The 72089-nt window shown below is 44.2% G+C and overlaps 2 protein-coding genes and 1 pseudogene across 2 annotated transcripts in view; 2 read left to right on the top strand and 1 right to left on the bottom strand.

The window, feature by feature from the left end:
• LOC124647980 overlaps positions 1 to 264 on the top strand; it is a 3825-nt pseudogene extending 3561 nt beyond the window's left edge.
• A 27379-nt stretch (positions 265 to 27643) lies between these two features.
• On the bottom strand, positions 27644 to 29224 carry LOC124647979 (nuclear poly(A) polymerase 4-like). The gene has a single exon (XM_047187817.1). It carries the CDS (start codon positions 29222 to 29224, stop codon positions 27644 to 27646), a length of 1581 nt encoding a protein of 526 aa, XP_047043773.1.
• A 42021-nt stretch (positions 29225 to 71245) lies between these two features.
• LOC124647978 (leucine-rich repeat protein 1-like) overlaps positions 71246 to 72089 on the top strand; it is a 1737-nt gene continuing 893 nt past the window's right edge. The window contains exons 1-3 of the mRNA XM_047187816.1: positions 71246 to 71250; positions 71478 to 71840; positions 72000 to 72071. Of these exons, the coding sequence (XP_047043772.1) occupies positions 71246 to 71250; positions 71478 to 71840; positions 72000 to 72071 (440 nt within the window). The remainder of the gene's footprint in view (positions 71251 to 71477; positions 71841 to 71999; positions 72072 to 72089) is intronic.

Here is a 72089-nt window from a genome sequence, read left to right as displayed (position 1 = left end):
TTCAATAGATTCGGTCCGGGTATTGCACAGCCAGGGTTTGAATCCCATTTGATCGGTCCGTGGGATCAAGAAGTCTCTGCGAAGAACATATGTGATCCTGCATTCAAAGTGGATGAGTTCAAAGTAAACCCTGGTTTGGACAAGTCATAAAGCAAAAAATCCTTCCTTAGCAAGGAAATTCTTATTAACCTCCACGAGTGACCGACCGCATGTGAATATATATTGTCTTAACAACAGAATGAGTGCTGCATGGACCTCTGGATCTGCCCCTGCCCCGTCAGGCACGCACTAAGTGTTGTTGTCATTGTAGTATTTCGTCATACAGCTCTTTGTAATTATGAGGATGTTCTGAAGTCTCCAGTTAGCATTTCCTTCTTTCGAAGGAATGAGCAACCCTGAGTTTAAAACTTGTAAAGGGAAACAGAACAGGCTCTTACACGCAATACCAAGGCCCTGAAGCTACATGTAGCTATCTGATAGAGTACATTTCTGTTCAGCTCTGTCCTGGAATCTGCTTAGCTTACATTGACCCATGTGCCGTTTATTTAGTATGGTTGCAGCAACATGCTTATCAAGCAATCAGTTTGATCACTGGACAATTCTGCGCTAACAAGGTTTGTTGTATTATTTGCCATATTGTGGAATATTCCTGTAATATGGATAGAGCACTGAACAATGTTCCATTCAATGAGAAAGAATACACTGTCTTTTTTATACTTTGAGAAGGTTCTCAAGTTAGGCATAGCACACTTTTAATGCTAGTGCTGCTCAGAGTCAGAGCTTGGTTGAAAAAGAATTAACCATGACTAGTAAAAGTGCTATAGCTGCGAACCAAGTTCCCTTACTGGCATTTTACGGCAGGTCAAAACATACTTCTCCTGCCTGACAAGGAAGTACCTTTTTCTTTACGGAAGCATTTTTTTTTTTAACATTTTGGTGGAGGCGGAAGGCTTTGGTACAGGCGTATTGTCATTAGAGCCTGATAGTAACTTGCAGCTGTGCCCTTCTGAAAGAAGGAAAACATTGGCAGCAAAGCATTTGCAAGCACCTTCTCTCCTTCGCAAAATGTTGAACTTAAAAATTAAGACAATGTGTTTGGATTTGGATTTGAATTGTGGCATATGACTCCTGGGAATGGGGACATCTGGAAATGTTGAATTCAACTCGAAGCCATGCTTGTTATGTGGGACGGGGAAATGAGACGAGTTTATGAATGACAATAGTGAAACTTTGCCAAAATCACCCATCAGTACAAAGATTAATTTCGAACTAAGGACATTTGATAAAATAGGTACCTGGCACGGGATTAGGTTGATGATGAAAATCACATGTCCTATCACCTAAGCCACCTCAACACGTAAATACCGGACATTTTCACGGACCCATCTTACATGTCACATGGTCCAAACACTACTTGGTAGGATCATGTTATATGAATGAAACACGTGGATTTCCATTGCTCTAACTATTCGGTCGATAAATAAGCGGTTAGCACCAATTAGAAATAGTATTAGAGATGGAATATGGTATGGAAGGATGAGAACTCTATCAACTAGCTGTACAGCATTCACAGGAACATGTCATTTTAAATGGTTCAATATGTCTTACACCAGCACACATAGCTTACATGGGTAAACTCTTGATCTATTTTGTTAAATGAATAACACCCATCACCAAAATAGGAACAAACCTGGTTAATATTAGTTTACACTAAATTAATTTTAATGAAATTTTGTATGTTTGCAATCCTAGAAATCAAACAACTCACTCAGCAAAATACTAAGGATTAGAATCCTCCAAAAAACACATTAAAGTTTGTCTGAACAAAAGAGGGCTTAGCGTTTTTCGTCATGGTTTAAAATAGCCGGCTATCTCATTTAGCCGCGACAATTATGAAGGCTATGAAAGGCTATAGCGGGCTACTCCATTTAGCGGTTTTTCAAAAATTTGGAATATTTTAGTCATATCTTACCAAAAAAAAAAAAAACTATGAATCAAACATAATTCCGTGATCCAATTTATTCAACTATACAAGGCAAACAAGTATTCAATTATTCAACTCACATGTTTTATACTCAAGTTGGTGATCAAAATACATCTCACTCCAACCCTCCCTCCGCCCAACCCTAGCCTACACCGCACCCCTCCTCCCAACCCTCCCGCCGCCGCCGCCGGCCGGCCGCGCCGCCGGGCAAAGATCTCGGGCGTGGCGGCGGCCTCCCCTCGTGGCGCGTCGGGAACGGCGGCCAATGGAGCCTCTCACGCGGCGGCGGCCCTTCCGCTCCCGGGGCGGCGGCGGCCGGGATGAGGATGTAGGGCGCGGCGGCCCTCCCGGGGTTCCGGCTCGGGGGCCGCGGCCTCCCGCCTCCCATCGGCGGCATGCCGGCGGTGGTGGCTGGTGGAGGCGGGCGCCTTTCCCTCCGCCTCTCGCCGGTGAGGGGTGATGATCTTGGGCTTCTCCCGCGGTACGAGGACGCCCGGCGCAGAGCCTTGGGTTCGACGGTGGAGGTGACCCTCTTCTTCGTCGGAGAGGATCGGTCTGCGGTTGGTGGTGGTGGATCTATTGATCTATCACCGCGTTCCGGCGGCGAGATGGAGGGGCTTGGAAGCCGGCGATGGCGTCGCCGGTGGAGGGTTGGAGTGGCCAGCCCAGGGTGGTCGCCGACGTGGGGGTCCGACCCTGAATAAAGGCGGTGGTCCTAGGGCCTCTCTTGCATGAAGAGGAGGACCTACCGGAGGCCTCGGACTCGTGATCCGGCCGGAGTGTTGAGTTCCGGAAGGTTCCGCCGGCGAATGTGACGTTGCTTTTGCCCGGAGTTTGCCGGATCGATGGTATTCCGGTCGTGCGCACCCATGCTTTTATTCCGACCGATTGGTTCTCGGAGGGAGCGGCGCGAGCTCTTTTTCCGTGTTGACATCAAGTGACTATGGATCCATGATGAAAGTCGGAAGAAGAGAATTTCATGAAGGCCGGAGGGGAGGACTAGCCAAGGGAGGTTCAAGTCTCCGCGCTCGTTGAGGGACTTGCTTGGTGTTTCGGGCTTCACGAGTAGCGGTATGAAAGTGGGGGCGTGATACGTCTCCGACGTATCGATAATTTCTTATGTTCCATGCCACATTATTGATGATATCTACATGTTTTATACACACTTATATGTCATATTTATGCATTTTCCGGCACTAACCTATTAACGAGATGCCGAAGAGCCGCTTGTCGTTTTCGTTGTTTTTGGTTTCAGAAATCCTAGTAAGGAAATATTCTCGGAATTGGACGAAATCAACGCCCAGGGTCCTATTTTTGCACGAAGCTTCCAGAAGACCGAGGGATAGACGAAGTGGGGCCACGAGGCGGCCACACACTAGGGCGGCGCGGCCCGGACCTGGGCCGCGCCGCCTGTTGTGTGGGGCCCTCGTGTGGCCCCTCCGACCTGCCCTTCCGCCTACGTATAGTCTTCGTCGCGAAACCCCCGCACCGAGAGCCACGATACGGAAACCTTACCGAGACGCCGCCGCCGCCAATCCCATCTCGGGGGATTCACGAGATCGCCTCCCGCACCCCGCCGGAGAGGGGAATCATCTCCCCGGAGGACTCTTCACCGCCATGGTCGCCTCCGGAGTGATGAGTGAGTAGTTTACCCCCGGACTATGGGTCCATAGCAGTAGCTAGATGGTCGTCCTCTCCTCATGTGCTTCATTGTCGGATCTTGTGAGCTGCCTAACATGATCAAGATCATCTATCCGTAATTCTATATGTTGTGTTTGTTCGGGATCCGATGGATAGAGAATACTATGTTATGTTGATTATCAATCTATTACCTATGTGTTGTTTATGATCTTGCATGCTCTCCGTTATTAGTAGAGGCTCGGCCAGGTTTTTACTCTTAACTCCAAGAGGGAGTATTTATGCTCGATAGTGGGTTCATGCCTTCATTAAATCGGACAAGTGATGTAAAGTTCTAAGGTTGTGGATGTGCTCGTTGCCACTAGGGATAAAACATTGATGCTATGCCCGAGGATGTAGTTATTGATTACATTACGCACCATACTTAATGCAATTGTCTCGTTGTTTGCAACTTAATACCGGAAGGGGTTCGGATGATAACCTCGAAGGTGGACTTTTTAGGCATAGATGCATGCGATGCGGTCTATGTACTTTGTCGTAATGCCCAATTAAATCTCACAATACTCATCATATCATGTATGTGCATGGTCATGCCCTCTCTATTTGTCAATTGCCCGACCGTAATTTGTTCACCCAACATGCTATTTATCTTATGGGAGAGACACCTCTAGTAAACCGTGGACCCCGGTCCATTCTTTTACACCGAATACAATCTACCGCAATACTTGTTCTACTCGTTTTCTCGCAAACAATCATCATCCACACTATACATCTAATCCTTTGTTACAGCAAGCCGGTGAGATTGACAACCTCAATGTTTCGTTGGGGCAAAGTACTTTGGTTGTGTTGTGCAGGTTCCACGTTGGCGCCGGAATCCCCGGTGTTGCGCCGCACTACATCCCGCCGCCATCAACCTTCGACGTACTTCTTGGCTCCTCCCGGTTCGATAAACCTTGGTTTCTTTCTGAGGGAAAACTTGCCGCTGTACGCATCACACCTTCCTCTTGGGGTTCCCAACGGACGCGTGCTGTACGCGCATCAAGCATTTTTTCTGGCGCCGTTGCCGGGGAGATCAAGACACGCTGAAAGGGGAGTCTCCACAATCCAATCTCTTTACTTTGTTTTTGTCTTGCTTTATTTTATTTACTTTCTTGTTTGCTGCATTATATCAAAACACAAAAAAATTAGTTGCTAGCTTTACTTTATTTACTGTCTTGCACTCTATATCAAAAACACAAAAAAATTAGTTACTTGCATTTACTTTATTTAGTTTGCTTTATTTACTACTGCTAAAATGGCCACTCCTGAAAATACTAAGTTGTGTGACTTCACAACCACAAATAATAGTGATTTCTTATGCACACCTATTGCTCCACCTGCTACTACAGACAGAATTCTTTGAAATTAAACCTCGCTTTACCGAATCTCGTTATGCGAGAGCAATTTTCCGGTGTTAGTTCCGATGATGCCGCTGCCCATCTCAATAATTTTGTTGAATTGTGTGAAATGCAAAAGTATAAAGATGTAGATGGTGAAATTATAAAATTAAAATTGTTTCCTTTCTCCTTAAGAGGAAGAGCTAAAGATTGGTTGCTATCTCTCGCCTAAGAATAGTATTGATTCATGGACTAAATGCAAGGATGCTTTTATTGGTAGATATTATCCCCCTGCTAAAATTATATCTTTGAGGAGTAGCATAATGAATTTTAAACAATTGGATAATGAGCATGTTGCACAAGCTTGGGAAAGAATGAAATCTTTGGTTAAAAATTGCCCAACCCATGGATCGACTACTTGGATGATCATCCAAACCTTTTATGCAGGATCGAACTTTTCTTCGCGGAACCTATTGGATTCAGCTGCTGGAGGTACCTTTATGTCCATCACTCTTGGTGAAGCAACAAAACTTCTTGATAATATGATGATTAATTACTCCGAATGGCACACGGAAAGAGCTCCACAAGGTAAGAAGGTAAATTCTCGTTGAAGAAACCTCCTCCTTGAGTGATAAGATTGATGCTATTATGTCTATGCTTGTGAATGATAGGACTAATGTTGATCCTAATAATGTTCCGTTAGCTTCATTGGTTGCTCAAGAAGAACATGTTGATGTAAACTTCATTAAAAATAATAATTTCAACAACAATGCTTATCGGAACAATTCTAGTAATAACTATAGGCCATATCCTTATAATAATGGTAACGGTTATGGTAATTCTTATGGGAATTCTTACAACAATAATAGGAATACACCCCCTGGACTTGAAGCTATGCTTAAAGAATTTATTAGTACACAAAATGCTTTTAACAAATCTGTTGAGGAAAAGCTCAATAAAATTGATATTCTCGCTTCTAAGGTTGATAGTCTTGCCTCTGATGTTGATCTTTTAAAATCGAAAGTTATGCCTAATAAGGATATTGAAAATAAAATTGTTACTACAGCAAATGCCATCCAAGTTAGAATTAATGAGAATATAAGATTGATGGCCGAATTGCATGCTAGGTGGGAAAGAGAAGAAAATGAAAAACTAGCTAAAGAGAATAATGTAGCTAAAGTTTGGACTATTACCATGATACGTCTCCGACGTATCGATAATTTCTTATGTTCTATGCCATATTATTGATGATACCTACATGTTTTATGCACACTTTATGTCATATTCGTGCATTTTCTGGAACTAACCTATTAACAAGATGCCGAAGTGCCAGTTCTCGTTTTCTCGTTTTTGGTTTCGTAAATCCTAGTAACGAAATATTCTCGGAATTGGACGAAACGAAAACCCAGGGGCCTATTTTTCCACGCGAGCTTCCGAAGACCGTAGAACACACGAAGTGGGGCCACGAGGTGGCCAAACCACATGGCGGCGCGGCCAAGGGGGGCCCGCGCCGCCCGTGGTGTGGGCCCCTCGTCCGGCCCCCGACTCGCCCTTCCGCCTACTTAAAGCCTCCGTCGCGAAACCCCCGATGCGAAAAACCACGATACGGAAAACCTCACCGAGACGCCGCCGCCGCCGATCCCATCTCGGGGGATTCTCGGAGATCTCCTCCGCACCCTGCCGGAGAGGGGATTCATCTCCCGGAGGACTCTACACCGCCATGGTCGCCTCCGGAGTGATGAGTGAGTAGTTCACCCCTGGACTATGGGTCCATAGCAGTAGCTAGATGGTTGTCTTCTCCTCATTGTGCTTCATTGTTGGATCTTGTGAGCTGCCTAACATGATCAAGATCATCTATCCGTAATTCTATATGTTGTGTTTGTCGGGATCCGATGGATAGAGAATACCATGTCATGTTAATTATCAAGTTATTACGTATGTGTTGTTTATGATCTTGCATGCTCTCCGTTTCTAGTAGAGGCTCTGGCCAAGTTTTTACTTTTAACTCCAAGAGGGAGTACTTATGCTCGATAGTGGGTTCATGCCTGCATTGACACCGGGGGAGTGACGAAACCCCTAAGGTTGTGTTGTGTCTGTTGCCACTAGGGATAAAACATTGGCGCTATGTCCGAGGATGTAGTTGTTGATTACATTACGCACCATACTTAATGCAATTGTCCGTTGTTAGCAACTTAATACCGGAGGGGGTTCGGATGATAACCTCGAATGTGGACTTTTTAGGCATAGATGCAGTTGGATGGCGGTCTATGTACTTTTTCGTAATGCCCAATTAAATCTCACTATACTTATCATGTCATGTATGTGCATTGTTATGCCCTCTCTATTTGTCAATTGCCCGACCGTAATTTGTTCACCCAACATGCTTTTATCTTATGGGAGAGACACCTCTAGTGAACTCGTGGACCCCGGTCCATTCTTTTAATACCGAAATACAAATCTGCCGCAATACTTGTTTTACTATTTTCTCTCGCAAACAATCATCTTCCACACAATACGGTTAATCCTTTGTTACAGCAAGTCAGGTGAGATTGACAACCTCACCTGTTTCGTTGGGGCAAAGTACTTTGGTTGTGTTGTGCAGGTTCCACGTTGGCGCCGGAATCTCTAGTGTTGCGCCGCACTACATCCCGCCGCCATCAACCTTCAACGTGCTTCTTGGCTCCTCCTGGTTCGATAAACCTTGGTTTCTTTCTGAGGGAAAACTTGCTGCTGTGCGCATCATACCTTCCTCTTGGGGTCGCCCAACGAACGTGTGAAATACACGCCATCAAGCTCTTTTTCCGGGCCGTTGCCGGGAGATCAAGACACGCTCGCAAGGGAGTCTCCACTTCTCAATCTCTTTACTTTGTTTTTGTCTTGCTTTATTTTATTTACTACTTTGTTTGCTGCATTATATCAAAACACAAAAAAATTAGTTGCTAGCTTTACTTTATTTACTCGTCTTGTTTGCTATATCAAAAACACAAAAAAATTAGTTTACTTGCATTTACTTTACTTAATTCATCATGTTTCCTTTTAATTTTACCACAAAGAACATACCGGTAGGACAAGGGTCTATAATTGGGAGGAACAATATAGAAGAATTTTTCACCCATGTTAGTACCGTTGAAAATTTTGAAGATAGACACTTGGTAGACCTTGCTCCCACTTATGAAATTGCTGCCGCCGCTTTAGTTCGCTTGTTGGAAACTAAATTTGTTAATCTCAATCCTATAATCCAACACATGTTTCTTACACTTGGTGATTTGGAAGAGGGGGAAAAGAAAGATTTTGTTTTAGAAACCCTTCTTAGAGAATTTGGTGGTCTAGCAAGAGAGGCTAGAAAGGTCTTCGCTAAATTTAATATGCTTGGTTCTCATACTAATTTTGTTAGTCTCCTTGAAAAAATGGATATGGATAGGATAAGGTACACTAATAATGCTAATGATGGTGGGGAGATCAAAGCACCAATACCATGTAAGCTCCTAGCAATACATGAAGCTCTAGAAAATAATTATGCTTGGCTTGTTCCTGAAAATTTGTTTGATGAGAATAGCAAGCCTAAGACTAATGAAAAGGGAGCCTCTGAAACTTACATAGATAATATACAATGCATGGTTCAGAAAACTCCAAACCCCGCTGTAGGTGCACCACCCTTCGATGTTACTTGAGAAACACTTTCTGCGCCTAGCTGAAAGGCGTTAAAGAAAAGCGCTTATGGGAGACAACCCATGTTTTTACTCCAGTATTTTTGTTTTATATTTGTGTCTTGGAAGTTGTTTACTACTGTAGCAACCTCTCCTTATCTTAGTTTTATGTTTTGTTGTGCCAAGTAAAGTCTTTGATAGAAAAGTAAGTACTAGATTTGGATTACTGCGCAGTTCCAGATTTCTTTGCTGTCACGAATCTGGGTCTATCTCCCTGTAGGTAGCTCAGAAAATTAAGCCAATTTATGAGCATGATCCTCAGATATGTACGCAACTTTCATTCAATTTGAGCATTTTCGTTTGAGCAAGTCTGGTGGCCTAATAAAATCCATCTTTACGGACTGTTCTGTTTTAACAGATTCTGTCTTTTATTTCGCATTGCCTCTTTTGCTATGTTGGATGAATTTCTTTGATCCACTAATGTCCAAGTAGCTTTATGCAATGTCCAGAAGTGTTAAGAATGATTGTGTCACCTCTGAACATGTGAATTTTTATTATGCACTAACCCTCTAATGAGTTGTTTCGAGTTTGGTGTGGAGGAAGTTTTCAAGGATCAAGAGAGGAGTATGATGCAATATGATCAAGGAGAGTGAAAGCTCTAAGCTTGGGGATGCCCCGGTGGTTCACCCCTGCATATATTAAGAAGACTCAAGCGTCTAAGCTTGGGGATGCCCAAGGCATCCCCTTCTTCATCGACAACATTATCGGGTTCCTCCCCCGAAACTATATTTTTATTCCGTCACATCTTATGCACTTTGCTTGGAGCGTCGGTTTGTTTTTGTTTTTGTTTTGTTTGAATAAAATGGATCCTAGCATTCACTTTATGGGAGAGAGACACGCTCCGCTGTAGCATATGGACAAATATGTCCTTAGGCTCTACTCATAGTATTCATGGCGAAGTTTCATCTTCGTTAAATTGTTATATGGTTGGAATTGGAAAATGATACATGTAGTAAATTGCTATAATGTCTTGGATAATTTGATACTTGGCAATTGTTGTGCTCATGTTTAAGCTCTTGCATCATATATTTTGCACCCATTAATGAAGAAATACTTAGAGCTTGCTAATTTGGTTTGCATATTTGGTTTCTCTAGAGTCTAGATAACATCTAGTATTGAGTTTTGAACAACAAGGAAGATGGTATGGAGTCTTATAATGTTTACCATATGTCTTTTATGTGAGTTTTGCTGTACCGTTCATCCTTGTGTTTGTTTCAAATAACCTTGCTAGCCTAAACCTTGTATCGAGAGGGAATACTTCTCATGCATCCAAAATACTTGAGCCAACCACTATGCCATTCGTGTCCACCATACCTACCTACTACATGGTATTTATCCGCCATTCCAAAGTAAATTGCTTGAGTGCTACCTTTAAAATTCCATCATTCACCTTTGCAATATATAGCTCATGGGACAAATAGCTTAAAAAATATTGTAGTATTGAATATGTACTTATGCACTTTATCTCTTATTAAGTTGCTTGTTGAGCGATAACCATGTTTCTGGGGACGCCATCAACTATTCTTTGTTGGATATCATGTGAGTTGCTATGCATGTCCGTCTTGTCTCGAAGTAAGAGAGATCTACCACCTTCATGGTTGGAGCATGCATATTGTTAGAGAAGAACTTTGGGCCGCTAACTAAAGCCATGATTCATGGTGGAAGTTTCAGCTTTGGACATATATCCTCAATCTCATATGAGAATAATAATTGTTGCCACATGCTTATGCATTAAAGAGGAGTCCATTATCTGTTGTCCATGTTGTCCCGGTATGGATGTCTAAGTTGAGAATAATCAAAAGCGAGAAATCCAAAATGCGAGCTTTCTCCTTAGACCTTTGTACAAGCGGCATGGAGGTACCCCATTGTGACACTTGGTCAAAACATGTGCATTGCAAAGATCCGGTAGTCCAAGTTAATTAGGACAAGGTGCGGGCACTATTAGTATACTATGCATGAGACTTGCAACTTGTAAGATATAATGTACATAACTCATATGCTTTATTACTACCGTTGACAAAATTGTTTCATGTTTTCAAAATAAAAGCTCTAGCACAAATATAGCAATCGATGCTTTCCTCTTTGAAGGACCATTCTTTTTACTTTTATGTTGAGTCAGCTCACCTATTTCTCTCCACCTCAAGAAGCAAACACTTGTGTGAACCGTGCATTGATTCCTACATACTTGCATATTGTACTTGTTATATTACTCTATGTTGACAATTATCCATGAGATATACTGTAGGATAACGTTGCATAGAAAACAAAAAATTTCCTACCGCGAACACGCAATCCAAGCCAAGATGCAATCTAGAAGATGGTAGCAACGAGGGGGTATCGAGTCTCACCCTTGAAGAGATTCCAAAGCCTACAAGATGAGGCTCTTGTTGCTGCGGTAGACGTTCACTTGCCGCTTGCAAAAGCGCGTAGAAGATCTTGATCACGATCGCTTCCGGCGCCACGAACGGGCAGCACCTCCGTACTCGGTCACACGTTCGGTTGTTGATGAAGACGACGTCCACCTCTCCGTTCCAGCGGGCAGCGGAAGTAGTAGCTCCTCTTGAATCCGACAAGCACGACGGCGTGGTGTCGGTGGTGGTGGAGAAATCCGGCGGAGCTTCGCTAAGCGTGCGGGATGTGGCGGAGGAGAGAGACCGCTAGGGTTTGGGGAGAGAGGGGGTTGGGCGCCGGCCCTCTAAGGGGTGCGGCCAAGGCTGAGGCTTGAAGTGGTCAGCCCCTCTCCTATGCCCCTCATTATATAGGTGGAAGCACCAAGAGTTCTAGTCCAAGTCTTCGAATAAGACCCCAACACTAAAACCTCCCATATGTGGGAAACCTACTCAAGGAGGGAGTCCTACCCAAGGTGGGACTCCCACCTTTCCTTGAGGTGGGTTGGCCGGCCACCCTAGGGAGTCCACCTTGGACTCCTCCCCTTTAGGGTTGGCTGGTCATGCAAGGTGGAGTCCCTCCGGGACTCTACTTTCCATGGTGATTTCTTCTGGACTTTTCTAGAACCTTCTAGAACCTGCCATAAATGCACCGGATCATTTCCAAACTTGGAATATGACTTCCTATATATGAATCTTATTCTCCGGACCATTCCGGAACTCCTCGTGATGTCCGGGATCTCATCCGGGACTCCGAACAAATATTCGAACTCCATTCCATATTCAAGTTCTACCATTTCAACATCCAACTTTAAGTGTGTCACCCTACGGTTCATGAACTATGCGGACATGGTTGAGTACTCACTCCGACCAATAACCAATAGCGGGATCTCGAGATCCATAATGGCTCCCACATATTCAACGATGACTTTAGTGATCGAATGAACCATTCACATATGATACCAATTCCCTTTGTCACGCGATATTTTACTTGTTCGAGGTTTGATCTTCGGTATCACTCTATACCTTGTTCATCCTCGTCTCCTGACAAGTACTCTTTACTCGCACCGTGGTATGTGGTCTCTTATGAACTTATTCATATGCTTGCAAGACATTAGACGACATTCCACCGAGAGGGCCCAGAGTATATCTATCCGTCATCGGGATGGACAAATCCCACTCGTTGATCCATATGCCTCAACTCATACTTTCCGGATACTTAATCCCACCTTTATAACCACCCATTTACGCAGTGGGCGTTTGATGTAATCAAAGTACCTTTCCTGGTATAAGTGATTTACATGATCTCATGGTCATAAGGACTAGGTAACTATGTATCGAAAGCTTATAGCAAATAACTTAATGACGAGATCTTATGCTACGCTTAATTGGGTGTGTCCATTACATCATTCATACAATGATATAACCTTGTTATTAATAACATCCAATGTTCATGATTATGAAACTAATCATCCATTAATCAACAAGCTAGTTAAGAGGCATACTAGGGACTCTTTGTTTGTCTACATATCACACATGTACTAATGTTTCGGTTAATACAATTATAGCATGATATATAAACATTTATCATAAACATAAAGATATAAATAATAACCACTTTATTATTGCCTCTAGGGCATATCTCCTTCATATACATGTTACAAGTTGAAAGCAACCGCTGAAACTTAATCTTCCTTTGTGTTGCTTCAATACCTTTACTTTGATTTATTGCTTTATGAGTTAACTCTTATGCAAGACTTGTTAATACTTGTCTTGAAGTACTATTCATGAAAAGTCTTTGCTATATGATTCACTCGTTTACTCATGTCATCACCATTGTTTTGATCGCTGCATCCACTACATATGTTTACAAATAGTATGATCAAGGTTATGATGGCATATCACTTCAGAAATTATCTTTGTTATCGTTTTACCTGCTCGGGACGAGCAGAACTAAGCTTGGGGATGCTTGATACGTCTCCGACGTATCGATAATTTCTTATGTTCTATGCCATATTATTGATGATACCTACATGTTTTATGCACACTTTAGGTCATATTCGTGCATTTTCTGGAACTAACCTATTAACAAGATGCCGAAGTGCCGCTTCTCGTTTTCCGCTGTTTTTGGTTTCGAAATCCTAGTAACGAAATATTCTCGGAATTGGACGAAACGAAAACCCAGGGGCCTATTTTTCCACGGAGCTTCCAGAAGACCGTAGAACACACGAAGTGGGGCCACGAGGTGGCCAAACCACATGGCGGCGCGGCCAAGGGGGGGCCCGCGCCGCCCTGTGGTGTGGGCCCCTCGTCTGGCCCCCGACTCTGCCCTTCCGCCTACTTAAAGCCTCCGTCGCGAAACCCCTGATGCGAAAAACCACGATACGGAAAACCTTACTGAGACGCCGCCGCCGCCGATCCCATCTCGGGGATTCTCGGAGATCTCCTCCGGCACCCCGCCGGAGAGGGGATTCATCTCCCGGAGGACTCTACACCGCCATGGTCGCTCTCCGGAGTGATGAGTGAGTAGTTCACCCCCGGACTATGGGTCCATAGCAGTAGCTAGATGGTTGTCTTCTCCTCATTGTGCTTCATTGTTGGATCTTGTGAGCTGCCTAACATGATCAAGATCATCTATCCGTAATTCTATATGTTGTGTTTGTCGGGATCCGATGGATAGAGAATACCATGTCATGTTAATTATCAAGTTATTACGTATGTGTTGTTTATGATCTTGCATGCTCTCCGTTTCTAGTAGAGGCTCGGCCAAGTTTTTACTTTTAACTCCAAGAGGGGGTACTTATGCTCGATAGTGGGTTCATGCCCGCATTGACACCTGGGGAGTGACAGAAACCCCTAAGGTTGTGTTGTGCTGTTGCCACTAGGGATAAAACATTGGCGCTATGTCCGAGGATGTAGTTGTTGATTACATTACGCACCATACTTAATGCAATTGTCCGTTGTTAGCAACTTAATACCGGAGGGGGTTCGGATGATAACCCGAAGGTGGACTTTTTAGGCATAGATGCAGCTTGGATGGCGGTCTATGTACTTTGTCGTAATGCCCAATTAAATCTCACTATACTTATCATGTCATGTATGTGCATTGTTATGCCCTCTCTATTTGTCAATTGCCCGACTGTAATTTGTTCACCCAACATGCTTTTATCTTATGGGAGAGACACCTCTAGTGAACTGTGGACCCCGGTCCATTCTTTTAGTACTGAAATACAAATCTGCTGCAATACTTGTTTTACTATTTTCTCTGCAAACAATCATCTTCCACACAATACGGTTAATCCTTTGTTACAGCAAGCCGGTGAGATTGACAACCTCACTATTTCGTTGGGGCAAAGTACTTTGGTTGTGTTGTGCAGGTTCCACGTTGGCGCCGGAATCTCTGGTGTTGCGCCGCACTACATCCCGCCGCCATCAACCTTCAACGTGCTTCTTGGCTCCTCCTGGTTCGATAAACCTTGGTTTCTTTCTGAGGGAAAACTTGCTGCTGTGCGCATCATACCTTCCTCTTGGGGTCGCCCAACGAACGTGTGAAATACACGCCATCATACCACCACTAGTAATGTTAATGATTCACATGTTGCTACACCTCCTACTATCAATGGTAAAATAATTGGTGTTGGCAATGTTACTACTTCTAATGCAAAGCGTGCAAAATTGCCCGAAACCTGCTAAAACCGCTGAAATTGCCCGTGATAAAACTCGCTGAAATTTTTTCCAACATTGGGGATGATGATCCCATTGCTTTAGATTATAATGGTTTGGATTTTGATGATTGCCACATCTCCGAAGTTATAAAGTTCTTACAAAAACTTGCTAAGATTCCTAATGCTAGTGCTATAAACTTGGCTTTCACAAAACATATTACAAATGCTCTCATAAAAGCTAGAGAAGAGAAACTAGAACGTGAAGCTTCTATTCCTAGGAAGCTAGAGGATGGTTGGGAGCCCATCATTAAGATGAACGTCAATGACTTTGATTGTAATGCTTTATGTGATCTTGGTGCAAGTATTTCCGTTATGCCTAAGAAAATGTATAATATGCTTGACTTGCCACCATTGAAAAATTGTTATTTGGATGTTAATCTTGTTGATAATGCTATAAAGAAACCTTTGGGGAGAGTTGATAATGTTCGCATTACCGTTAACAATAACCTTTTCCCCGTTGATTTTGTTGTCTTGGATATTGAATGCAATGCATCTTGTCCCATTATATTGGGAAGACCTTTTCTTCGAACTGTTGGAGCTATCATTGATATGAAGGAAGGTAATATTAAATATCAATTTCCTCTCAAGAAAGGTATGGAACACTTCCCTAGAAAGAGAATGAAGTTACCATTTGATTCTATTATTAGAACAAATTATGATGTTGATACTTCGTCTCTTGATAACACTTGATATACACTTTCTGCGCCTAGCTGAAAGGCGTTAAAGAAAAGCGCTTATGGGAGACAACCCATGTTTTTACTACAGTATTTTTGTTTTATATTTGAGTCTTGGAAGCTGTTTACTACTGTAGCAACCTCTCCTTATCTTAGTTTTGTGCATTGTTGTGCCAAGTAAAGTCGTTGATAGTAAGGTTCATACTAGATTTGGATTACTGCGCAGTAACAGTTTTCTTTGCTGTCACGAATTTCGAACCGCCTCTCTGTAGGTAGCTCAGAAAAATATGCCAATTTACGTGCGTGATCTTCAGATATGTACGCAACTTTCATTCAATTTGGGAATTTTCATTTGAGCAAGTCTGGTGCCTCAATAAAATCCGTCTTTACGGACCGTTCTGTTTTGGACAGATTCTGCCTTTTATTTCGCATTGCCTCTTTTGCTATGATGGATAAGTTTCTTTGTTCCATTAATGTCCAAGTAGCTTTGTGCAATGTCCGAAGTGTTAAGAATGATTATGTCACCTCTGAACATGTGAATTTTTATTGTGCACTAACCCTCTAATGAGTTGTTTCGAGTTTGGTGTGGAGGAAGTTTTCAAGAATCAAGAGAGGAGATGATACAATATGATCAAGGAGAGTGAAAGCTCTAAGCTTGGGGATGCCCCGGTGGTTCACCCCTCGCATATTTTAAGAAGACTCAAGCGTCTAAGCTTGGGGATGCCCAAGGCATCCCTCTTCATTAACAAGTTTATCAGGTTCCTCCCTGAAACTATATTTTTATTCCATCACATCTTATGTGCTTTGCTTGGAGCGTCGGTTTGTTTTTGTTTTTGTTTTTGTTTGAATAAAATGGATCCTAGAATTCATTGTGTGGGAGAGAGACACGCTCCGCTGTTGCATATGGACAAATATGTCCTTAGGCTTTACTCATATTATTCATGGCGAAGGTTGAACCTTCTTCGTTAAATTGTTATATGGTTGGAATCGGGAAATGCTACATGTAGTAATTCTAAAATGTCTTGAAAAATTTGATACTTGGCAATTGTTGTGCTCATGTTTAAGCTCTTGCATCATATACTTTGCACCTATTAATGAAGAAACACCTAGAGCTTGCTAAAATTTGGTTTGCATATTTGGTCTCTCTAAAGTCTAGATAATTTCTAGTATTGAGTTTGAACAACAAGGAAGACGGTGTAGAGTCTTATAATGTTTACAATATGTCTTTTATGTGAGTTTTGCTGCACCGGTTCATCCTTGTGTTTGTTTCAAATAACCTTGCTAGCCTAAACCTTGTATCGAGAGGGAATATTCTCATGCATCCAAAATCCTTGAGCCAATCACTATGCCATTTGTGTCCACCATACCTACCTACTACATGGTATTTCTCCGTCATTCCAAAGTAAATTGCTTGAGTGCTACCTTTAAAATTTCTATCCTTTACCTTTGCAATACATAGCTCATGGGACAAATAGCTTAAAAACTATTGTGGTATTGAATATGTACTTATGCACTTTATCTCTTATTAAGTTGCTTGTTGTGCGATAACCATGTTCCTGGGGACGCCATCAACTACTCTTTGTTGAATATCATGTGATTTGCTATGCATGTCCGTCTTGTCTGAAGTAAGGGAGATTTACCACTCATTTAAATGGTTAGAGCATGCATATTGCTAGAGAAGAACATTGGGCCGCTAACTAAAGCCATGAATCATGGTGGAAGTTTCAGTTTTGGACATATATCCTCAATCTCATATGAGAACATTAATTGTTGCTAAATGCTTATGCATTAAAGAGGAGTCCATTATCTCGTTGTCTATGTTGTCCCAGTATGGATGTCTAAGTTGAGAATAATCAAAAGCGAGAAATCCAAATGCGAGCTTTCTCCTTAGACCTTTGTACATGCGGCATAGAGGTACCCCTTTGTGACACTTGGTTAAAACATGTGTATTGCGATAATCCCGGTAATCCGAGCTAATTAGGACAAGGTGCGGGCACTATTAGTATACTATGCATGAGGCTTGCAACTTGTAAGATATAATTTACATGATACATATGCTTTATTACTACCGTTGACAAAAATGTTTCTTGTTTTCAAAACCAAAGCTCTAGCACAAATATAGCAATCAATGCTTCCCTCTACGAAGGGCCTTTCTTTTACTTTTATGTTGAGTCAATTCACCTATATCTCTCCACCTCAAGAAGCAAACATTTGTGTGAACTGTGCATTGATTCCTACATACTTGCATATTGCACTTGTTATATTACTTTACATTGATAATATCCATGAGATATACATGTTACAAGTTGAAAGCAACCGCTGAAACTTAATCTTCCTTTGTGTTGCTTCAATACCTTTACTTTGATTTATTGCTTTATGAGTTAACTCTTATGCAAGACTTATTGATGCTTGTCTTGAAAGTACTATTCATGAAAAGTCTTTGCTTTATGATTCATTTGTTTACTCATGTCATTACCATTGTTTTGATCGCTGCATTCATTACATATGCTTACAATAGTATGATCAAGGTTATGATGGCATGTCACTCCGTAAATTATCTTTGTTATCGCTTACTCGCTCGGGACGAGCAGGAACTAAGCTTGGGGATGCTGATACGTCTCCGATGTATCGATAATTTCTTATGTTCCATGCCACATTATTGATGATATCTACATGTTTTATACACATTATATGTCATATTTATGCATTTTCCGGCACTAACCTATTAACGAGATGCCGAAGAGCCGCTTGTCGTTTTCGCCGTTTTTGGTTTCGAAATCCTAGTAAGGAAATATTCTCGGAATTGGACGAAATCAACGCCCAGGGTCCTATTTTTGCACGAAGCTTCCAGAAGACCGAGGGATAGACGAAGTGGGGCCACGAGGCGGCCACACACTAGGGCGGCGCGGCCTGGACCTGGGCCGCGCCGACCTGTTGTGTGGGGCCCTCGTGTGGCCCCCTGACCTGCCCTTCCGCCTACATATAGTCTTCGTCGCGAAACCCCCAGTACCGAGAGCCACGATACGGAAAACCTTACTGAGACGCCACCGCCGCCAATCCCATCTCGGGGGATTCGGGGGATCGCCTCCGGCACCCTGCCGGAGAGGGGAATCATCTCCCGGAGGACTCTTCACCGCCATGGTCGCCTCCGGAGTGATGAGTGAGTAGTTCATCCCTGGACTATGGGTCCATAGCAGTAGCTAGATGGTCATCTTCTCCTCATGTGCTTCATTGTCGGATCTTGTGAGCTGCCTAACATGATCAAGATCATCTATCTGTAATTCTATATGTTGTGTTTGTCGGGATCCGATGGATAGAGAATACTATGTTATGTTGATTATCAATCTATTACCTATGTGTTGTTTATGATCTTGCATGCTCTCCGTTATTAGTAGAGGCTCGGCCAGGTTTTTACTCTTAACTCCAAGAGGGAGTATTTATGCTCGATAGTGGGTTCATGCCTCCATTAAATCTGGGACAAGTGACGGAAAGTTCTAAGGTTGTGGATGTGCTGTTGCCACTAGGGATAAAACATTGATGCTATGTCCGAGGATGTAGTTATTGATTACATTACGCACCATACTTAATGCAATTGTCTGTTGTTTGCAACTTAATACTGGAAGGGGTTCGGATGATAACCTGAAGGTGGACTTTTTAGGCATAGATGCATGCTCGATAGCGGTCTATGTACTTTGTCGTAATGCCCAATTAAATCTCACAATACTCATCATATCATGTATGTGCATGGTCATGCCCTCTCTATTTGTCAATTGCCCGACTGTAATTTGTTCACCCAACATGCTATTTATCTTATGGGAGAGACACCTCTAGTGAACCGTGGACCCCGGTCCATTCTTTTACACTGAATACAATCTATCGCAATACTTGTTCTACTGTTTTCTGCAAACAATCATCATCCACACTATACATCTAATCCTTTGTTACAGCAAGCCGGTGAGATTGACAACCTCACTGTTTCGTTGGGGCAAGTACTTTGGTTGTGTTGTGCAGGTTTCACGTTGGCGCCGGAATCCCTGGTGTTGCGCCGCACTACATCACGCCGCCATCAACCTTCGACGTGCTTCTTGGCTCCTCCTGGTTCGATAAACCTTGGTTTCTTTCTGAGGGAAAACTTGCCGCTGTACGCATCACACCTTCCTCTTGGGGTTCCCAACAGACGCGTGCTGTACGCGCATCAGGGCGACAACACAGGTGAAGTTCAGAGTCCTACCTTTCAGGGTGAAAACCCAAGGTCTGGCCTTAACTGGTTGTGCCTGGCAATGACCTTGTTGGAGGCATTGTTTTGAGAGCGGGGACTATCTTCGGGGTGAAAACCTAAGATCTTTGATCGGGCGACGACGGTGTTAGAGCACTGTTCCCTTCTTGGAGGCGTCGTTTTTGGAGAGTCTGTTTTTCAGGTGTTGTATTGGCGGTGGATGTATTGCTGTTGTTAGGCCCGAGATACTGTAGCGGGACTTTTGTTTCTTAGTTTTCTTTTCGTTTTTTTGGCTGTGTGCATCCGTAGTGCCATTAGGGTGGTGCGTTGTTGCAGAGGCTGGGTGTAATTGGTATCTTTTGATATTAATATATTCCCTTTATCGAAAAAACTCACATGTTTTATCTAATCATATTGAACGCAAATTTCAAAAAAACAAGAAATAAAAAAGAGAAGAGAAGAGAAATTCAAAATACAAGAGGTTTAGCGGCTAAATTTGAGGCTAATTCAAAATACCGCAAGGCAATGCCACAAAAATTATAATACAAATACAACTGTGGTATAAAATCCATGCACTGAAGGTACATTGAAATACATTAGTAAATTATGCATGATCCGTAGCTTCTGATGAAACAGCTGCAGTAGACGTGTGGAAAAGTGAATTCTTTCTATCAGTTCGAACATTCAAATTTGCTAGTGTGTCAATTCAATAATTCCGGTAGGAAGTCTCACTATGAAAGATCTTGGTTGTTTTTCTGGACCTGGTAACGTTTAGTTGATCAGATCAGAAAGCCAAGAATTTTTTCGAAACGGAGGCATGTCGTCCCCACCTCTACATCGATTGATGCATGCGGCCTTTTATTCCTTTATTTGAACATGAAACAATATTACAAAGGATTACATCATGTATCGACCATAAGAAAATGAAAGATAACATCAAATGACTTTATTAATAAGTTGCTTCCAGTAGTAGCACAATTCTGATAAACTTTTACATCAGAGACTTCCACCTGTTGGATAATTAGGCACAATTTCCATGATTAATTCCAGAATATAAAGCATGACGAAAGTAACTACTAACATGTGAAACTCGAACATACTAGATGCAGTGATCAACATGAACAGTAGCAGAGCAAACGGTACAACATCCATCGCTAAGCAGATCGAGATATGTCGCACGTACCGATCTGGTGGAGGTGGCGGTGGAGGTGTAGCAGACGATGTCGCAGCAGTAACGTTGTTGATGACAATGTTGTTGATGACGGGGACGATGGGTCGAAGTAGACGGCGTTGAAGACGACGGTAGGCAGCACCGCCCGACTTGGACGGAAGGCGACCCGTGATGAAGAACTGGAGCGACCGCGCAGAGCGCTTCCCAAAAACCTAATTCGCCCTCTCCCGTACAGGATCGCAAGGACGAGTGGTTCCGGAGACCTGCTCTCCCGTTCGCCGATGCACGTCGGCGCGCGGGATGGAGTAGACTACGATGGCGGCGCAAGCAGAGAGAGGTGGAAACCCTAACTCGTGTATCTCAGATATGTTTATGCGGTAGCCGGCAGGAGATTATATAGGCTCGGGAAACCCTAGGCAACGTGGGCCACGCCCACGTCGCACGAACGTTTCGAGTCGGTTACAGATAGCCCACGATCCGGGAGCGACCCGAACCGACTAACTGCGACGCGTTCGTCTAGGACTCTGTTCGTTTTCCTGAGCTGCAAAAAGTAAGGAAAGTCTCGGTTCGAGGCTCAATCCACTCACCACGAGCGCGGCGCGCGCGTCGTGACGTGTCGAGTCGAGTCGAGACGAGCGAGCGAGGAGGAGGAGCGCGCGCGTGTAGCACTCCTATTCTCACTCACTTACTAGTGGTGAAGCAACCCACCTTATAAGGTGGTCTAACTTCCTCCCAACTTTCCATGTGGGACTAAACTTCCCACCTCTTGCCATTCCCTAGTGAGCTGCCACCAACTTGGGCTCAAACTCACAAGGCTGCCACTAAGTGGGCTTTGAGATTTATAGGGAAAATCTGAAATCTAGTATGGGCCACCAAATGTGGGCCCAATATTTCAACAATCCCCCACCGGATCTCAAATACCCATTTAGAGATTTACCAATACTCACTCGCTTGTTTATATACCGGTGTTTCAGCGGAGACTCGTTAAGTTGAACTTCCGCCTAGAACCTTAAGCTACATCCATTCACACTTGAACAATGGACTAAGCCTTGAATTGCAAGTTTTGCGTGAACAGGGTTTCACTCAAAGTCATGACCGAGTACATGGCTGCCGGTAGCCTACCCCGCGGGTGAAGCATATGCGTCATACTTCGTGGTCTCTTCATGAGTTTACTAGAGATCACCCAAATCTCATAGATTGCGACGTTTAACAATCGGACTCATATAGGTGTGTTATTTCAAGAATGCTCAGTAGGACAGCACCTTTGCTAAAATAGCCAACATAAACACATTAAGGCTTGTTGCCAACCTGCCTTACAGGAATTGAGAGTTGTGCATCTTCACATAGAGAGGGTTACGGAATACTCTCCTCAATTAAACCACTAGTTTGTTCTTCCCGTGTCCTAATTCACGGGATCTCCGATCACAAAGGTTGGGTTACCACTATGGTGTAACATCAACGGGTCTCAAACCCATCTCCCTCGATGCACTTTCTATCACATTACGTGATAGTCCCTTTGTAAAGGGATCTGCCAGATTTTTGTCTGTTTGAATATATGTAACAGTTATTACTCCGGAGTTTCGCAATTTCTCGACGGACTTCAAACGTCTCTTGACGTGTCTTGATGACTTCGCGTTATCCTTAGAATTGTTCACTTTGACAATTACGAGTTTGATTGTCACAATTCAAAAGGATTGCCGGAACAGGTTTTTCAACCACATGCAAGTCCATCAAGAGCTCACGCAACCATTCCGATTCAACGGTGGTTGTATCCAAAGCGAGAAGTTCTGCTTCCATAGTTGACCTCGTCAATATGGTTTGCTTGCAAGATCTCCATGACACTGCGCCACCTCCAAAGGTAAATACATACCCGCTAGTGGCGTAGAGATCAGCTACATCAGAGATCCAATTCGAATCACTATATCCTTCAAGCACAGCTGGATGCCCTGAATAGTGAATCCCATAACTCATTGTACCACATAGGTAGCGCATGACCCTATCAAGTGCATGCTAATGATCGTACTCGGGTTTGACATGAACCTACTCAACTTGCTAACAGCAAAAGAGATGTCCGGTCTAGTCGCGCTCGCTAAGTACATGAGTGAGCCAACAATCCGAGAGTATCTCGGTTGATCTACGGCAATCCTCCGGTTCTTGCGTAATGTCACACTCGGGATCATAAGGTGTTGGAGAAGACTTGCTATCAATATAGCCGAACCGGCTCAAGATCTTCTCAACATAATGGGATTGCGTTAGAGTAATCCCACTCTCATTCTTAATAAGCTTGATGTTCGGAATTACATCGGCTTCTCCCGCATCTTTCATATCAAAGCACTTTGACAAGAAAGACTTGACCTCGTGTATTACTTTTATGCTTGTACCAAATATCGGAATATCATCCACATACAAACACAAGATAACACCTTCGCCCCCACCATGGCGATAGTAAACACACTTGTCGGCCTCATTGACAACAAAGCCTACGAAGTCAAAGTTCTGTCAAACTTCTCATGCCATTGCTTAGGTGCTTGTTTCGAGGCCATATAAAGATTTCAGCAACTTGCACACCTTTCTTTCTTCACCTTTTACTACGAACCCATCAGGTTGATCCATATAGATTTCCTCTTCCAACTCTCCATTAAGAAAAGCTGTCTTTACGTCCATTTGATGAACGATAAGACCATAGGAGGCAGCCATGGACAGTAGTACTCGAATGGTGGTAAGTCTAGCGACAGGTGAATAGGTGTCGAAGTAATCTTCGCCTTCTCTCCGTGTGTAGCCTTTAGCTACAAGCCGCGCCTTGTACTTCTCAATAGTACCGTCGGGTCTTAGCTTCTTCTTGAACACCCATTTGCAGCCCACGAGGCTTGCAACCATGGGGTCGTTCGATAGCTCCCAAGTTCCATTAGAAAGAATCGAGTCCATCTCGTTATGGACAGCTTCTTTCCAGATCATCCGCATCCGGAGATGCATATGCCTCTGCAATGGACGTGGGAGTATCATCCACAAGGTACACAATGAAATCATCACCAAAGGATTTTTCAATCCTTCGTCTCTTGCTCCGTTTAGGAGCTTCATTGTCATCCTTCTCGGTAACATTCTCATGTGATTGTTCAAAATACTCATTAGATGTACTAGATTCGGGAACTATCTCGAGTAGAAATTCTAGCAATGCTATGCATATCTTTCATAGGAAACATATTCTCAAAGAATGTTGCATCACGAGATTCCATAATAGTATCAACATGCATATCAGGTACTTCGATTGAACTACTAAAAATCTATAGCCTACACTCCGCGGAGCATAACCTAGAAAGATACAATCCACCTGTCTTTGGTCCGAGTTTGCGTTTCTTAGTAATTGGAATATTGACTTTCGCCAAACATCCCCATGTGCGCAAATACGAAAGTGATGGTTTTCTCCCGGACCACTCCTCGTAAGGGTTTTATCTTTATTCTTGTTAGGAACTCTATTCGAGACATGACATGAAGTCAACAAAGCCTCCCCCACCATGCCTTTGATAAACCAGCGAGTGGCTAACATGGAATTCACCAAGTCGGTCGAGCGTGCGGTTTTTTCCTCTCGGCAACCCCGTTTGATTGGGGCGAATAGGGAGGCGTCCTCTCATGAATAATACCATGTTCCTCACGGAATTCATCAAAGATTTTAGGAAAATACTCGCCACCACGATCCGACCTAAGACGCTTGATCTTTCTCTCTAGTTGATTTTCAACTTCGGCCTTATAAATTTTAAAGTAGTCTAAAGCTTCATCTTTAGTTCGCAACAAATAAACATAGCAAAATCTAGTCGCATCATCAATCAATGTCATGAAATATCTCTTTCCACCTTTTGTCAACACACCATTCATCTCGCATAGATCGGAATGTATGAGTTCTAGAGGTGCCAAGTTTCTCTCCTCGGCCGCCTTGTGAGGCTTCCGAGGTTGCTTTGATTGCACACAACTATGGCACTTAGAACCTTTGGCAATGGTGAAATTCGGAATTAAACTTAAACTCGGATAGCCGAGACATTAAACCAAAATTAATGTGACATAAACGAGAATGCCAAACACCGGTATCATCACTAACATTGCCACAAATATGGTTCACGGACTTATTGCTGAAATCGAAAGCGAAAAGCGGAACAAGCCTCCGCACTCATAGCCTTTACCAATAAATTGTCCAAACTTGGAAACAACTACTTTATTCGACTCTAAAATAACCTTAAACCCATCTCTCGCATAGAAGGGAGCCGCTAACGAGATTCTTGTTCATAGTAGGGACATGTTGCACGTTCCTCAGCCTGCACGATCTTCCCCGAAGTGAACTTCGGATCTACCGTGCCAACACCACGAACGGAAGCATGTGACCCATTCCCCATCAAGACGGAAGAATCCCGGGCGACCTGGTAAGAAGTGAACATGGATATGTCGGCACACACATGAACATTAGCACCTGTATCAATCCACCAACATGGAGATTGAAATACCGAAAGAACGAGTAAAGAGATTACCGTACCCATCAGCATTGCTAGCGGTCACCGTGTTGACTTGCCTCGCCTTTTTCTTGCGGTCCGCCCTCTCTGGACGAGTCCTTAGAAAAATGGCCAGCCTCTCCACGGGTAAAGCAGCTCGGATCTGCTTTGTTTATCATCTTCTTCTTCTTGAAGGTTGTAGTCTTCATAGGCTTATTGAAGGAGGGCTTGTTATTCCCTTTGTTCTTGCTCGTAGGGTTTCTTCGCACCATGTTGGCGCTAGACCGACCCTCTCCTTTCTCGGTATTATCCTTAGCCCGAGCTTTCTCCTCAACATCAAGAGACGCTATCGGATTTTCAACCGATATCTCCTGTCTCTTGTGTTTGAGAGTTGTGGCAAAGTTCCTCCATGAAGGGGGCAACTTAGCGATGATGCATCCAGCCACAAACTTGTCGGGTAAGGCACACTTAAGGAGTTCAAGCTCTTTCGCAATGCACTCGTATCTCATGAGCTTGTTCGACTACGTAACGGTTGTTTACCATCCTGATGTCATGGAAGCTCTCCATGATGTACAGTTCATCGCTCGCATCGGTTGCACCGAATTTAGCATTCGAGTGCATCCCGGAGCTCTTTACCATCTGTTATGTGCATGTACACATCACACAGACGATCAGCGAGAATACTCAGAACGCATCCGACGAAGAGAGTATTGTTTTCCTTGAACTTGTTCTGATCTTGGTCAGATATAGTTCCTTCAGGTAAACCATCAGTAACATCGAATATTTTCATATGAGTAAGCCAGAGCATGGCCTTAACTTGCCACCTCTTAAAGTGCACACCGGTGAACTTATCCGGCCTCAAGTGCATCAAAGCAAAACCAGCCATTGTTAACTCAGGAAATTGCCTACAATTAGGTTTTTGGATTGTTGGATAATTAGGCACAATTTCCATGATTAATTCCAGAATATAAAGCATGACGAAAGTAACTACTAACATGTGAAACTCGAACATACTAGATGCGGTGATCAACATGAACAAGTAGCAGAGCAAACGGTACAACATCCATCGCTAAGCGGATCGAGATATGTCGCACGTACCGATCTGGTGGAGGTGGCGGTGGAGGTGTAGCAGACGATGTCGCAGCAGTAACGTTGTTGATGACAATGTTGTTGACGACGGGGACGATGGGTCGAAGTAGACGGCGTTGAAGACGACGGTAGGCAGCACCGCCCGACTTGGACGGAAGGCGACCCGTGATGAAGAACTGGAGCAGTCGCGCAGAGCGCTTCCCAAAAACCTAATTCGCCCTCTCCCGTACAGGATCGCAAGGACGAGTGGTTCCGGAGACCTGCTCTCCCGTTCGCCGATGCACGTCGGCGCGCGGGATGGAGTAGACTACGATGGCGGCGCAAGCAGAGAGAGGTGTAGGCTCGGGAAACCCTAGGCAACGTGGGCCACGCCCACGTCGCACGAACGTTTCGAGTCGGTTACAGATAGCCCACGATCCGGGAGCGACCCGAACCGACTAAGGAAAGTCTCGGCTCGAGGCTCAATCCACTCACCACGAGCGCGGCGCGCGCGTCGTGACGTGTCGAGACGAGCGAGGAGGAGGAGCGCGCGTGTGTAGCACTCCTATTCTCACTCACTTACTAGTGGTGAAGCAACCCACCTTATAAGGTGGTCTAACTTCCTCCCAACTTTCCATGTGGGACTAAACTTCCCACCTCTTGCCATTCCCTAGTGAGCTGCCACTAACTTGGGCTCAAACTCACAAGGCTGCCACTAAGTGGGCTTTGAGATTTATAGGCAAAATCTGAAATCTAGTATGGGCCACCAAATGTGGGCCCAATATTTCAACACCACCTCCTTGGGAAACCATCGTAGGAGCTCTGCCTCGGATCGAAGGATTGCACTGAAGGGACTAAGCAAGCACATAACATCGACAATTGACAATTACAAGCTTTCTATCCGGTGGTTCTGCTAACCGTTTGCCTTACTACATGGTTGATATAGGATTCGACTTGTAAAGTATGTTTTCTCATCATTAATCATACAAAACTGTCCCATTGACAAAGTTTTGCAATGTAAACCTATCTGTGTACACGATGATCGTCCGGGACGATCGGTCTTGCGTTGAATCTTGTGATCTGCCTGACTTGAATTCGTTTGAAGATGTCGCTCTTGCCTTGGCTTTGAATGTGATTACTCTGGATGTTCATCTGTTGTCAGACATCTCCCTGTCCTGAAGCGCTGGGAAGGATATTTCTGGGACAGGTTTGCCTCTTGCTCTCAGGTGACGCTATCTGCTGTTGCCGCCCTCTTGACGTCCCTGCTGCTGCTGGAGCTCGACTCGGAGTCGCCGGACGCAGATGAAGAAGGTGAAGGATCATCTTGGTCGCGCTTCCTCTTGAGGTGACCAGCCGGGAGGATGTGATCCCTGACGTAGGACGGCAGGTCCTTCCTTCGGGCGTGCTTGACCTCCAGCTCCATCCCGGGCCTCCAGAACTCGTACATGTACACCTCCTGCTTGAACTCCTCCGTCGTCGCACGGAGGTCGAACTGCACCTGGAGCTGCTTCTGTTGTTGCTTGGACAGACCCACGAAGAAGGTTGCGGTGCACTGCCGATCGTCGGCGTAGGCTTGCGGGTTGGGATGGCAGAGCAGCATGCCGGCCGTGGCCATCTCGACCCTGATCACCAGCTGCCTCAGCCGAGACTCCACCCACCCCTTCCACTCCCGGAGATCCGCCTCTCCTCCGGCGACCTTCACGTCCACCTGCAGGTAGCTCTTGTACGCCTTGAAGAAGTGGAACGGCTGGAACAGCGCCTCCCACCCGCGGGCGCCGCCGGACTCGGCGATCTCCTGGCTGATCGCACGGCCGATCTCGAGCTGCTCCGTGATGATCCGTAGAGTGGCGTGGGAGACGTTGTAGCAGGAGTTCATGCACGGGTACGCCGGGGTGATGACGGGCATGAGGTGGGTCCTGTCGCGGGGGTTCCTCCTCGGGTCCCATACTGGCAGCCGGAGCGCGAGCTGGCCGTCGTCGTCGTGCTCGATGCCCCCCAGCAGCACCGGGTTGGGCCACTTCCACTGCGAGAAGATCTTGAAGAACCGGGGCACCAGCATGCTGGGCGCGGCGTTAGGGTATAGCTGGCACACGCGCGCCACGAGGATCGCCCATCCGACGCCGCCTACGAATCCCATCACGTTGGAGTAGACGCCTCGCGCCTTGGCCCAGTGCTTGACGCAGCGCAGCGTCGTGCGGAACGCGGCGGCGTCCGGAACCAGTCGCATGATCTCGTCGGCCACGCGCACGCCGTTTAGGCTGCGGACGGTGGCCAGGTCCATGCCGCGGAGCACGGACCGGTCGCGCAGGTCAATGTCCTTGGGCACCACGGGGAGGCAGACGCTGGCGTAGAGGAGGTCCACCGGGACGCCGCGGAACTTCATCTTGATCACCGGCACGTACGCGCGGGGCACGGCCTGCAGCTCCGTCACAGCCTCCGTCTCGGCGAGCGCGCCGCCCAGAACGTCGAAGAAGTCGTGGTCGCGGTCGATGTAGGAAGGGCCGATGACGAGGGCATCGATGTCGGAGCCGCGGCCGTGGACGCCGAGACGGTACGAGCCGAACGGGAGGAGCAGGGCCGTGGCCTGCTCGACCATACCGTCGGGGTACCCTCGCTGGGCGGTGAGTCGCTTCACCCAGCGATCTAGGACGCCTTGGAGCTCGCGCAGCACGTCCTCGCGGGCAGCCAACTCGTCTGAGCTCTCGAACGAACCGGCCTCGTGAAGGAACAGTTCCAGCCGCGAGGTGCTCTCCAGGTCGGCCGGCGTCGGGGTAGCCAGGGAGATGGGCTGCATCTCGCTCATCGTGGCTGGTGGCTGCTCAAGATTGTCGGGTGGAAAGGCCAAAGATGGCCATTTATGACCAGAGGGCCGACCGAGTCCGGCTCGTGTTTGGATTAGGAATGATCAAGTTTCCTACCCTTTCTTCGAAGCTTAGCAGTACTGTAGTCGGATTGAGCGGCATTAGTTTCAGTTATCAGTTAGAATTTTCGTATGGACGCGCTGAGAGCATCCCCGCGGATGAAATCCGATCGAGCTTATTTCAACCATCTGATCAAGCCTTTTCAATCTTCCTCTCCTTTTTTTTTTGCTTCTATAAATCATGAATGCAGCAAATCCAACCCTGATTTGTAGTAAAAAATAGTTCACCCATGAAACAAAAGAAAAACGCAGATGTAGCACCCCAAAATTCCCCAAAATTAGGGACTAATCCCTTTGACTTATAAAACTATTTCTACAAAAAAAAAAATCGTCTGTTTGGACCAACACCAAAAACTTGCAGCATTTTGTTTTTGCCCCCTTTATAAATTCCTTTTCAAAATAGTTTACAAAATATTTTTCTTTGATGAACCAATTCCCAAACTCGGTGTCACTATAGCACACTGACCATATGCCAAAAGCTTGGATCAACCACTTCTCAAAAACCTCACCATAACCTTTTAGGTTGATTTAAATTCTCAAAACTGTTACATTTTAAAATATTTTTCCTCGATGGCCAAGTATGATTTGTAGGTGCACTTTTGAAAGCCCTAAAACATACTCAAAGCCGGCATCCAAAATATTTCATCTTGGTCCTCAAAACTTTCTCTGAATTTTGTGTCACTTTTGAATATTTGAAGAACTTCAATTACCAACTTTTGAATATCACAAAACTTCGGAAAGTAAACATGTAGATATCTGCACTTGGCGCACGACAAACACGAAAACACCCTAAATCGATCACCACAGCCTCCAAATGAGTGTGGTGACGATCTTGGTTGCGAGGGGTGGTTGCGGTGCCGATCTGGCTCGCAGGAGGTGACGAGGGGGCTCCTCGGCAATGCCCACCATGAGGGGCTTAGGGTTGACAGAATCCTGCAAGTTAGCAAGAGACATCGGATACCAAACAAACAGAAGGCGAGATTTACCCAGGTCCGGGGCCCTCGATGAGGTAAAACCCTTACTCCTGCTTGTCTGATCTTGATTTATCGATGAAAAAGGTTACAATGGGGCAGTCGATAGACTGCGTTGTGGTGAACTCGCCGGAAGGCAAGGTTTATAGGGTTGGTGTATGCGGGATTGTCTAAGTTTTTTTCGAGAGTCCTCCGGCAGGCCCTCTCCTGGCCTTTATATAGGAGGCCAGGTCCCGAGAGTCCTACACGGATTCAACTATGTTACTGTAAGATCTAGGCCATCCTTTCCTTATTCGACGCTTCCTTGCCTTGTCCATCAAGAATCCTTCTCCTTCTGGCTTTCCTCAGTTGCAACCGACGTACTGGTCCACTTTAGGCTGAAATGATTCTCACAAGCCCCTTGCTGGGCGAAAGGAGATAGGCCAATGTTGGGTACCCGAAGGGTAATGCCCACATCAGGATGCCATCGCGGGGTTGGGAGGGCGATATTATTGGAAGGGCTGGCCCGCGATGGCTCCAAAACAAAATCGGGGCCGGCGGCTGGGAGAGTTATTTCGCACTGGTGCCACTATTTTCACGTTTTTGGGACTATCGGGGGTGGGGGGAGGAGCGCGTGGAGATGCTCTATGATGTAGTACTGGACTAGTAATCTGGACAAATAGGTGATACTGATTTCATCTCCACTGACTCTATAACGTGAAATCTTACAATTCTAGAGGAATGGTTCTTTCCAATGGACATTGAACACATATGCAAAACCCCTTTTAGCACAAGGAGATATCAGGATACTTGGGCATAGCATTATGAGCGCTCAGGCATCCTCTCTATCAGATCAATATTCCGTTTGCTTGCTGGCACAAAGAAAAGACGTGAATACTGGCTAGAGGAAAGGCCGGCTGTATCAAATATTGCAGCGGAAGAGAAATTATGGTATAAAATGTGGAAGGTTCAAGTACCCTCTAAATTGAAATTGTTCCTACGACGGCTTGCTCAACAATCGCTACCAACTGGTGATGTTCGTCATCACCGTAATATGGTAGACTCAAGCTCTTGCTCATGGAGGCATTCAAAATGTGTCTTGGATCTAGCAAACACTCTTGACCACGTTGCATTCGTTGAAATGTTGGTAACCCTTTGGGCTATATGGTTCGCTCGGCGACGACTCATAGATGATGGTGACCAACAAAGCCCCTTGTCCACCTTTCTGTTCATCAAAAATTTCTACAAGATCTACCTTAGGCTCCGGCCTTGGCGAAGGGGCCGGGACGAGGATCCCCGAGACGAACTGCTCCTAAGTGGAGGGCACTACCGGCTGGTTATGGCCAACTCAATACAGATGCCGCGGTAGCGCGGTCTGGGGAGCAATGATCGCTTGCGATAGTCCGCCGTAGCGAGGAAGGAGAATTCTTGGGAGCTTCTGCTCTTACTCTATATGAATCCTTCAGTCCAGCCACGCTCGAAGCAATGGCGTGCCGTGAGACTCTTGCACTGGCTCAGGACCTCAACCTCCAAAAATATCTTTGTGGCGAGCGACTGCATGGAAGTTATAAGAACCTGCATAATCCGTATATCGGTTGCTATGGTGCAGTCATCCGTGAGGTCAAAACATCTATCTCGTTGACTTCATCGCTTTTTAGGCATGAATCCAGGAGCTCCAACGGGGAGGCTCACCGACTAGCTCCCAGTTATGTGTCTTCAGATTGTGGTTGTAGGATCTGGCTTCTTCGACCTCTAGAAGGTTCATGTATTCCCTTTAGTGTTTCAAACAATCAATAAAGAGCTGTCGGTGCTCAAAAACAAAACAAAAGGCAAAGGTGGGTGGTCCACTACCAATGGGTGGAACAAAAAAAATCTACAAACTGGAGTGTCTTCTCTACCGTGAAAGAGCATGCGTGCAGTTTTAGCAATAAATCACAGATATCCATGCATTATTCGAAATTTTAGGACAAGAGGAGGTGCGGCTCGAAAAAGTTGCTACGTGAGGAGCGGCTCGAAAGAGTTGCTTGATGTCTACGCACGCTTCTATTCTTGTAGATAGTGTTGGGCCTCCAAGTGCAGAGGTTTGTAGAACAGCAGCAAGTTTTCCTTAAGTGGATCACCCAAGGTTTATCGAACTCAGGGAGGTAGAGGTCAAAGATATCCCGCTCAAGCAACCCTGCAATTACGATACAAGAAGTCTTTTGTGTCCCCAACACACTCAATACACTTGTTAGACGTATATATGCACTAGTTCGGTGAAGAGATAGTAAAATGCAAGTGATATGGATGAATATAAGTGGTAATAACAATCTGAAATAAATATTGCAGCAAGTAAACATGCAGTAAAACAGAAATAAACGGTGATTCGATGTTTAGAAACAAGGCCTAGGGATCATACTTTCACTAGTGGTCGCTCTCAACAATGATATCATAAAGTAATATAAATATAAGCACTTCACTATGCTACTCTGAACTACTCTCCGGTTGGATAACGAACACTAATTCACCGCGTAGGGCTGCGAAAGCAAACCTTAAAGATGTATTCCCAAGTACTAATGAATACCCCACTCCGTCACTTTGAGCATTCATAGGAGGTACTAACACACCACAATTTCATAGAGACATCCAACTCAAATCATAATTCAGTGAAAAAGTATTCTGTGAAATATAGCCTAAGAGACCCACAAGGTGCACACACCGTCACCCTTACACACGTGGGACAAGGAGTCTCCAAAGATCACATAAGTAAAATTCACTTGAATAACATAACGATATCTAGATTACAAAGCTCATGGTCACATAAAGATCACACCATGGGAGAGAGAGATTAACCACATAGCTACCGTAGAGCCCTCAGCCCCAGGGGAGAACTACTCCCTCCTCATCATGGGAGTCAGCAACGACGATGGAGATGGCGGTGGAGTCGATGGAGATGGCTCCGGGGGCAATTCCCCGTCGCGGCAGGGTGCCGGAACAGAGACTTCTGTCCCCCGGATCTTGTTTGCGATGGTGGCGGAGCTACGGAACTTTTCATGGGCGGGGGCTTGTACCTTTAGGATGTTTGCGTCAGGAGCTTTATATAGGCGGAAGGATGAGGTCGGTGGAGGCCTGGTGGCTCCAAACCACCCCTAGGTGCGGGCAAGGGCCAGGCCGTGCCTAGGGTAGGTCTGGCCACCCTGTGGCCCTCCTCCGTCTCTGCTCTGGACTCCGTCTTCGCTCCCGGAAAAATAGGAACTTTGGCTTTTATTTCGTCCAATTCCGAGAATATTTCTTGTACAACTTTTCTGAAATACAAAAACAGCAGAAAACAGGGACTGACACTGTGACAATGTGTAAGGGTATATTGCCCCTATGTGTGGTTTTTGTAATTAATGACAACCCCTATGGACAAAAGTTTTCATTGAGTTTATATGAAGGAATATTCCATAGGTACTACTTGTATTCCATGTGTTGGATTCAAGTATGGATGCCATGAAGATAAAGATACACCTTGTGTATTGGCATCAAGATCATCGATCAAGATAGTATGATAGAGCATGAGAAGATACAAGGTTGACCAATACAAAGAGTGAAGAAAAGATTCAAGTTTGGTCAACACATGAAGCATGAAGAATGTGCCACGTGAAGTCACATGGTAGCTCTCCATGGGCATGCATCAAAAGGGAGATCTCATATAGCCCATGAGAGGATGACGGCAAGTGGTGGTCGTCATTGATACGTCTCCGACGTATCGATAATTTCTTATGTTCTATGCCATATTATTGATGATACCTACATGTTTTATGCACACTTTATGTCATATTCGTGCATTTTACGGAACTAACCTATTAACAAGATGCCGAAGTGCCGATTCTTGTTTTACTGCTGTTTTTGGTTTCGAAATCCTAGTAACGAAATATTCTCGGAATTGGACGAAACAAAGACCCGGGGTCCTATTTTGCCACGAACCTTCCGGAAGACCGAAGAGCATACGAAGTGGGGCCACGAGGTGGCCGGACCACAAGGCGGCGCGGCCAAGGAGGGGCCCGCGCCGCCCTGTGGTGTGGGCCCCTCGTCGGCCCTCCGACTACTGCCCTTCCGCCTACTTAAAGCCTTCGTCGCGAAACCCACGATGCGAAAAACCACGATACGGAAAACCTTCCCGGAGACGCCGCGGCCGCCAATCCCATCTCGGGGGATTACGGAGATCTCCTCCGGCACCCTGCCGGAGAGGGGATTCATCTCCCGGAGGACTTTACACCGCCATGGTCGCCTCCGGAGTGATGAGTGAGTAGTTCACCCCTGGACTATGGGTCCATAGCGGTAGCTAGATGGTTGTCTTCTCCTCATTGTGCTTCATTGTTGGATCTTGTGAGCTGCCTAACATGATCAAGATCATCTATCTGTAATACTCTATGTTGTGTTTGTCGGGATCCGATGGATAGAGAATACCATTTTATGTTAATTATCAAGTTATTGCATATGTGTTGTTTATGATCTTGCATGCTCTCCGTTATTAGTAGAGGCTCTGGCCAAGTTGATGCTAGTAACTCCAAGAGGGAGTATTTATGCTCGATAGTGGGTTCATGCCGCATTGACACACAGGACAGTGATGAGAAAGTTCTAAGGTTGTGTTGTGCTTGTTGCCACTAGGGATAAAACATTGATGCTATGTCCGAGGATGTAGTTATTGATTACATTACGCACCATACTTAATGCAATTGTCACGTTGTTAGCACTTAATACTTGGAGGGGTTCGGACGATAACTCTGAAGGTGGACTTTTTAGGCATAGATGCAGTTGGATGGCGGTCTATGTACTTTGTCGTAATGCCCAATTAAATCTCACTATACTTATCATGACATGTATGTGCATTGTTATGTCCTCTCTATTTGTCAATTGCTCGACTGTAATTTGTTCACCCAACATGCTTTTATCTTATGGGAGAGACACCTCTAGTGAACTGTGGACCCCGGTCCATTCTTTTAATACTTGAAATACAAATCTGTCTGCAATACTTGTTTTACTTGTTTTCTCTACAAACAATCATCTTCCACACAATACGATTAATCCTTTGTTACGGCAAGCCGGTGAGATTGACAACCTCAGCTGTTTCGTTGGGGCAAAGTACTTTGGTTGTGTTGTGCAGGTTCCACGTTGGCGCCGGAATCCCTGGTGTTGCGCCGCACTACATCCCGCCGCCATCAACCTTCAACGTGCTTCTTGGCTCCTCCTGGTGACAAGGGATTAACTTGTCAATGCCTATGGATTATAGGCTAGGGTTTAGTTAGAAGTAGAGGGCAAGTAGATCTCGAAGGTTTCAGCTGAAAAGTACTCGACGAATATGAAAACTAGGGTTTGCAGACAATGATTCGATGATCCTCTCGTCCCTCGACCCCCCTTTATATAGGTGGAGCCGAGGGATTCGTGCTATACAAGGATTACATAGTCGGGACGGTTTCTAACTCATCCCGCCGGATTACAAATAACACTTCCTATTACAACTCTATCTTTTCCTTAAATACATCTTGGGCTCTCGAGTCTTCTTATTCTTCGGGTAGTGGGCCTTCAATAAACCCCGGGTACTATATTAGGCAGGCCCATTTGGGATGCCTATGTCGGTAGCCCCGAGATTTTGCTTGAATCATAGAGTCGGGGAAAATCTCTACTCGTTTATTTTTACTCGAAAGCTCTAACTTTCATACTTTTTCTCACAAAATTCTATATTGTACGGGGATATTGGTAGTTGGGGCTAGTTCATCGACGGATCAGGTACTAGTTAAGCTGCTCTAGTGGCAATCCGCAAAAACCTACTTCAAAATCACGTCCCCGGACATGATTTCGGGATACTGGTGTAAACTTCGACGAGCGCCGCTTAAGGTCTTACCATTCGTCGAGTCCCGGTTAAATTTATCGAGTACCTAACGCGTCCGTCAGGATTTTTCTTCGTATCTGTTGATACGGATAAAAATAGCAGAGCGCGAGTCTTCGGCGATGCCACGCCCAACGAGAATAGGTGCGGGGTCTTACCTTCGCAATTTTGCGGCATTCAGAAATTGATCGCAACTTCGGCGTTACGAGAATATATTGTCGAGTGCTTTTCAGGCTGCTAGAATGGCACATTTTATTGAGTCAAATATGACTTATATTGCTTTCCCGATGGGAGTATATGGAGAGTTAATGATAACTCGAAATATATTCTCTTGCTTGTTCTATTTTTCCTTTGTCAATTTCATCGGGCACGCGAACGGCGTTCCCGATGGGAGTAGCTCCGAGGCTACAACCAAGAACTTGTGCTTGGTTGTAGGCTCAACATTTTAGTCCACCTTGTCACTATATTGCCATTATCTCTTGATATTCTTTCCTCCTTCTTCTCTCTTTCTTTTTGTTTTTCCCCCTTTTTTTTTATCGGATGCGCGAACAGCGCTCACGATGGGAGTAGCCCCGAGGCTACGGCCAAGAACTTGTGCTTGATTGTAGACTCAACATTTTCTATTTTTGCCATTGTCGAAATTTTTCTTTTTTCAAAGTAGCCCCGAGCATTTGGGCAAAAACTTGTTTCGACCAAAGGCTCCCGATGCATTCAAATAACTTATCCTGTCGCCATTCTCCTTTCTCTTGTCGACATATTTTCCCTTGTCAAATTTTCTTCAGCTCTATCATCGGTCGATATTTTTACGCTTTGTGGGTCCATCGCTCCCACCACATTGACACGTCGTGGAAGTGGGGGACACACGTCCTCCGCTTTTACGGTGCACGTACGGTAACGCTTATCCTGGTAAAAATACTTTTTGCCCTTGTAACTAGAAGATCAATTCTCGCCACACGATTTCCTCATCCAACGGTTCACTGCTTCACCCAATTCTTATATAAACCTGTCTTCAACCTCCGTTCATCCCCTCACTTGCGCCGCTCACCTGCTCCTCTTCGCAAATCTTCCTCTGCGCCCAATCTTCGCCGATTTCCCTCTCTCGCATACATTGCTCAACCCGCTTCCGTGAATGCCGCCGCGTGCACGTTTGACCCGCCACGAGCACTCCGAGTCCGCGATGGCCGCCGAAGATCTTGAGTGGGAGAGATCCAAGATCTCCAACCAAGACACCAACCTGATGAAAAAGCTTGGCCTGATGAAGAAGGAAGGCGCCATCCGCTTTCCCGGTGAAGAAAGCTATCCCAAGCCTCCCATGGAGTATCGGGTTAGTTTTGTTGACCATCTAATCCGCGGCCTTTCTACCCCAATCCATGATTTCCTCCGCGGTCTTCTCTTTGTCTACGGGATTCGGTTGCACCAGTGACTCCCAATTCGATCCTCCATATTTCTATTTTTATCACTCTTTGTGAATGCTTCCTTGGAGTCGCTCCCAATTGGGCTCTTTGGAAGCGCATTTTCTGCCTTCGCCGCAATGGCGCGCACCACGCCACCTACAACATAGGTGGTGTAGTTATCTGTGTCCGAACCGATGTCGAGTATTTCGACGTTAAATTTCCCGACTCCGTCCAAGGATGGCGCAAGAGGTGGCTCTATATACACGAAGAAAGCGCCAACTCTGTGGAACACAACATAGTTCCTTTCGACGGAAACGCGAAAATTCAACGCCGCCATTCCTGGGACGCCGAAGCTTCCGAAGAAGAGAAGAAAGCGACAGAAGCTCTTATGTCTCGTATTCATCAGCTCCAAAACACTCGAGGCAAAGAGCTATCTGGTGTCCAAATCACAGCCTATTTTCTTAGAATTAGAGTGCAGCCTCTTCAGGCTCGCAAAAATCCTCTTTGGACGTACTCTGGTGCCAATGACGCCAATAGGCTCTCCAGTGATCTTTCCGTGAAGGACTTGGAGAAGCTTATTCGAAGAATTACCTCTACGAGTAAGAAGGATCCTATTCCTTCCTCTGTCGCGTGGCACCCTACAACTCCACCAATCCTCTTCCCGAGGTATTTTGTCTTCTCGAATTTTTATCTTGTTCTGAATTTTCCCTGCATCTCATTGTATTTAACATCTCGCTATTTTTCCTTTATCACTATTTTTATAGGGTCACCCTACTATGGCTTCCCTTCCTCCTCTTCTCGAGGATGGAGAAGTCGAAGAAATGGGTATAGTTGCCGAAGATGCTCAAGGCTCTTCCCTTCTCGAAAGTGAAGTCGTTGGTTCTCACAAATCTGCGGCTTCCCATGAGAGAGAGGTTGAGTCCGAAGCTAGTGAATCGACTGAATCCCTTCCTCCTCGCTTGTTTCTCCAGAAGAACAAAAGGAAGAGGACTGAAGTCGAGGATCTCGGCATGTCTAAGGCTGAAGAAGTTGGTCCTTCGATCCGAAGGCAGCTTATGATCCTTATTTTGAGTCCCTCATCAGCTCGTAAGTCAATTTTATCTCTCCTCCTCTCTTTGATGTACCCGAAAGATTTAACTCTGTCTTGCTTTTTGTACTTGTCTATTTTTGTTTACTAGTGATGAGGAAGAAGTGCCGGCCTGCGACGTCGCTCCTCGGACCGGCACGTCACGTGTCGTGCTTGTTTCAGACACGTTAGTTGAAGGAGATGAAACATCGCCTCCTCAACAAAACGTCGTCACTACTACTCCACCGTCAAGCCCCCTTGTCCCTTCGCCAAAAAGGGCAAGGGTTGAAATGACCATTGAGCCTCCTCCTCAATTGGGCAGCTCTTCGACGCAGCTCTTGGATGATGTAAGTTTGTCGAGATCTATATTTCGTCTATGTTGCTTTTGTGAATCCTTTCTTTTTGTAATACCGAAGTTTTTCCCCTTCTTTTTCTTCCTTTTTGACAGCCTATGATCAAGGATCTTATTCGCATCGGGTCCCAATTTATTGGGTACCGCGAGTATGCCAGCAGGGCCGAGGGTAACGTCTTTTATACTTGCTGTTTCCCTTGGTTTTTTATTCCTGCTGCTTGTCGCTATTTTTGATCTTTCTTCTCTTTCTTTCCCTTCCTCAACAGAAAAACTTGCAGAGGCTAATAAACGTGCTGAGACACTTGCTCGAAAACTCGAGCAAAGTGAAACGGCTCGTAAGAAAGCTGAGCTTGCCGCTAGCGAAGCCAGAGCTGAGGCTGATGATGCCAAGGCAAAGGCTGCTAGTGTCGAAGAATTGCAGACAAAAGCTTAAGGATGCTTGAATCTGCCTTGCATGAGCAAAAATCTGCACAGGTTGCACGAGAACAAGGGATCATCAAGCGTTTGAATTCGCAAAGTCGACGCACGCTGAGTAATATCACTTGTCCCTTCTATTTTGCTTGTACTTCTTGTTTCTTGGTTCTTGACTAATGTTCTTTCTTGTGTGGCAGCCCAAACCAACCAAGATTTTGACCTGGAAAAGTCTGTCAATGACCCTCTTCTTGACGCACTTTCTCTTCTAGAGTCCCATGGACGCGAGATTCGTGAAGGCGTGGCCAATGCCAGTGGGGCTTTGTCGGCGTTGTTCCCCTACTTCTTCCCGAAGAAAGAGGAACCTTCGACTTTCCTTGACCTCGCCAAGATGTTCAATACATCGGAAGATCTTGGGTTGAAGCTGCGCCATGAGAACATGAAGGTAGCCGTTGAAAATCTTGTTGCTCCGGTTGCTGACGGTCAGCGAGACTCTCGACTGGACGAAGGTTGGCGACACCGATCCGATAGAACAATCGAGGTGGAAGTCAACGATGAAGGCGGCCAAGCCCAATACGAAGAAAATCTTGGCGTATCTCGGGATCCGGCCAGCGTCGACTCCTAGTTCGTCAAGGCCGGAGGTCTAGTTGCATGCCTCTGTTTTTCTTTTGCTTCTTTTGCTCTTGTCGCCAAAGTAGTCATTTGGCGACACGTACTTTCTTAATTCCTTTGTAGTGCCCTTGTAATTATTCCCAAGAGATTAATGAAGAATTCTATCTTTGCCTGTTTTTTTGATGTTGTTCTGTTTAAATTTCGAGTTGATATTTGATAACTATACTCCAATTCCTACTCCTTCCAATGCTTCGCCTTCTTCCCGCGGAGAGAAGCATGCTAACGATCTGCACTTGTTGATGATACCTTGTCACAAGAATTGAATGATCTTCGACAACAACTTCGGTATGCGAAAAAGCAAACACTTGTGATGATGGAGCGAGTCTCGTAAATCATACGAAGCCGAGAAAGTTGCCCTTCGGCAAGTCCACGAGGCTATGGCTGCTAAGAAGGTTCTTGTTTCGAAGCTGAAAAGCGGTTACTCGAGAAAATTTCATGCTCGAGTTAATGAATGAAGCAGTGCGAGATATGTCGGGTATGTTTGTCTCGTCTTGTGATATCTATCATCTTCATGCTATTGTCTCCTAAAGGTTGTCCCTTCGTTGTGTTGATAGGTGCCTTTATTGATGCTTTGCTTGCTGAGGAAGAGAGGGTAAACGCTAGGACAAACCTCCTTGTCAATCTTTCCTTGGACCATGGTTCTTTGTTTTGGGCCACTCCGGAGAGGACCCGCCAAATCGTCGAGATTTCAGGATCGTACCTCTCAAACCCGTGATTTCCTTCACTACGTACCAAAACCTTATCTATGGTTTACAACTCCATGTTTCCTCGGAATGTCCCACCAAAAACTCTTCCTGAATTGATGGAAAGGTTCAAGGATGCTCGCGAGTATTCACGATTTTGTCAAAGCACAAGCTGGTAGGCTGGTGCAGATTTGCTCTTATCATGCTCCAGATCTGCCACTCAAAGCTTGACCTTGCCCAAGTTGTCGAGAGGGTTCATCAAAAGGTGAAACGCCGGAGAGTTGGTGTTGATAGGATTAACACGAAGGTTACACCTATAGCCGAAGAAATGATTGAGGACCTTCTTCGGATGGATGCCGAGCTTTTTGCCGATGGCCATTATGCCGACTTTCTTGGTGCTGCTCTGAGGAGAACGAGTTACTCTTGACGATATCTTGAATCAAGACTAGTTATTTGCTTCTTATAGAAATTTCTTCTTCGTAGTCCATGACCATATTGTAAAGCAACCATTGTATTTCTATGTTTGCCTAGCCCCCGAGTGTTTCGGTGACTTTTTCTATATTTGTATATTTGCGAGGTTGTGGACCAAGGCATTTATATTTTGAAGGCAGATATGAGCCCCCGAGCTTTTGCTGAGTACTATTTTGTATTTTTATTGACTCACGAGGTATTTGAATACCAAGGCAAGATTTTTTTCTTCTTTTATCGATGAACTATATTGAAATTCGTCGAGGCGATGACTTTGGTCGCGTTGACAAAGAAAAAGGTGATATAGCCACTATCTTTATTATATTGCAGCACCGCGAGCCCGCCTCATTAAAAACCTTCTCCGGCCCCACTCGGTGCCCCGAAAAAGGAAAAGAGTGCGTCCGAAAACTTCGCGGGCGTTTCAGTACATTGAAGTTTTACAAGGACTATATTTCGACTCTAGGCGTAAAAACGCACGAGTTGCGCCACGTTCCGGGGTTTGGCTCCTCCACCCCCGTCTTCTTGTCCTTTATCTGTATGCTCCTCCTCCGATTACTTCACGTGACGATATAAGGGCCGAGCCAAGGTGACTCGAGTTTTTCATGACTTTTTTGCGTGAGCCGAAGAACTAGGTCGCCCACATGAAAAGATCTTGGCCGCAAACGTCGACTGTGGTAATTCTTCAAGTCCTGTTGATATTTGGTTACTCGAGACAATACTTCATCTCGAGCTTCATCAAGTGCGTCCACATCATCTTCTAATGCTTTTCTCGATGTTTCTTCGTCATACTCCGCGACACGTGGAGAGTTGTGCTCTATCTCGATTGGTAGATCTGCTTCGCTCCATGTACCGGAAAAAACGGAGTTTCTTGTGTCGTTGTATTTGGAGTTGTTCGGATGCTCCACAACACACTTGGTAGTTCCTCGGGCCGGGTATGTCGAGCTTTTTCTAGTGGTCCTAACAAGCGCTTCTTGATGCCATTGCGAGATGATGCCATTGGCTTTCTCGACTTGCCCATTGGTTTGAGGATGTGCAAGCTGATGCAAAGTTCAGCTTGATACCCACCTCTTCGCAATAGTCTTTGAATTCATTGGACGTGAAGTTCTTTGCCGTTGTCACGTGACGATCTTTGTGGGGCACTCCAAACCTGAAGACGAGGTCTTTTATGAATTTTACTGCAGATGCTCCGTCTGGTGAATTTATCGGCTTCGCTTCTATCCACTTTGTGAATTTGTCGACAGCTACTAGCATGTATTCCTTTCCTCCTGGCGACGATTTGTGTAACTTACCAACCATGTCGAGTCCCCATTGTGCAAAGGGCCATGACAAAGGTATTGGTGCTAGCTCTCTGCTGCTGGAGAGTGAGGTTTTGCGGCAAACCTTTGACACGCGTCGCAAGTTCGCACTATGTCCTTAGCGTCCTCTATTGCTGTCAACCAGTAGAATCCTGCCCGAAAAACCTTGGCTGCGATAGCTCGACTACTTGCGTGGTGGCCACATATTCCTTCATGTACGTCCTTTAGAATTATTCTTCCTTCTTCGGGTGTAACGCACCTTTGCAAGACGCCTGAAATACTTCGCTTATATAATTCTCCCTTAACCACCGTGAAAGCTTTGGAGCGTCGGATTACTCGCCTTGCCTCAAGCTGGATCATCCGGTATTTCTTTCCACGAGGATATATGATATGTATGGCTGCATCCATGGTATACGTATTACTAGGACCAGGTCTTGCTCCTCTTCTTCTTCCTCTTGCTTCTCCTTGATAGCCCCAGAGGGTTTCTTCTCCTTCTTTTTTGATTTTGTCGTCTCGGTGGATCTCTCTGTTATCTCCTCCCAAAATACACCTGGTGGGACTGTAAGGCACTGCGACCCGATGTTTGCAAGAACGTCGGCTTCGTCGTTGCTCAATCTGCTAATATGATTTACTTCGCATCCATCGAACAATTTCTCGAGCTCATTGTACACCTCCTTGTATGCCATCATGCTATCATTGACTGCGTCACATTGGTTCATAACTTGCTGAGCTACCAAGCGTGAGTCGCCAAAGATTTTTAGTCGAGTTGCTCCGCAGTGCTTTCGCCATCTTCATCCCGTGTATGAGAGCCTCATATTCTGCTTCATTGTTAGATGCGTTAGGGAACGTCATCCGAAGGATGTACTTCAACTTGTCGCCTTCGGGTGATATGAGTACTACTCTGCGCCGGCCCCTTCAAGCCTCTTGGACCCATCGAAGTTCATAGTCCGGGTTCTCGATAAATGCAGGGGTCCTGTATTTTGCAACTCCATCCACTCTGCGATGAAGTCCGGTAGTATTTGCGACTTTATTGCTTTTCTTTTTTCATACGTGATGTCCCGAGGGAAAGTTCTATTCCCCAAAGGGAGACACGACCAGTAACTTCCGGGTTATTCGAGTATATTTGACAAAGGAGCTTCATTGACCACTATGATCGGGTGTGCCGAAAAATAGTGGCGCAATTTTCGATCTCTGTCGTGAACACTCCATATGCTAGCTTTTGGTGCTGAGGGTACCTTTGTTTTGAGGGGACAAGACTTGGCGACGAAGTATGCTGGTCGTTGTACTCCATGGATTTTCCCTTCTTCTTCTCTTTCGACAACTAACACCGTGCTAACTACTTGGGGAGTAGTCTGCAATATATAGCGAGGAGAGGTTCCTTTTCCTTTGGAGCTACCGGGATTGGTGGTGTCGAGATTTTTCGCTTCAGATCCTCGAAAGCTCTATCGGCTTCTTCGTTCCACTGGAATTTATCTCCTTGTTTTATCGGCGCATAAAATGGTAACGCTTTTTCTCCTAACACTGCGACGAATACGCTCGCAGGCTGCGACTCGCCCGGTTAGGCTGTCTGTATTTCTTTCAACTTCGTTGGCTTCCTCATTGTTACTATTGCTTGTATTTTGTCGGGATTTGCTTCAATCCCTCTTGCTGAAACTAGAAACCCCGGAAGTTCTCCTCGTTGGGACGCCAAAAGAACACTTCGTCGGGTTCAGCTTGAGGCGAGAATTTGTCGAGGTTGTCAAAAGTTTCTTTGAGATCCTCGATCGGTGTTGCCCCTTTTTTGATGTTATGACGACATCATCAATGTAAACTTGCACGTTTTTCCCGATTTGTGTTGCTAAACATACGCATCATCCTGCGATATGTTGCTCCCGCATTTTTAAACCGAAGGGCATTGTCTTGTAGCAAAACACGCCGTAAGGTGTAATAAACGCTGTTTTGGCTTCATCATCTTCTTTTAATCTGATCTGGTTATAACCGGAGTATGCATCCAAAAAGGAAAGACGTTCACAGCCTGCCGTGGAGTCGATAATTTGATCGATCCTTGGGAGGAAAGTGATCCTTGGGGCAATGTTTGTTGAGACACGTAAAGTCGACGCACATGCGAAGGACTTGTCGTGTTTTCTTCGGCACCATCATTTGGGTTAGCTACCCATGTGGCTTACGTAGATATCTCTACGATAAAACCAGCTTCCTCTAGTCGATTTATTTCGATAGCATGGATTTGCGGTTTGGTTCAAAACGCCGCAAAGGTTGTCGATTGGTTTCGCTGTTGGATCCAAATTTAGGTGGTGCTCGGCAAGTTCCCTGGGTACTCCTGGCATGTCAGGCTGGACACCATGCGAAGATTTTCCAGTTCTCACGGAGGAACTCGACGAGCGCGCTTTCCTATGCGATATCCATGTTGTTTGCAATGGATGTCGTCTTTTTGGATCCGTCGGGTGAATCTGCACCTCCTTAGAATTTTTCTACGTGTTGAAAGTTGATTCCTTGTTTGGCCTTACGACGTACGCGGTGCGTCGTAATCGAGTCATGCTCTTCGACGCCAAGTATTCCGCTTGCATCCCGAAGGTTTACGACAATCGATGGAAATCCTTGTCGCACTTATCGGCTAAAGCAAAGCTCCCTTTGACCGTGATTGGTCCCTTGGGTCCAGGGCAATCTCCATAACGAGATATGTATAGTGTGGTACTGCCATAAATCTAGCGTATGCTTGGTCGTCCCAACAAAGCGTGGATGCTGCGATGGGAAATCCACGACTTCAAACTCTAGCTTCTCGATTCTATAATTTTCTCGGGTTCCAAAGCGAACGTCGAGGTTTATCTTCCCCAATGGGTAACTTGGTTTCTCCGGTGTGATGCCGTGGAACCTTGTGTACGGTGGCTTCGGGTTTGCTAAGGATATGTTCATCTTCCTCAATGTATCTGCATACATGAGGTTTAGGCTCTCTGCCGCCATCTATGAATACTCGAGAAACGTCAAATCCTGCGATAGCTGCTGGCGGGAATGAGTGCTTGACTGCCCTGGTCGAGGAACTTGCTGCGGGTGGTCCGCTATGGTGAAGCCGATGTCTTGTCACGACCAATTGAGGTACTCAAGCTTGTTGGTGGAGGCATTTTCTACGCCATGAACACTCTGTCGCGAGATTACTTTTTGAGCTCTATTAGATGGCCTTCCCTTCGAATCATCGACACTTGCTCCGTTGGAGTTAGGATCAACATAGGGTGGTGGTGCTTGGTGCTGCCGCTATTCCGAGCTGGTGTTGATTGCCTTACGTAATCGCGGGAGGTGGCGGTAGATGAACTTCGCTCCTAGGCTCCCGAGGGTTTCTCTGTCTTTGCTCGTGCGTGAGCGTTTTACTGCACATCCGAACATTGCTTGGAAATTTCGACAATCTTTACGTAGATGCCACGACTGTCTTTTCCCATTGCTTGTCGAGGAAAAAGTGCATCGGCACGGTCCATTCAACATTTCTTCGGGAGACAAAAAAGGTCGTGGAAACCTTGGCCCTTGTTTTGCACGTTACGGGAGTCGTCCCTATTGTCGCCTTGCTGCTCACTTTGCTTCTCGATAATCATCTCTGTTGCCTCCTCCTGTATTTGATCGAAATCCTGCCGAAATTTGCCACTGGGGCGTCGTAGTTCGAATGCTGCCGAGGAAATCGTCGCCTCGTCGATAATTTCGACCACGGTCCTCCTGCGGCGACCTGTGTCGTTTATTGTGGACAGCGTCTTCTCCGTCTGCCCATTTATTTGCTATCTCCATCAACGCGGATCTTGTTTTTGGATTGGTCCTTCCCAAGTCCTCGACAAAATCTCCGCGCTGATTCTGCGACAAACGCATCTATTGCTCTCTCGTCAGATATATTTTCTGCCGAGTTTTTTATGATGTTCCACCTTTGGATGTACTTTCTCATAGACTCATCGGCTTTTGTCGACACGCCCTTAACTCTTCCAGCGATGCGAGGCTTCTTGCATGTGGATGCGAAGTTCTTGACGAAAACGTCCTCGAAACTTTCCCGGTGTCGATGGATCCTGGCGGAAGTTTTTTGATCCAAGATCGTGCGGCTCCACTTAAGTGCACCTGAATACTTTGCATCGCTGTTGCTCTAGTTCCTCCGGTTAGCTTCACCGTCTCGAGATAATCTATCAGCCGGTCCTCCGGGTCTTGCAAGCCGTCGAACTTTTGAAGTGATCGGGTAACTTGAATCTGAGGGGACTCGAGTTTTCGGACTCTTCTCGTGAAGCACGGTAGACCGCACATATCCTCGTCATTAAGCTCACGGGGACTGCCGATGATCTCTTCTGCTTTGCCTTGCTCTGTCGACCCTTGCTTGCACTCCTGTGTCTCTTGCTCCACTTGGTCCTTCGCGCGCTGCCGCCGTTACTCTTGCGAGGTCGTGGACTATTTTGCCTTCTTGCTCCTTCGGGAGGCGTTGCTACGGACGCTGTCCCCATAGCTCCAACCCCTGCTAACGCCATGTTGTATAATGTTTCCCTTGGATCTCCTGGGGGTGGTGTGGATGCAAGGATGTAAGCTTGTGTCGCCATATACCCAGCTTACGGTGTCTTAGGGATAATATTTCCTCTTGTATCTATCGTCATAAAAGACATGTCGAGGTTTTGAATCAAGTGCTCTCTTTACGCTTCGGGTATGTGTTGTAACCTTGATCTTCCTACTATTCAGAGCCTCTCTCGTGGCTATCACCCGAAACTCTAGATTGTCCGCTTAGATCTGCCCTTCTCTGCTGGATCGCGAAGCTGCCTCCTTTCTCTGTTCAACTCAGTCTGTCTGTTTTTCTATTTCTCGGGCGGTTCGTGCGAGCATATATTGATAAGCTTGTAGTTCTTGAGCTGTAGGCTGTCGTCGTCATTGGTTCGAACCATCTATGGCTTTTGCCGCTCTATCCCGAGCTGCTGTGGAAGTTGAACTACGACGCGTGGTGTGGGCCCGTCGTATTTAGTGCCCATACCTCTCCTTAGATCTGAGGGATCGACAAAAGGATTTCCCAATTGGTCGAAAGCCTCCGATGTTTCCTCTTGATCTTCGATAGCATAAATCTGATGATATTTTGTACTCGGATCTATGTTGGGTTCGGTGACATCATTGTTGAGATTGATGAAGACCTTGCCCATTGTGAGAGATTTGTCGACGAAGTCGATAGCTGTCGACATTGCTTGAGCCATCGCTTATATATGAGTCCGCAGATGACCCAATCGATGTGTTGCTGGAGATCTTGGCGAGTTTCTCTCTTGCTCTGGTGCTGACGTAGCGTGTTGCCGAAGTTTCTTTTTCTGACTCAGTTGATGATGCATAGCTCGAAAATTCAGAATCGACCGCCGACGATCCCGACGAAATCGGAATTTCGACACGATACGATCCTTCCTTCTCGACACGAAAGTGGAACCTTCCGAACGTCATCTCCAAGGGCTCCGCCAGATGCGCATATGCATCCAAACGGGAGGGTGGGTGAGGAACAAAATCAACGGGACCGGTGGCGATCTGTTTACCTCGATCCATAATGTTGCTTCCGGTTGACGATGTCGAAGATCTTGAACGTGCCATCGAGATCGGATCCTTACGCCTCTAATTCCCACGAGACGGCGCCAATTGACAAGGGATTAACTTGTCAATGCCTATGGATTATAGGCTAGGGTTTAGTTAGAAGTAGAGGGCAAGTAGATCTCGAAGGTTTCAGCCGAAAAGTACTCGACGAATATGAAAACTAGGGTTTGCGAGACAATGATTCGATGATCTTCTCGTCCCTCGACCCCCCTTTATATAGGTGGAGCCGAGGGATTCGTGCTATACAAGGATTACATAGTCCGGGACGGTTTCTAACTCATCCCGCCGGATTACAAATAACACTTCCTATTACAACTCTATCTTTTCCTTAAATACATCTTGGGCTCTCGAGTCTTCTTATTCTTCGGGTAGTGGGCCTTCAATAAACCCCGGGTACTATATTAGGCAGGCCCATTTGGGATGCCTATGTCACCTGGTTCGATAAACCTTGGTTTCTTTCTGAGGGAAAACTTGCTGCTGTACGCATCATACCTTCCTCTTGGGGTTCCCCAACGAACGTGTGAAATACACACCATCAAGCATATTTTTACGGCGCCGTTGCCGGGGAACTGAAGAAAAGCTACACACAAAGATTTCTAACTCCCACGTCAACTACACGCCGAGCATATTTTACGGCGCCGTTGCCGAGGGAGATCAAGACTACTGCTTGCAAGGGGAGTCTCCACTTCTCAATCTCTTTACTTTGTTTTTGTCTTGCTTTATTTTATTTACTACTTTGTTTGCTGCACTTATATCAAAACACAAAAAAAATTAGTTGCTAGTTTTACTTTATTTACTGTCTTGTTTGTTATATCAAAAACACAAAAAAATTAGTTACTTGCATTTACTTTACTTGATTCATCATGTCTCCTTTTAATTTTACCAACAAAAACATACCGGTAGGACGCGGGTCTATAATTGGGAGGAACAATATAGAAGAATTTTTCACCCATGTTAGTACCGTTGAAGATTTTGAAGATAGACACTTGGTAGAACTTGCTCCTACCTATGAAATTGCTGCTGCTGCTTTAGTTCGCATGTTGGAAACTAAATTTGTTAATCTCAATCCTATAATCCAACACATGTTTCTTACACTTGGTGATATGGAAGAGGGGAAAAGAAAGATTTTGTTTTAGAAACCCTTCTTAGAGAATTTGGTGGTCTAGCAAGAGAGGCTAGAAAGGTCTTCGCTAAATTTAATATGCTTGGTTCTCATACTAATTTTGTTAGTCTCCTTGAAAAAATGGACATGGATAGGATAAGGTACACTAATAATGCTAATGATGGTGGGGAGATCAAAGCACCAATACCATGTAAACTCCTAGCTATGAATGATGCACTAGAACATAACTATGCTTGGCTTGTTCCTGAAAATTTGTTTGATGAGAGTAGCAAGCCCAAGACTAATGAAAAGGAAGATGCTGAAACTTATGTATCCAATATACTATGCATGGTTGAGAAAACTCCAAACCCCGCTGTAGGTGCACCACCCTTCGATAACACTTGAGTTACACTTTTTGCACCTAGCTGAAAGGCGTTAAAGAAAAGCGCTTATGGGAGACAACCCATGTTTTTACTCCAGTATTTTTGTTTTATATTTGAGTCTTGGAAGTTGTTTACTACTGTAGCAACCTCTCCTTATCTTAGTTTTGAGTTTTGTTGTGCTAAGTAAAGTCTTTGATAGTAAAGTAAGTACTAGATTTGGATTACTGCGCAGTTCCAGATTTCTTTGCTGTCACGAATCTGGGTCTACCTCCCTGTAGGTAGCTCAGAAAATTAAGCCAATTTACGTGCATGATCCTCAGATATGTACGCAACTTTCATTCAATTTGAGCATTTTCATTTGAGCAAGTCTGGTGGCCTAATAAAATCCATCTTTACGGACTGTTCTGTTTTGACAGATTCTGCCTTTTATTTCGCATTGCCTCTTTCGCTATGTTGGATGAATTTCTTTGATCCATTAATGTCCAGTAGCTTTATGCAATGTCCGGAAGTGTTAAGAATGATTGTGTCACCTCTGAACATGTGAATTTTTATTATGCACTAACCCTCTAATGAGTTGTTTCGAGTTTGGTGTGGAGGAAGTTTTCAAGGATCAAGAGAGGAGTATGATGCAATATGATCAAGGAGAGTGAAAGCTCTAAGCTTGGGGATGCCCGGTGGTTCACCCCTGCATATTCTAAGAAGACTCAAGCGTCTAAGCTTGGGGATGCCCAAGGCATCCCCTTCTTCATCGACAACATTATCGAGGTTCCTCCCCTGAAACTATATTTTTATTCCGTCACATCTTATGCACTTTGCTTGGAGCGTCGGTTTGTTTTTGTTTTTGTTTTGTTTGAATAAAATGGATCCTAGCATTCACTTTGTGGGAGAGAGACACGCTCCGCTGTAGCATATGGACAAATATGTCCTTAGGCTCTACTCATAGTATTCATGGCGAAGTTTCTCCTTCGTTAAATTGTTATATGGTTGGAATTGGAAACTGCTACATGTAGTAACTCTAAAATGTCTTGGATAATTTGATACTTGGCAATTGTTGTGCTCATGTTTAAGCTCTTGCATCATATACTTTGCACCCATTAATGAAGAAATACTTAGAGCTTGTTAATTTGGTTTGCATATTTGGTTTCTCTAGAGTCTAGATAACATCTAGTATTGAGTTTTGAACAACAAGGAAGACGGTGTAGAGTCTTATAATGTTTACAATATGTCTTTTATGTGAGTTTTGCTGCACCGTTCATCCTTGTGTTTGTTTCAAATAACCTTGCTATCCTAAACCTTGTATCGAGAGGGAATACTTCTCATGCATCCAAAATACTTGAGCCAACCACTATGCCATTTGTGTCCACCATACCTACCTACTACATGGTATTTATCCGCCATTCCAAAGTAAATTGCTTGAGTGCTACCTTTAAAATTTCATCATTCACCTTTGCAATATATAGCTCATGGGACAAATAGCTTAAAAACTATTGTGGTATTGAATATGTACTTATGCACTTTATCTCTTATTAAGTTGCTTGTTGTGCGATAACCATGCTTCTGGGGACGCCATCAGCTATCTTTGTTGACTATCATGTGAGTTGCTATGCATGTCCGTCTTGTCTGAAGTAAGAGAGATCTACCACCTTAATGGTTGGAGCATGCATCTTGTTAGAGAAGAACATTGGGCCGCTAACTAAAGCCATGAATCATGGTGGAAGTTTCGAGTTTTGGACACATATCCTCAATCTCATATGAGAATAATAATTGTTGCCACATGCTTATGCATTAAAGAGGAGTCCATTATCTGTTGTCCATGTTGTCCCGGTATGGATGTCTAAGTTGAGAATAATCAAAAGCGAGAAATCCAAAGTGCGAGCTTTCTCCTTAGACCTTTGTACGAGGCGGCATGGAGGTACCCCATTGTGACACTTGGTTAAAACATGTGCATTGCAAAGATCCGGTAGTCCAAGCTAATTAGGATAAGGTGCGGGCACTATTAGTATACTATGCATGAGACTTGCAACTTGTAAGATATAATTTTCATAACTCATATGCTTTATTACTACCGTTGACAAAATTGTTTCATGTTTTCAAAATAAAAGCTCTAGCACAAATATAGCAATCGATGCTTTCCTCTTTGAAGGACCATTCTTTTTTACTTTTATGTTGAGTCAGTTCACCTATCTCTCTCCACCTCAAGAAGCAAACACTTGTGTGAATCTGTGCATTGATTCCTACATACTTGCATATTGCACTTGTTATATTACTCTATGTTGACAATTATTCATGAGATATACATGTTACAAGTTGAAAGCAACCGCTGAAACTTAATCTTCCTTTGTGTTGCTTCAATACCTTTACTTTGATTTATTGCTTTATGAGTTAACTCTTATGCAAGACTTATTGATGCTTGTCTTTAAGTACTATTCATGAAAAGTCTTTGCTTTATGATTCGAGTTGTTTACTCATGTCATTACCATTGTTTTGATCGCTGCATTCATTACATATGTTTACAAATAGTATGATCAAGGTTATGATGGCATGTCACTTCAGAAATTATCTTTGTTATCGTTTTACTCGCTCGGGACGAGCGAGAACTAAGCTTAGGGATGCTTGATACGTCTCCGACGTATCGATAATTTCTTATGTTCTATGCCATATTATTGATGATACCTACATGTTTTATGCACACTTTATGTCATATTCGTGCATTTTCCGGAACTAACCTATTAACAAGATGCCGAAGTGCCGGTTGCTATTTTCTCGCTGTTTTTGGTTTCGAAATCCTAGTAACGAAATATTCTCGGAATTGGACGAAACAAAGACCCGGGGTCCTATTTTGCCACGAACCTTCCGGAAGACCGAAGAGCATACGAAGTGGGGCCACGAGGTGGCCGGACCACAGGGCGGCGCGGCCAAGGAAGGGCCGCGCCGCCCTGTGGTGTGGGCCCCTCGGCAGCCCTCCGACTACTGCCCTTCCGCCTACTTAAAGCCTTCGTCGCGAAACCCCGATGCGAAAAACCACGATACGGAAAACCTTCCGGAGACGCCGCCGCCGCCAATCCCATCTCGGGGGATTCGGAGATCTCCTCCGGCACCCTGCCGGAGAGGGATTCATCTCCCGGAGGACTTTACACCGCCATGGTCGCCTCCGGAGTGATGAGTGAGTAGTTCACCCCTGGACTATGGGTCCATAGCAGTAGCTAGATGGTTGTCTTCTCCTCATTGTGCTTCATTGTTGGATCTTGTGAGCTGCCTAACATGATCAAGATCATCTATCCGTAATACTCTATGTTGTGTTTGTCGGGATCCGATGGATAGAGAATACCATGTTATGTTAATTATCAAGTTATTGCATATGTGTTGTTTATGATCTTGCATGCTCTCCGTTATTAGTATAGGCTCGGCCAAGTTGATGCTAGTAACTCCAAGAGGGAGTATTTATGCTCGATAGTGGGTTCATGCCTGCATTGACACCGGGACGGTGACGAGAAAGTTCTAAGGTTGTGTTGTGCTTGTTGCCACTAGGGATAAAACATTGATGCTATGTCCGAGGATGTAGTTATTGATTACATTACGCACCATACTTAATGCAATTGTCTCGTTGTTAGCAACTTAATGCTTGGAGGGGTTCGGACGATAACCTCGAAGGTGGACTTTTTAGGCATAGATGCGAGTTGGATGGCGGTCTATGTACTTTGTCGTAATGCCCAATTAAATCTCACTATACTTATCATGACATGTATGTGCATTGTTATGCCCTCTCTATTTGTCAATTGCCCGACTGTAATTTGTTCACCCAACATGCTTTTATCTTATGGGAGAGACACCTCTAGTGAGCTGTGGACCCCGGTCCATTCTTTTAATACTTGAAATACAAATCTGCTTTGCAATACTTGTTTCTTTGTTTTCTCCGCAAACAATCATCTTCCACACAATACGATTAATCCTTTGTTACAGCAAGCCGGTGAGATTGACAACCTCACCTTGTTTCGTTGGGGCAAAGTACTTTGGTTGTGTTGTGCGGGTTCCACGTTGGCGCCGGAATCCCTGGTGTTGCGCCGCACTACATCCCGCCGCCATCAACCTTCAACGTGCTTCTTGGCTCCTCCTGGTTCGATAAACCTTGGTTTCTTTCCGAGGGAAAACTTGCTGCTGTGCGCATCATACCTTCCTCTTGGGGTTCCCCAACGAACGTGTGAAATACACGCCATCAAGCATATTTTTTGGCGCCGTTGCCGGGGAACTGAAGAAAAGCTACACCACAAAGATTTCTAACTCCCACGTCAACTACACGCCAGTCATCAAGGTTGAGTTGGGCAAGTTCAAGTTGAGCATCTCGAGAAGATCATATGCTTGAAGCTTGCCGTCCATTTGATGATAATGGACATGTGAAGATGTACAACAATGGAGCTTTCCCATCATAGTGTATGGGGGAGCATTTGTGAGTATTCACGAAGTAACGATGATCAAGTAAGGCATTCCGGCTTGAGTGGAGCTTGAAGAGTTATCATCAAGATCAAGCGGGATGCGCAAGGCAAAGGTATGGCCTTGATAGGTTTTCCTTTTACCGGTCTCAAGGTGGTTGATGGGAGACCGGATTATATGATAGATAGCCGCACTATTAAGAGGGGCTTTCGGTTGGGTAACTTGATCACATCGTCTTAGGGAGCTCAATCCTTTGTATACTTTGCATATCCCTATTGCTTCTTGGTGTTTCTCTGTGTGAGGTTCTTGAGCTTGTTTCTAGCTTTACAACAAGCCCAAGTTCATCGAAAACGGAGTTCGTATCCCTCTTCTATGGCATTTTCAAGGTTGGGAGATTTTACCGGTTATTCATGATATAAGGTTCTACCTTTTATATTCATGATAAAATCCCCTCCTACGGATTCTTGTGTTTTCACTTTCTATAGGATAGCATTTGTTGTTATATTTCAAACAAAATTGGTTTCATTCAATTCAGAGTTGGGAGCATTTGTTATTAAAGAAAAAGGAGAAAAGACTAAAAAGAAAAAAAGAGGGGAGAAAGTGACCTGCCACCAACCGGCCTGCCGGCCCAACCGCTGGCCCACCCGATCTGTGCTGGGTCTGGCACTGGTGCCAGCCGGGCCGCCTCCAGTGGCCTTTTGGCCCACGACCGGCGGCTGGCTCGGTCCACGATCGGCCCGCCCAGCATGCACCCCGGCTCGACCGGGCGCCTCCCTTGGGCCGCTCGCCCCGGCACGGCCTGCTCGCCCCCATGCGGCCCGCTCGCCCCGGCGTGGCCCATTCCCCACCGCGCGGCCTGGTCGCCCCCATCCGGCCTGGGCTCCGGCTCGGCCGGACCGTTGACCGGCCTGTCCGGCTTCTGCCCCGGTCGGCCGGCTGGGCCGCCGGCTGGGCCATTTTTTTTGTGTGTGTGTGTTTTTCTCCCAACGGTTATTTCCCCCCTTTAGCTATAAATAGCCTTCTTCCACCTTGAGCTGAGCTAGTTCTTCCCCTTTCTTCACCTCCATTGCTGCTATTCGAAGAACTTGCTTCCCCTCTTGATTCCTCCCATGATTCTTTCCCATTCTTGAGGATTTGAGAGAGGAGATCTAGATCTACAATCCCCACCAATCAATTTCTCCTCTAAGTGAGGGGAACCCATTGGATCTAGATCTTGGAGTCTTTTGTTGACTTTCCCCATTGTTCTTCCTCTCCAATCTCATCCTAGCATTTATTGCTTGGGTGGGATTTGAGTGTGAAGGACTTGAACACCTCTAGTGTTCTTGCTTTGCATCATTGCATAGTGTTGAGCTCTCCACCACGATTAGTTCGAGTGAGAGACCGTGAGCTTGTTACTCTTGGAGGGAGACCTCCTAGTTGGCTTGGTGGTTGGTGCTCCGGTGATCTCTTCAAGGAAGATTGTGAAGAGGCCGGGGCTTCTCCTTCATGGAGCTTGTGAAGTGGTTGTGGAGCTTGCCATCGATCTCCGGAGTGGAGGAAAAACTAACCATAAGGAAAGGGCCATTATCCTTCGTGGGTGTGGCTCGGAGAATAGGGTGAGCCTTCGTGGCGTTGGGGAATCCTTCGTGGGACCTCCACTCCTCCAAACGTGACGTACCTTCTTGCAAAGGAAGGGAACACGGGAATAAATCCTTGTAGCGTGCCTCGGTTATTTCTATACCCGGGCTCTCTTTCCTTGTGATAGCCATCGTGCTTGAAGTACATATATCTTGCTATCACTTGTGCTACATATATCTTGTGCCTATCTTGCTTAGCTCTAGTTGTTATTGTTACACTTAGTTGAGCTTAGCATATTTAGTGTTTGTGCTTGTAAACTAAACGTTAGTTTAATTCCGCATTCTTACAAGACAAATCCGTTAAGAGTTTTTAAACGCCTATTCACCCCCCCTCTAGGCGACATCTCATCCTTTCAATTGGTATCAGAGCCAGATCTCTCCTTGTTTAAGGCTTCACCGCCTTGAGAGTAAAGATGTCGGCTAGTAATATAGTGCACAATGACACAATTATCTTTGATGGCACAAATTATCTTTTGTGGCGAAATTGCTTGCTTTGTAATCTTCGGACCTTGTGTCCAAATATAGAGAAATTTCTAGATGTAGGTTTTTCTCCTCCGATGGATCCTCAAAATCTATCTTTAGAGGATGAGAAAAACTTACATCTTGAAGCTCAAGTATCTAATGAGCTCTTTTCCTCCTTGAGACCATATTTTCGTAGGTTCTTGATATCTATAAAGAGAAAGTCGTCTCATGAGATGTGGATCAAGCTTAAAGAAATGTTTGCTGGATCCATTTCTCATGTGGTCGGTGGTGTCTCCAAGGAGCTCTCTTCCCCTTCACATCATGAAGAGCTCCAAGTTGCTTCCACCTCCGGCCGTGATGACTTATCATGTTCTTCCACTTCACCAACGTGTTGCAAGACACAAGGTAATGACATGGTGAGTGGTGATGGAAATTGTAATATCGATATTGTGCTCACTATTTGTGATCCTTCATCTCTATCCCATTGCAATGTTTCATCTTTGGACCTAGACACATCTAGCACCGAAAAGGTCTTACATGCTAGTGTTGATGGTCCTTGCATATCATGTATAAACTCCCTACATAAATCCCATGATGATATGCATGCCTTGTATTGTTGCCATAATCAAAATGCTTCTATTTCCCCCAGTGGTTTTTTGACTAACAATGTAGAGGAAACCGAACACTCTATGGATCAAGACATGATTTCAAATGGGGATTCAAGAATATCCTCATCTTCATCCTCCGGTATGCACATGTGCCTTATGGCAAATGGATCAAAGGTATCTCCTACTTTGACTCCTAACACATCCTCTAATGAGGAGAGTGATGATGATGATGATGATAATGATGAAGAATATAATGCTTTGGTGCATGAGATGGGGCTTGTATATGCTTCTCTTCGTGGTAATAAATAAGCTCGTGATAGTCTCGAACACTCTATGGAAACCATGAATAAATACAAGGAAACCATAGTGGAGTTGGAGTCCCATGTTGAAAATGGGAGAATGAGATTCAATCTCCTCAAGCAAGAGCTAAAAGATGAGAAGCATACTAATTTTATGCTCACACAAAAAATTGAATCCTATGAGCTTGAAAATGAAAAATCTATTGATGATGCTTGTGCTACTAACTCTACTTCTTATGAAGCATCTACCTTAGAGGAGAATGTTGAGCTAAGGGCTCAACTTGAGTTGCTAACTAGCAATTATAGGAAATTGGAAGAAAGTCATAAAAAGCTCTCGGGCTCTCATGATGATCTTCTAATCTCCTATGATGGGCTAAAGTTAGCTCATGAGGCAAGTATCACTACAGTAATATCTTGTGAGCCTCATTTGGACATTAGCACAACCTCAAATCAAAATGATATATTGCCATGTGCTAGTCCTAGTAATCCATCTAGTCAAACTAGTGATACACCTTGTGTTGGATTACTTGCTTTGCCTTGTTGCTCTAACAATGAAGCTTCTACTTCCTCTAGTACTTGTATCCCACGGTATGATTGCTGCACCCCCATGGAGCTCTCACAGGCGTTTGGATTTTTGGCCGTTCGATCGAGGTGACGTGGCGTGATCTCGGCCGGTCGTTCGTCCAGGGCGCTGAGGCCCTCCCGCAGACCCACTTTTTATCCATGGGTCGTCTGAAAGCCCCCGCTCGGCCCAGACTCTCGCGTCGCGTGGCTGCGAATGCACATGGAGAGAGGCAGTCACCAACTCCCGCATCCTCTTCTCTCTCGTTCATCTCCTTCCCCAAAAAAACCTAGCCGACAAGCAGGATGGCGGCGGCCTCCTCTGAGCGGGCCGGCCGGGAAGATCCCGAGCGCGGCGGCGGGTCTCGGCTGCCTCCGCCTCAACCTCGTCGGCTGGTCGCCGCCCCTCCACCCTATAGTCCCTCCTTCACGGCGGCACATGGAGAAACGGAGAAGGCGCCGACGGGCAAGAAAGGAGCCAGCTGCGGAGGGGAGGATCCGATGGAGGACGAGGGGATCCGGTAGAGGAGCAACCATGGAGAAGGGGGCGCGCGGGTGGCCTTGTCGTAGCCATTTGCGGCCTCCTCCTCCGCCCCAACCTCTAACCCTAACCCTAACGCAGCGGGGGCATGGTGCACAGCCCTGAACCGGACGATGATGGCCTCCTTCTCTACTCTCCAGCAGGCCCCATCTCCGTCAAGCGGCGGCAAGCAACATCAACGGGTTGAGATTCATCTAGGTTTGCCTCTCCCTCCTCTCTCTCTCTCTCTGTCTCTTCCTCTCTATCTTTCTCTGCTCTCACTCTATCTATCTGTCACATGCACCCACATGTAGCTGAGAAAACAAGACGATGTGCACCTCGCACGGCTTATTCGTTGAATTGGGAAACATCTCGCAGGTGGCAGGCACCACAACAGCATGGAATTGAGACCCTACTCTCTAAGTCGACGAATCTCTTGACTAAGCTCTAGGTCCATACATTGTTTCCCCAAACTAATATTTTCCTTGTTCTAGCTTATGTTTGCTGATGTGTTCATTTTCGGATCAGCTATTGGATCTTGTCTCGAGTATTAAGTTCCTTGATGAATTTATCAAAGCCATCCAGTTTTACAAAATATATTCGCACGTTGCTTTTGCTTGCGAGTACAAATAAGGAATCAAAAGCAATTACTAGGAAATTATGCTTCTTCGTACAAGAGGGTAGAGACATGGAGGCTAAACAGCAAAAGGAAATGGTATATTCTCTTCGAGATCTTAACATCCTTTCTTCATATTATTTCGGTAAGATTACTACTTTCATCGTACGGTGTTCTCATTAAAGTTGATTTGAGTAAGGTGTCCTTTTTCTAGGTAAACGAGATGGATCGGTGATGTCCCCGGAATATAAGTTAGATTAAGGATGCTATCGGGTCGATCATGCATTATACATGTTGATTATGTGGGTTTATATGTGGGTATTACTGATTTATTTAAGCGGTTGAATTGTTATGGGTTAAAAGCGGGATAGCTGCTTTGTGTTGCTCGGCATTATTTATTATAACCGTAGTAGGACAAATAGTGAATCTTCATACTAATGATCCTTATTGTTTCATACTGCATTTATTTTGCTGGTTGGTGCCTATTTGCTCATAATCCAGCTCTCTTTATTCACCATATCGTCTGGTAGGTAGTTGTCATAGATTTTTTTACTCACCATAGGTGCACTCGATATGGAGGTGGATTGATGTATATTGATTTCGTCCTCGATGTTTTGCTAGATTTAATGGAGTTCTATTTGAAAGTCGGGCTCAAGGGGGATGCATGAAGGGGCATTACCTCGCTATGTGAACTTTCCGTGTTGCAATGGAGGCAAAAATGTTTACTCGAAGTTCATACGACAACATTGAGTAAAAATGTGATCATGCCATCTCCCACAAAAAGGTTTTCCATTCATTCTTCCCTTTTTTTTCTCATAGTTGTCCAAATTGGTCAATCAATGATTATTTGGCATGATCTTGGAGCTGCAAGTTTATTTCCCTCCGGCGATGGAGCATAACGATCTGTTTTTGTATTATGAGTTCAGGTTGTTCAACTTATTTTTAGAGTTACCTTTATTTCTACATCCGTGTTTATTATTGTTCTTTTTAGAGCATGAACGTACTATCTCTCTTAAAGCCATGATTTTTTTCATTTTCCTGGAACTAGCTCTGTTGGTTTTACATCTAATCCGTATATGGACATCTCATTTAATTTCACGGTGCATATGTGGCCAGTTAGCTCTATCTAACAATATATTAACCAGGTAGTAGAATATGCACAATAAGTATCTTTGTTTTACCCATGTGGCATCAGCATGAATGCACATAATTACTTATATCTATGCATACAAGGCTTCTTGTATTGCATCCTGTAATTAACATTTGCTCTGGAGTTGTGCTGAAATTGTTCTATGTGGTTTTGCAAAAAGAACTACCACCGACAGTTCATTGGATTACTTGAATTCACTATTTTGATGTGTATTTACTATATACTCAAGTGGATATGACTAGCGCTGAGTCGGATGAAAGAAATCAACCTTAAAGATATATGCACATAGTTAATGGGATGGTTAGTGATTACTTGTTTCATTACTGAATTTTGTTGCCTCTTATGCCCAGTGGGATAGTGCTGATTTTTTTAACTATTACACTTTACTTGGTTGCTTGTGATTTTGCATGTGAGGTAAGAAGACCTATAAATATGATATGATCACGGCGTATGTGTTTCTATCTACAAGGAGCCATTCTCTCGTGGTGGGAAGTGCATTTATTCCATATCCTTGTGTTTGTTGTGATTGGAAGTTAAAGAATAGGAGGTATGGGAGGATGTTTTTTCTTGACTCGTTGTTACGTCGATCGCTTGCCTTGTGAGGAAAGCATGTGTTAATTTTTTATCGGTAACTAAACACCGCCTCCCGAAAATTAAAGGATTGGTGCAAATGGGTAACTAATACATATAAGTTATTTTTCAATAACCACTATTTCTACCTCTTGATTAGATATTGTTTTCTAAAGCTTTATTGTCAACACCGCCAAAATAAGTACCGGATCGAACATTTTAGGCGTCCGCATGACCGAGCCACGGTTGTGCTTGTGCATCCCTGTCCTTGCAGCTTTGGCTCCTCCTCCCCCACATATGTATAGTTTTGGAAAAATTCAGATCTTGCACTAGCATAAGGAAAACATGCATGTTACATGCATGTGTACTTGCGGCTCTCGATAATGGCCACATCTCGTATGATTTTGCTGCCTCACCGTCTCCTTGCCCTAGGAAAGAGGAGTGTGGCATGCAACTTCTTAAATTAATTTTCCGAGTTTATTGTTGTCTATTATAAAGCCTTGGCACAGTGGTAAAGCTGCTGCCTTGTGATCGAAGGTCACGGGTTAAAGTCGTGGAAACAGACCTCTTGCAAAAATTGCAAGGAAAGGATGCGTACAAGTTGTCTCTTGTAAGAAAATGTTCTAGATCTCTTAGAGATAAATGTATCGGAAGATAATATATGGCGCACCGGATGTAGTTGCAAGTACACAATATTACACATGTTAACATTATAGTGTAGGAATTGTATGTTTTATTGACTTTTGTAACCTACGTACTATTGTAATGCTCATTGGTTGCGAGATCATTTTATTGCGATCAAATATATTCTTCACGCCATACTCCAGCTATGGTTGCTTCTTCTTCACAGGTATGGCTCCACCGAACTTAAGAGTCTGCTCTATGAATTTGTTTTTCCAAAGCGCTAACCACCTCCAAATGGTGTGACTTGGTTTACAGTGCTGTTACAAGTCAAAAGGTAGTGTGCTTATTTCTTTGTACATTTGGTTTCATTTTTTATTTGTTTTATGTGCTTACATTGCGATCAGGGCTTAAGACTATTTCTAACTAGAAAGTTTCCATGTAATATCTTTAGTGAATTATGCTTCTTCATATTTACTCCATTGGGTAGAAAAATGTATATAGTTCATCGTGTCTTCTTGCTTATTTAGTTCATCACTTAGTCCCGCTAAATGCGTGACTCGATATATTCGTTTAGTTTCCTTGGCAAGTAACCGATTATTTTTCTTAAATTTTAAAATGCTCATCCATATTACTTCAATAATATGGAGTATTTTACTTTCAAAAAATTAGTAGATCAAATATCTCATGATAGCCCAGTGACTAATGGTAGTTCTATCCTCTTTGTATTTAGTGATATTCATTTGCTATTTCTAATTGCTTACTCCTTTTGTTCCTAGCCCATATTATGTTACCTCTAATCCACTGTTAGGACCTTTACTATGTATCACCGATATCTACATTCTATTACAATAGGTTGCTCCTGAAGTAACCATGCCTTAAGACGCCACCATCGGTACTGAATTCCGCTAGAGGACCACCTGTGCATGTGAAATTTTCCGATAGGCGAGATAGTACCATTTGTGTATTTTCCCGTACTTTTGTTTGGCCTTGTGTGCTAGAGGATTGTTGCTTATTTGTTTGGCCTTGTGTGCTAGCGAGAACTGTTTTATTCCAATTATTTTTTTGGATGGTGTGCTTTATACATCCAAATGTGAGCCTCATCCAGCCAAGCAAGTCCTGCAGCCTTCCGCTTGGATCCGGTTGCGTGGTTCAGAGATGGTATTCATTTTGTCGTCTTCTATTCATTTCATGACATTGTCATTTGTGGCTTGGATTCAACTTGCTCTTTGTCTTTAGGCTGGTTTTTTTATAGCTAATATGTGAGTTTTTTCTTTTCAAATTTCTTTCTGAATCTACTATTTTTTGTGATAGTTGATGCGATAAACAGACTATTGTGCATAATCATTAGTTGTAGGTAGTTAATTCACTTGAAAATATTATCTGGTTATCAAGAAGGCCACCATAGTTGATGTCGGTGGTGAGTGGGGACATACTTCTTCGGCGAGGGGTCAACCTTTTTTTCTCTCGAACGGACGACTTCAAGTGGCCATGTTTTGTCTCAGCATTACCGATCCTTCTATCCTTTTAGAACATACTCCCTCCATTCCTAAGTATAAGACATTTTTGAGTTCGGTTTGTTGGATCAGCTCACACCGAGCATGCGTGCCGGACCTTGACTTGAGCAGAGCTGAGCAGCGTGTTCTAAATAATCTGAAGTTTTGGTGTGGTTGTAGGTGGGGAGCATCAAACCATTCCGAACCAACGTCAAGTAGGCAATGACTCTGATGGTGCTCCAGTTACATGGAAAGAGTACAATTCCATGCCGTTCACATTCTAGATAGATTATAGCATGCCATCAATGTTCCTCTGAGACGTGAGTAGGAAATGTGTTTCTGCTACATAATCACACTCAGATCCATCGCTAATAATTTCTACCTCGTGCTTTACAGGTAATAAATGAAATGGTAACATTGCGCATGGCATTTTCATAAAGAGTGAAATATGTTCAGCTCAAAGGTGAGGCCCTACTTATACAATTGCAGAATACTAATCTATCATGCATACAAGCCAAACCATTTTATTCAGATGTTATGATCTAAGAAGTCGAATATTACTCTTAATTCTGATTGTGCTTTCATCAGTTTCACATTGAACATCAGTTTAGAGTATTACTGTGAGTACACCATGAGTTCTCGAACATTTTACTCTGACCAAATAATTGGTAAATTGAGCTTGAACCAGCTTATTTCTTGGATTTTTGATTGACCAAGTATGTACTTTTAGAGCCAAATAATCGGCAGTGTTCTTCACATATTATGTTGTAGGCATCTGTACTTCACATTTATATTATCGATTAGATACTGATCAGATATATTCAGTAATCTTCTGGTAGATGCTATCAAAGAGTGGTAAAGATGTTCCAGAAGTATCCAAGGAAGTCTATGGAGTTATATATTTTCTCGCCCGAGGTTTTCGGTCAATCTCATCTGAGCTGAGGTAGACCATTCAAAAATGAAAATCTCATCTGAGCTTTCACCTTTTCTTAGCTTTCACTTTTGAGAGCAATGCCTTCAATCTTCATCTATATTGTCTACACTCCTTTTATTTAAGCATATCTTTATCTATATTATGTTCATACTACAGTGTTCATGAAAATAACATACATAGGACCCATGAGCAACCGCCCATTTTCTTCAATCATGATGGAACGAGTTAATTAGACTTCATATTTATTCATTTCCTAGCAAGAACACTTGGGTGTGTGCTGTATCTAATGATTTTATTTTTTCACTTTTCTGTGTTCTTTTTCCATATTGAAACTATTTTTACATTCTTCTTGTGTTAGGTTGCCTAGCCAGCCATTTCTTCTTATGGTTGGACAATTATATGACAGTTCGTAGACTAACTCAATCTTGCTAGGATCGGACTGCTGACGGCTGCGACCGCTTTCACATTAGAACCTCCTATTTTTCCGTTCAAGATTGTGATGAGATTGTGACTGGTATGTCAGTTAGAAATATAATAAGAATTTATGTAACTCTTTATATTGCTAACTGAGGTTGGGATTCATATTTTTTGCTTTTACTAACTGGCTCTGTTTTTACAGCATAAGTTAATGGTTGATTTTTGGAAAATAGATGCAACTGCTCTATACTAAAGACTATTTGGATTTTGATGTATCCAAGCAATACTCCTCGCTTCCCTCCTCTTAGTTATTCAGGTAATTGTCCTCTGCGTCTCTTCTTCATATTCTAGATCTGAACTCCCGTTGAACCCATATGATATGATAGAGGCAGAGGGAGATGGTGCGATAGCTTTGCCATACTGGTTGTTGAAAACATTGTAGAGGATTCAACCAAGGTGAGGATTCTGTTCCAGTACAAAGTTGGTACTTCGTCAATAACTTAAGGAAAGGAAGCTTCCTCTATAACTGCTCTAGCTACGTTAGACCTTGTATAAATGCCACCGGTCCGAGAAATAAGAGCATAAAACCAATAGATCATAGAAGCGTAGCTATCCGTCGAATCCAAAGCTGCTTATAGGGAAGCCAAATGTTTGACCAATACACATCGGCTGGTTGTAACCCACTTTGCAGGGTTTGATGTCTAAAGTGCTCCTGATGCAACAAATGCTCTGTAACGAGTTTTGAAAAATACAAAATAAATGATTTACATTTACACTGGATAAATCTATTTGGGTAATGGTTTGTGTTTCATGCCCTGGATACACTATTTTTTTATCATTCGGGGCTTAGCAAGGCAATATTGTGGCTTGGAAAAGCAAGTAGTAGTAAAAACGATGCCAATAAAAGAAATTAGCAAAGTTTGGAAATGCTCTCTGTGAATGCCAACAAAATACGAGTATAGTATATTCAGAAATACTCTTTGTAAACCTCCTTAAGAAACACCATGCGAGTCCATCGGACCAAGGCTGACTATTTTTCATTACCAAAAATCTATTTTTGTGCATGCCTTCATATACCTCGAGACTCACCGATTGATTTTCATTTAGCATAACGGTTGGCTCCAAGTTAATTATAACATGTAGACATGATTGCAAAATATATTTCAATCGATGTGTGCTTTCACCAATTGTTATGTAGTTTACGTGATAGACTACTGTCCGTTTTTTCGGATAGTTCTCACAAAGTTGAGCTCTGAAATCTGATATGCATTATCCTTACTTGTATGGAACATCAAAGAGCTTTGGCATCGGTACAAGGGGACACAATTATGATTTGCATTACCCTTTAAGGAGAAAATGAATGAAAGACCAATTTATGTACCAACGGAACGCCGCGCCGTTGCTTCCGCGAGATGCAAGTTGGAGCGATCGGTGTGGCTGATCACTCTCTTTGTGTAGTCTCGCACTTGGTACACTCGCAATGTGTTTCCATTCATCTTTGTTCTCATGAAGGCACCTCTCGCAAATAATTATGAATTGAAAAGAATATGTTTCAACTTTCATTTTCAATGGTGCTAGTATACTGAAATCACATTCCGTGTTTTTCATATATATACACTCAGTGATGATTTACATCGATTAAATTATTTTCTTTGTACCACATGTTTACTTACTCGATGATGATTTACATAAATTGAATTATTTTCTCTGGACCAAATGTTTACTTTGTAATGAAAATATGAGTATGCAAAGACCTTGGTAAAAACATCATGATGTTTCTAATCTTCCTAATGAAAGTGTTCTCGCCCCTTCTTTTATCTTAGTTTGAAGACTACATTGCTGTCTTGGAAGGTGCTAGAAAGTGTCTCGGAATCTAATCTACAGATTATGAAATAGCACATGCATTGAAGAAACAACTTGCACGGTCATCACAGATTTCTACTGAGCTCAACTTAAAGAGCTCGAAGATAAAAACGAGTACCGATGCGTCCAGTCAAACATTTCTAAAGTTAAACCAAGATTGTATCTATAAATTTGTTGTGCATTCTACCATGCGGTTGTTTATATTCTATTCGATTTTGTTGTTTGATCCCTTTTGCAAACACAAGGTGTTATCTGGTCGGTTAGACTAATATGTGCGGTTTTGCATTGGTTCCGACAATCATGTTAATGTTGTCTGCCTTGCTTGTCCTCTCGAAGGTATTATAAAGTGTTTTACAAAATATTCATCAATCCGAAAGATGGGGCTATGCGCCAAAGCGTGACTCTGAATTTGTTACTATGTTAGTCATTTAATTTAACTGAAACTTCTGTAAAACCATATTGGCTTACATAAAATAAATATTGGAAAGAGCTTCACGGGTTCGTGCGCCAAGGCGCACATCTAAATCTAGTTTCTACTAACCATGTAGAGGAAATCGAAGAGCTCAAGGCCCAAGATCTTTCTTTGAAGAAAGACTTGGAAAAGCGTCATGAAGGGAAATCCGCACTTGACAAGATGTTGAGTGTGCAACAATCCCCCAATGACAAGAGTGGACTTGGATTCAACTCCAATAACAAGAACAAGTCCAAGAGCAAGAGCAACAAGAAGAAGGGCCAAGACAAAGTCAAGGATCCGGCCAAGTTGGTTTGCTTCAAGTGCAAGGTTGAAGGACACCATGTTAGATCATGCCCATTGAAGAAGAAGAAACACTTAAGTGAGAAGCAACAAGAGAAACGACCACAAGGTCAAGGTCAAGCTCAAGCTTGACCTCAAGTTGAAGATAGGCCACTTCCCAAGAAGAATCAAGATAAAATTTCCCAAGAGAAGAAATCAATAAAGAAGAGAAAGGGGAACACTTGCTACTTATGCCATGAGAAGGGGCACCTTGCTTCTTCATGTTTAAGTGGTACCTTATCTAACCCTATATTATTGATGATGATTATTCTCTAGGGAAGGATAAGGATGGCAATGTGTTTGCCAAGTTTGTTGGAACTCAAAGTGGTTTCAAGAAAAGAACCATTTGGGTTGCCAAGCCTACTGTGACTAACCTCTTAGGACCCAACTTGGTTGGGGACCAACAAGCTCAAACTTGATCAATAGGTGCATGTGGAGGGCATTGGAGACTTGGCTACTTCATGAAGAATTAAAGGATCTTCATATATTATATTTTGGCCAAGCCAAGTCGTATGGATTATCATCTATATCTTATATCCAATGTTCCTCTTTGCGGTAACTTATACTTCAACTCATCATATTTATTGTAAGTTACTTGCCCCTTTGCATGTTTGATTTTGTACCAAATATGTGTTTGTATGTGTTGTGTCTTACTTGCCTATCTTGTGTATTCAAGTATGTTTGTTTGACTCATCATATACTTGTGTATTGTTTTGAGCCCAATGCATCTTGATGATATCTTATTTGGCTCTCTTTGAGTGATCAATGGAACATCCCATTTTGGGGGAGTGATATGCCTTGTGCACCTCTCTTCCTTTAAAATGTGTGTATATGCGTACCACCACTTAGTATTGATATTGCAAGATTATCTAGTTACTATGTGGTGTGTCATACTCATGAGAAATTCAAATTCTAAATGTCCATTAATCATCTCTAGTCGATTTTAATTGCCTCTTGTTTAGAAGAAATGCTTTATCACATTATGGGGGGGTAATATGTTTTGTACATATCACAAGCCTAGAAAATGTGAACATATGAGGCTTTGCCACTTAGTGTTGATGCTCTTAATTATCTTATTTCTAGGTGGCATGTTTGCTCAAACAAGCTCCATTTTTATTAAGAAAAACTTTTATTACTCATCTTATGGGTTCTTGTTTGATTAAGAAGTTCTTGGTGCGGTTTTTCCTCAAATACATATCTCTATATCTTATTTGGGACACCGTTTGTTTCAAGTTATTCTAATCATTGCCGTGCGTGATTGTTTGACTAGTTGAAGCTATCAAGAATCTTCATCCGTGCATAGTGCTTAATTATATATACTTATCCTATGCCTTTTATTGTGAAGTTGATCCTTACTATCATTATCAATACTCCACCGGAAATTATCTCCAATATACTCATTGTCTTTGACAATTGATAACCTTGTATGTGGTTGAATCTATGGATCATCTTCACCTTGGATTGCTTCTTATTGCCTTATTTTATTTCCAACAAATCTTTGTTGCTCCCATGTGTCTTTCTTGTCCCTTTGAAAAATCTTTTGATAAATTCTCTTAATTCATATCAAGTGATTGTTTTTGAAAGACAAACCTTTTCTTTACGGTACATTGTGTCATTGTGAAAAGTGTAGAGGGTTTGGTTTATTTGTTCGAACCTTGCTCTTTTGGGAGTTTTGCTATCTCATTCCTTCTTCTATGCTTTATTTGTTGAATGAGATAAATCTTTGAGCATGTTTGCTTTATTTTACACGGGGATACATCCTCGTCTCCGTGTGCCTCGGTTATTTCTATACCCGAGATCTCTTTCCTTGTGATAGCCATCATGCTTGAAGTACATATATCTTGCTATCACTTGTGCTACATATATCTTGTGCCTATCTTGCTTAGCTCTAGTTGTTATTGTTACACTTAGTTGAGCTTAGCATATTTAGGGTTTGTGCTTGTAAACTAAACGTTAGTTTAATTCCGCATTCTTACATGACAAATCCGTTAAGAGTTTTTAAACGCCTATTCACCCCCCCCCTCTAGGCGACATCTCGTCCTTTCACAATGTCAATAGTTTAGGTGTAGAAAATGCATAAAAGTGCCACGAAGTGTAAACAAAACATATAGCAAATGGTGTAAAACAAGCATGGATCATCAAAAATTATAGATACGTTTGAGACATATCATTGCTACGTGAGGATATGTGGGCAACGTATCCTATGCATCCTGGGCATTTGTGTATCCCTGCATCTGCCTGCCATTGTCCATCCGATCTAAATCGCATGCACGTGACTAATTTGCAGTTACCTCCCTGATCAACGCCAAGGTTCCTAAAATCCTTCGTAGATGGAATGAATAGTTCCATACCCAGATCTAGACCATGGCTATGACGGACGCTGGACGATGACCATGGATAGTGGCCGGCGACCATCACCGGATCGATGGATCATACTTCGTACTCACATGTGCTAGGGCTGGGTGTGCTCATCGTTGGGTAACATTTGATGCTGCATGCATGTTACAAGATCTTGTGCCATTGATGGTTGCCACCGGCCGCATGAATCTTGGTCACCACCATTGCCGACTGCCGCGTCAGATGGTCGCCGCCGGCCATCGCGTTAGTTGGTCGCCGCCGGCTCGCGCGTTATGAGGTCGCCGAGCTCCGTCGCCGCTGCAATCCGTCTCCGGCCATAGCGTTATGCGATCTCCGGCTCTCCATCGCCACTGCAAGCTTTGTTTCCTAGTCGCCGCCGGCCGCCCCGTGATTGCCCAATGGATTTAGGAAGGAATAGAAAGGAGCTTATTGTAAAGATACGCTAACTAAGTGTCCAGGCGGGCGTGTTAGTGCAAAATATCCACGTCTATGATCTTGTGCATAGCATTTGGATCAAAGGGCGTGGACCAGACCGGATGCACGGATACACGAATGCCCATGATGCATAGGATATGTTGCCGGATATGTGTGTACAGTGTACAAACTGTTTTTTCTCAAACGGGCCCCTAAAACTTTACCTTCACTAACTCTAATGAAAGATCTTGGGCGGATATGCTCGAAAAAACATTTTAATATATTAAAAAAATACAAAAAAAATTCCGTGGAGGTCTAGGGTGCATGTGCTCCTGCCAAGCGTATATGTTAACAATCTATTTGCGCATGCCAAGTTTCGTGGAAAATCGATATTTTTTGTGTGCTTTGTAAAAAAGACAAGGAAATGTCTTGTGGAGAGCTTATTTTTAGCACGAAACTTTCTCTTTTTTATACATGACATAAAAAATGTCGGATTTTTCGTGAAACGACTTCGCGAATACATAGCACATCAAGATGTATGTGCGGGATTTTGTTGTCCTATTTTTTTAACGTTTTATAATACGTTTAAAATTCATTTCAAAAACCATGAGCATATGCTCCGGGTGAAAAAAACGCCATGATTGCCAACTATTGCCAATTAATGCACACTCTATATATGGTACTTAACACATGCTGGCAAGACATCCAAATTTTAAACCCATAATATCCATAAGAAATCATGGGTGCTTCGATATAGGAGATGGGGAAAATATTATTCTTATAAAATTATAATACATAACTTTCATAGATGGCCACACATATAAGACACCGACAACTAAGACATGCCTGAGAACTAGTAGTTCTAGATCACTGAGACATAAGGTAAAAAAAAAAGGCACTATGAGTATGGTCGATTGATACCAATGGGCGAACATTAGGACAAAACTGATGGTTCCCATAAAGTTGCTCGCAACTTTCAGTACAATAGATAGAATAATGTGAAAACTCGCGATTAACCCGGCTATATAAAACCAACTCGAAGAAATAGACAGAAATGATGACTAGGTCCTACTTCGTCACAACCCAGCTATACCAAAAATGTCGGTAAGAAATAGACTGAAATGATGCAAGGTTCCTACCCCCTTCACATGCAGTTATATCGAAACCGACAATAAGAAATGGAGGAAAATGATGGGCAGTTGTTTCTACTGCCTCAGAAAGGCTTCTTATCATGCTATGAACATATTCCTTGTGGGACGGGTCCGCCACCGCCTGGATCGATGCGGCTGCAGTGACGAGGAGAACATCTATTCCATCCCACAAGGAATATGTCCCTTTGCAGCAATGTTCTAAATTTGAATTCCAAGTAGAAAATAACTGTGATATTATGCATATGAGCTGAAAATGTGTGCATTTCCAAGAAAAATAAATATGATGACAGATCACATATGCTACTACCGTGTGATTTTAACAGAGAAAGGGTAGAGTTTAGAGAATTAAGTATGCAAATATACATGCATAATCAACACTTTTTATCTAGTCAAAAGTGCTCCAAAACTTACCTTGACGAAAATAAGAATTTGCTATCGTCCACTACTATACTATCATGCACAACATCATGTCTCCAGCAAAAAGTCCCAGCTTTCGATACATAGTTTTTTTTTTTTTGCAGGGAATACTACAAAATTGGATAACCACTGCGTTAACAAGCAAGATGTAAATGTATATGTGCGAACAACCATGCTATTCCGGATCGACGGTTACAGAATATGCATATATGTGGAAAAATGGCCAAACTACTATTAGGGCATGTACATTGGTTTAGACGGATGCTGTTTGTAATACTACTCCATGTCATCAATAGACAATGATACAGATAGTGTATACAATAGTCTGTCTGTAAGTTATCTATTTTTAGTCATAGCTATATGTGACTATAAATTATAGACATCCTTCATACAACAGCAAAAATGGTGTACGTAAGGCATGCCGTAAGAAAGCTACTGGACTGTCTGTAACTTTACAGACAGCCTCCTTCTCTCTCCTCATTCTCTTTCCTCCACATCACCAAAATCACCTATAACTACCTCTTACAGATAGCTGAGTCATTACCATTGTACATGCCCTTAGTGAGCCAAACAAAGACAAAACGCGATGCACATATGTGGAATTTTGCTTGTTGTTTTCTGGGCAAACTTTTTTCCCTAGCTCCGCGTAGAGCACTGGTAGCTGACAAGGCGGTACCCACCACCCCCTCCCGCTTAAAAAACCCCAGCCATGACACCAGTTCAGAGAAGGCACCCAATACCCAGGCTGCAGATTCACACCACCGCGCCACCTGCCCTGCACTGCACTGCTACCATGGCGCCCGCGGTGGCCAGAGTTCTCGCGATCGTCCTCCTCGCGGCGGCCACGTCGATCCTGGCGGTGGCGGACCCGTCCCCCGACGCCGTGGCGCTCCAGGCCTTTCGGAGCGGGCTGGAGGACCCGACGGCGAGCTGCAGAGCTGGGACCCGGAGCTGGTTGACCTCTGCAGCTGGTCACACATCATCTGCGACGCCAACAATCGAGTCACCCACATGTAAGTATTGCTCGCCCTGATCGATCTGCTTCCCTTCTTCCGCTTGGAACTTGGATCATCTACACTGCATGTATTGCTTCCCTTCGTATACACTGTCCTTTGTTCGAACGTTGTCCATCCCGTCGGGAATTTTGACTGCTTTTCTTTTTTCTTAAACAGAGAGCTTGGCTATCTGAACCTGTCCGGTCCACTGTCGCCGGAGCTCGCCAAGCTAGACCAGCTACAGTACATGTGAGCACTTCTCTTCTA

The sequence above is a fragment of the Lolium rigidum genome, chromosome 4, assembly GCF_022539505.1.
Source record: "Lolium rigidum isolate FL_2022 chromosome 4, APGP_CSIRO_Lrig_0.1, whole genome shotgun sequence".
In the NCBI taxonomy this organism is placed as follows: domain Eukaryota; kingdom Viridiplantae; phylum Streptophyta; class Magnoliopsida; order Poales; family Poaceae; genus Lolium; species Lolium rigidum.
Note: the sequence above shows the minus strand (reverse complement) of the source record. Positions and strands in the feature narration are given on the sequence as shown.

Bases quoted from the DNA above. Each gene is read 5' to 3' on its own strand.
- LOC124647979 (XM_047187817.1), bottom strand. From the start codon at position 29,224: ATGAGCGAGATGCAGCCCATCTCCCTGGCTACCCCGACGCCGGCCGAC.